The 57,877-nt window shown below is 36.3% G+C and overlaps 2 protein-coding genes, 1 long non-coding RNA gene and 1 pseudogene across 5 annotated transcripts; all 4 read left to right on the top strand.

Moving 5' to 3' along the window:
- Window positions 1-25,439: 25,439 nt before the first annotated feature.
- Window positions 25,440-28,310, top strand: LOC147525276 (putative polyamine transporter At1g31830). 3 transcript variants are annotated; one of them, XM_086605893.1, is made up of 2 exons: window positions 25,440-25,736; window positions 26,496-28,310. In XM_086605893.1, exons 1-2 carry the CDS (start codon window positions 25,515-25,517, stop codon window positions 27,933-27,935), a joined length of 1,662 nt encoding a protein of 553 aa, XP_086462019.1. In that variant the 5' UTR covers window positions 25,440-25,514; the 3' UTR covers window positions 27,936-28,310. The 3 variants fall into 3 exon arrangements, with proteins under 3 accessions (XP_086462019.1, XP_086462027.1, XP_086462036.1); XM_086605901.1 differs by having other exon boundaries at window positions 25,441-25,643; XM_086605910.1 differs by lacking the exon at window positions 25,440-25,736 and adding an exon at window positions 25,792-26,183.
- A 3,255-nt stretch (window positions 28,311-31,565) lies between these two features.
- On the top strand, window positions 31,566-34,133 carry LOC147525275 (uncharacterized). Its single transcript, XM_086605879.1, has 5 exons — window positions 31,566-32,117; window positions 32,204-32,886; window positions 33,007-33,174; window positions 33,260-33,685; window positions 33,786-34,133. The coding sequence occupies exon 1, from the start codon at window positions 31,588-31,590 to the stop codon at window positions 31,945-31,947; it is 360 nt and encodes a 119-aa protein (XP_086462005.1). The 5' UTR covers window positions 31,566-31,587; the 3' UTR covers window positions 31,948-32,117; window positions 32,204-32,886; window positions 33,007-33,174; window positions 33,260-33,685; window positions 33,786-34,133.
- A 6,756-nt stretch (window positions 34,134-40,889) lies between these two features.
- Window positions 40,890-41,766, top strand: LOC147525274 (uncharacterized). The gene is made up of 3 exons (XR_015197915.1): window positions 40,890-41,058; window positions 41,317-41,424; window positions 41,619-41,766. It is a non-coding gene; the product is annotated as an uncharacterized LOC147525274 (long non-coding RNA).
- Window positions 41,767-43,550: 1,784 nt separating this feature from the next.
- Window positions 43,551-46,657, top strand: LOC147525273 (coatomer subunit beta'-2-like; annotated as a pseudogene).
- The last annotated feature ends 11,220 nt before the right edge of the window (window positions 46,658-57,877 follow it).

Below are 57,877 nucleotides of genomic sequence, written 5' to 3'. Positions count from 1 at the left end.
AAATCACGGGTGCGAATTGGATGCATTTTTGTTAAACCCAAAGAGAAAAAGATTAGGAAATGCGGCGACTTGGCTTCGCCACTTCAAATAACGAAGCCGAATATGAGGCTGCCATTTGTGCCTTGAGAACAGCTTTGACACTGGGGGCGTGAAAGCTCCAGTTATACACGGATTCTCGCCTTGTTGCCAATAAGTTTGGTGGGTCTTTTGAAAGCAAGAGATGAGCGTATGGCGGCTTATCTTAGTTTGATACATAGTCTTGCTCGACAATTTGATAGCATCTCTATCACTCAAAGACCCCGAAATGACATACGTCATGCAGATTTATTGGCTTATCTCTCCGCCGCCGTTAGAAGCGAAGGGTCAAGACACATCACTTTTGCAGTCATCTTTTCGTCAGTCTAAGTTTGAACGTTTTATGCTTGCTTAGTTCGTTACTCTCATTACGAAAAAATCTGACGAAGTTACCACATTTAGCTTCGTCAGTTTAAGTTTGAACGTTTTTACACTCGCTTAGTTCATTACTATCATTACGAAAAAATCTGACGAAGTTACCACATTTAGCTTTGTCAGTCTAAGTTTGAACGTTTTTTACGCTCGCTTAGTCATTACTATCGCTACGACAAAATCTGACGAAGTTACTACGTTTAACTTCGTCAGTCTAAGTTTGAACGCTTTTACGCTCGCTTAGTTCGTTATTATCACTATAATAAAATCTGGCAAAGTTACCACGTTTAGCTTCGTCAGTTGAAGTTTGAACGCTTTTATGCTCGCTTAGTCCATTACTATCGTTCCGACAAAATCTGACGAGGTTACCACATTCAGCTTCATCAGCCTAAGTTTGAACGCTTTTATGCTTGCTTAGCCTAATTTTGCAAAGTTAAGTACGCAATGGGGGCGTTTTTCTCTACGTGGGGGCGTCTCGTTCTATTTCATTTCAACTGCATAAATCTACAACATTATCAGTTTTCCGCAGGTATGTTATCTGACATAACAACAATATTCAATAACAAACCCATTTTTATTTTTCATCAAAAGAAGTTTTAGCTCTATAGTATTACATTTACACAATTATCTAATCAATTGTCTTATGGTGTTCGATTAAATCTTCATTTTCTTCTTCGAAATCTGCATTCGCTTCGCTTAGCGCTTTCGGTTAACTATTTTCCGCAGTCATTCTTTTTTCTAAGGCATTGTGCTGATCTTTCTACGAAAAAAATTTCGAGCGAAAATTTTCGTCAGCTTCATTATTTTTTCTAAGGCATTGTGCCGATCTTTCTACGAAAATTTTTCCGAGCGAAAATTTTCGTCAGCTTCATTATTTTTTCTAAGGCATTGTGCCGATCTTTCTACGAAAATTTTCCGCGCGACAATTTTCTTCAGTTTCACTATTTTTTCTAAAGCATTGTGCCAATCCTTCTACGAGAATCTTTCCGAGCGAATTGAACATTTCCAACAGTTTCATTATATTTTTCTAAGGCATTGAGTTGCTTTTTCCGAGCGAATCTTTCCGAGCAAATTGAAATTTTCTGACAACTTCGTTATTTTTTCTAAAGCTTTAAAGCATTGAGCCGATCTTTCTCAACGAAATTTCTGTCAGCTTCTTTAATTCGTCTATGACATTCATTGACTTTTGTGCGAATTCTTTCTCTGTCAACTCTTTGTGAATATAATTTTCTCTTAATACCATCGTTTCTTCGTGCAACGAAAATTCGCATTACGTCAACTTTCTTAGCGAAAACTTTCCGACGGCTTTATTATTTTTTCTAAGGCATTAAGCCGATTTTTTTGAGTGAAACTTTCCGAGTCCAAATTTCCGACAACTTTATTATTTTTTCAAAGGCATTCAGCCGATCTTTCTGAGTGAACTTTCCAAGTGAAACTTTCCGTCAGCTTCATTATTTTTTCTAAGGCATTGGGCTGAACACCCTAAGCAAAACCTTTCTTTAGCTTCTTTATTTTTTTCTAAGGAATTGCGATCTTTCCGCTTGATATTTTTCGTCAGTATCTTTTGCTCGTAATTCCTCCGTTTTAACCTGCGACAAAAATACAAATATTTTCATTAGTCTTTCAGACTTAACCAAAATTATAAGATAACTAATAACAAATACTAACATACCTGTTTCATGCTATCGAAAATCATTGAAACCGTTTAAAATATTTTTCGAGCTCATCCAACGACATTTTTTTTTAGCCATTGCTTTTCGAATAGTAGCCCTGACATTCTCTAGCTATCATTCTTTCATTTACAATCCGGTTCTTTTATTTTTCTTGCTCGCGCACAAGGACCTTTTTTTTTTTTTACATGTTTCTTTTTTCAATTTTTTTTCCCGTCATCTCGACCATTTGTTCTCTAATTCGACGCATGTTCGTTTGCAATGTGCTTGACTTTGCCGGTGATCTATAGTTCTCCTCATCTAGCCCCAGCATTAAATATCTCAACCCCACCTATAAGTTTCATTAGCTCAGTATCGTGTACAAAACAATAAGAGAAGAAAATCTAACATCATGACTTTCAATGTGCGTTACACTTGGACAAATATAGCTTTTTTGATACTTACTTTTAGATTGCCTTGAGGATTGGCTTCAATACTGCCGCGCTGACTAGCTTTTTCGATATTGTTTTCGTTGTTGTTTGAGACCCGTAGTTGGTCCATTGGTTTTTGAGGCCTAGCTCGTCCAGTATCTGGCAGCACTTGCTTGCTCTTCTTTGTTGAATCCTCTTGCCCATATGATGCCATGCAAACATTGGTCCAACTTCATTAGACTTCCAAAGCATGTTCCTTGAGCTTGAGCTTTTTGATCAACTTCACAATAAGAAACAGGAGCATGACCATTTGTGCAAGTCGTATTTTCCTTTGAAGTTATGTTGTCATTCATAATCTTGGATCAGCAAGAGCATGGCTTGCCACTGGAAGGGCAAATAAACTCACCTCCTAGAGGGATTTCCGAAGATACACTAGTATACAAGGCATTATCAGTTTTGGCAAAAACTCGAAAGGCATCAATAATCGGCCTGTAACCTGTGCACCTACATAAATTTCCAGCAATGCATTCTTCAATCTACTCTTCACTAGGTTGCGTTTGATTGGCTCTCAGTAATGCATACGTAGACATGACAAAACCGGGAGTGCAGAATCCACATTGTGAACCGTGAGGGTGGGCCAGTGACTCCTACACACCAATTCAAAATTCCAAAGATGCATAAGCAGTGATCTGACCAGAAAACGTCATCAAGTCACAAAGACATTGATCAATAAATAGGAGATGATATATAAGATGAGTAAAAATGTTGAAGCCATTACCAAACTTGTTCACAAGTGGATATAACATACTGAAGCTTGGAACCTTTGACGTAATACCCATGATGAGCTTTTAGAAGAAAAAAAGTAATATTAATGGACGTTAGTGTGTGGATTTGTTGGTGGTTCTTCATTGGCTCTTGATATATATGCATGTAGAGGATTAGAGAATTATTGGAGCTGGACGAAAGTATTGGAGAATGGGTCGAAGCTTTTCTTTTACACGATTTGGTGGTGATATTTCAACACTTGTCACCATCAGGCGCACTTGATATATAAGCAGAGTTTGATGGTGAGAGAACGTACCTGCTAGTCCACGCGAAGATGAAACACAGCGTTCTAGAGCGGTAGTATTGCGACAAGCTTTCTGCGACTTCAGGGAGTCTTGACCACGTCTGTTTGATAAGTGCCAGCACTTATATAGGGTTTCCGAGATGGTTTTCCATTGGTGGTGGGATTCTTTTCTAATCCAACTTCGTCTCTAATCTTAATTCTTATCTACTCCACATTCTTATCTCATCCGAACACTTTGAGTCAAATTAGTATTTAACTTCCTTTTATTACTATTATTACTAAACTGCCCCTACGTTTAATTTTAACGGTCTAATCCTAGTATCGCTATTCCGCTGGCACGCGTCGTCGAAATCAACTTTTGTATTGTTACATAATGCGTTCGGTACAGTTTCGGCAATCAATTTCTTTTGAATTTTTTTCTGTGCATCTATTATTTTTTCTGTGCATTTTTCAGCCATTTTTTAACTACATTGCGTCCCGTATACATTAGTTTGACATTATTTCTTTTCGATAATTCACAATTTTTTTCCGATTGTCCATTTTCTTATCGTTTACATTCACACGACACTTTGTTATACATTTCACTTACTATTTTCGTATTCCATTTTTTCCTTGCTTTTTCTTCTCTTCTTTGCCATGTGAACTTTGTTCGCATGACAAAGAGGGGGCGGTGTTTCGACCCCCACATACATGGCAAACGTCCATTAGTAGGGGTCTCCACTTTATTCGTTTAATCAACAGGGCTAAGGCCCAATTTGCTTTACCATGGATCAATGTACAGGCCCATTAACTCATGTGTCTAAGGCTGAACCTTAGCCGCATGGCTTGCCACTAACGTACATTAATTTATGTCCAGATTCGTTTCTTATCAAAGAGATAACTATCAGTTGAGAGTTATATTCAATCACAATTACTTGAGCTACAAGGAGTCTCTACTCTACCTCTATAAATACCAAACTATTTTTCATAAGAAACTACGTGGAAACTTGATCCCTAAAGAATAGATCTTGGGTACGTAGGCAGCCATTATCTTGGTTCAGTTTCATCTCCCCCAACATCAAATTCCTCTGTTTCTTAGTGCGTTCTTTACCAGTGCTCTCGTTGTGTTGAAGCAATTTATTGCCGAAACAAATCCATAGAGCTTTTTCCATCACAATAAAAACTGACTATAACAATCTAGATTTTGTATTCGGATATCATAGGGAAACACAAATGAACTCAAAAGCAAAATTGTGTTTGACACTTATGACAGTTTCCTTTAGGGCCCAAATGGTAAGCAAAACCTTAAGTATATGTACTTAACTAATTTTATTTATAAACAATACATTGACTTTCTTACAACCTTCTTACATTTCATTGTAGCTCCTGGAACAGAAATTGGAACTGACTCTTATACAAATACAAGATACGGTGAGTGAAATTACTTCATTCAGGAGCAAGGATTAAATTAAATGATCGAGGCAATTGTCTTTGATTTCCTAAGTTTTGTTCTTTTTTTCCCGAGTACAGGAAGATAGGATAGTGCTAAAAATAAAATTTTAAAATTTGTGTTCATTCTGAGTGCAGGAAGATGTGATAGTGCTAAAAGATATGGGTCATGATGCTTATAGATTGTCCATATCATGGAGTAGGATCCTGCCAAGTATGTTTCACCTCTCTAACTTCATAAATGGGTGTGGATGCTTATAGAATGTCCATATCGTCATGGAGTAGGATCTTGCCAAGTTGTATAATAATATGATGTCCTATATGAGCTACTCTTGGTATTGCATAAGAAAACTATTATTGAATTTGCATTGTAATGAGCATATCAAAGCGATAGAACTACATTTGAACTTGCAATAGCTCAACAACCTTTATTCGATACACAACAAACTTTGGTTGCAAAGAGAGCCACCTAAACATTTTTTGGTTGTATGAATTTTAATTTTGGAGTAAAATATATCGAAGCTTAAAAATTCTTACAAGTGCATGTTCTACTGATAATTGATGGATGATAATTTTTTGGTTCAAAAGAGTGAAGAGTGTTTGTGTGAATTATTGTTATACTTATTTTTGTAGCACTTTATTGATACCATCAAACTTAACCCTTTCAACATTAGTGTAATATTGGAAGAACTTTGTGATACTATTTCTTCATTCGAATTTTGTTTTGCAATGTGCTTGCAGAAACATTGAGAATAGATAACTCTACTATAAGAAATAAGGAAAAAAGTGGAATAAGATGGAATATTTAAGCATTTTATTGTAAGTTTAAGATGTGTGTTAGAAGCTTCAAGTTTGGAAAGGGAATGCTATTTGAAAGACACGCTTTTTTTCCATCCATTTGATTATTAGATTGTTTAAATCTGAAAATTAATGGTCATTACTCATTTTACCCACCCAATCTTACGTTAACACTTTGACATGTTCATATTGACGAAAGACATAGAACGACATGATATTCTCTGTTATTCATGTTGGAATTGAATAAGTATATTTTGCATGTATACAAGCAATCACCTAGAAAAGGAGAAAATACTTGGGGGAGTATTCTAAGTAGGTGAACACATTTTCTTGAAAGAGAATTTTTTTTGCATTCATAAATTCATCGTAGAACACGTTCATGTGATAAATCTTTTCAAGTGGGAGTAGTGAATTTTTTGAGGATATGGAAACAATCAATCTATTTTAGTGAGTTGATAGATATTTTAGTGATTTGTACACATTAGTACGTAAGCTGAACGGTGATGATTTACCATTAAATCACCATAAATCTAAGAAAACTATTATAGTTTAAGATAATTCCATTTGAAAATTACGGATTAATATCTTAAACCACAAAATGAAGAGGCTATCTCAATTTAATCCCTTAGTTTCCAAGTACTTATATAACCATAATTGCTGCTCATTAACGTATTTCGATTTATTTTCAATAAAAATATATTCTGATTCGAATTTTTGTGTGAGACATTTTGTAAAGCCTTGCTTTTTAGCACACAAAATATTTAATAAATCCCGGGCGTATGCCTGGGTCCAAAATCTAGTATATATTATAGCTCCACGTGTCATGGCTAATTAAGAAAAAATAGGAGAAAAAAATGAGTTAAGAGACCCACGAAATTAAAACATTGCGAAAAGAGGCCCAAAGAAGACCACAAAACCTCTTTCTCCCACCGAAACCCTTTCTTCAACTCATTCATTCAATGTAGTTCATATATTTATCCTTAGATACATATTATAGCTATACCCTCACTAATCTATTTTTTGGAGCACTCGTAGAGACTCCAATTTTTTCTAAACTCTATTACTAATTAGGAAAAAGTATGATATAAATAAGAAAACAATATTATCTAGAGTTTCACAGAGTCTCTAACTTTTCCTAAACACTATAACTAATTACGAAAAAATAATCCTATATAGAGTTTCACAGAGTGTCCAACTTTTCATAAACAATATAGCTAATTACCTAATTATGATAAAATAGGAGACAAAAAACTAAATTGTAAAACACAATAGTTCCCATTGAAAACGATTCTCCTAATAAAACCCTTTCGATTTGATGCGCCATCCATTGTGGGATTTAGACATTTATTCATACTTAAGGATTCCAAAAATCACAATTTTGGCCACAATAATTACGACATATTCCAATTAAATTTATGAATTTATAATTTTTCAATACTATAATGTAATTTCCAATTTTATAAAATACACACACACACACACACACACACACACCACACATATATTCGGTGGAATAACGAAATTCAGTTAAAGTGGATGTTGGGCTTAAATAAATTATATACCAAATAAAAACAAATTACATGTGGAAAAGTAAATTATACAAAAAATAACATCACAAAATATATAATAGAAAAAGGAAGAATAAAATAAAATAATGGCTAACCAATAATGATAAATATTTTAAAATATATATAATACTGCATGAAAATAACGTCAAAGAACAATTAACGGGGAACCGAAAACTGGATGCAAATGTATCGTACTAACCTCAAATAATATTTAATTGGAAATCGAAAACTGGATGCAAATGCAAGCATTAAAATAATCTTAAAAAGTAATTAATAGAAAATCAGAATATGGATACAACTGCATTAAACTAACCTCAAAGAATAATTAATGAGAAATCAAAACTTTGATGCAAATACATCAAAACAACATAAAAAAAATAATTGTCGAGAAATCGAAAACTGGATATAAATGCATTGAAGTAACCCTCAAAGATTAAATTAACGGGAAATCAGAAATTGGATACAACTGCATTGAACTAACTTAAAAAAAAATTAATTATAAATTGGAAACATGATGCAAATGCGTGGAACTTATCTTAAAAAATAATTAACGGGAAATCAGAAACCGGATGCAACTGCACATAACTAATCTCAAAAAATAAACTAGATGCAAATCCATTGAACTAACCTCAAGAAATAATTAACGGGAAATCAGAAACTGGATGCAAATTTATTGAACTAAGCTCAAACAATAATTAACGAAAAATCAGAAACTAGATGCAAATGCAACTTTATCAAATAATAAATGAGAAATCGAAAACTGGATGCAAATGCATTAAACTAATCTCAAAGAATAATTAATGGGAAATCAGAAACTAGATGCAAATGCATTGAACTGACCTCAAAGAATAATTAACAAGAAATTGGAAATTGGATGCAAATGTATTGAATTAACCACAAAGAATAATTAACGAGAAATCAGAAACTGGATGCAACTGCATTGAACTAACCTCAAAAAATAAATAACGGGAATCGGAAATTGGATGCAACTGCATTGAACTAACCTCAAAATATAAATAATGGAAATGCATTGAACTAACATCAAAACATATATAGTTAGATTATATGTTGTGGGAATGTCTCGATAAATATAGTTTTGCATTTAAAATGGTGTTTATCTTATCTCTTTTCGTATGATTGGGAACTCCTTGCTATTCAAGTAGCTTCAATATGAACTTCGCCTTATTAGGCATTCTCACAAAACTTCAATCAAACTTCTATTATTAAACAACAAAATGAAGTTGAAGGGTTTTTATCAAAGGTGAGTTTTTTTTTTTTTATGGAGAATGAGATTTTCACGTTATAAGAAATTTGGATGAGTGCTCAATATAATATTAATATATAATAGTTCTGCATAGTTGAAAATATTTTTCAAAATAATTAATATAACAATACCCGTTCATAGATAATCTTCACTACACCATAACAGGCTATTTGCAACGGCAAAAAACCGTAGGATGGTGGAATGTTGTAAGGACTTGTTCAATCCTACGCATGTGCTGATAAGGTTTTTCATGGTCTAAACCATGAAAAACGGGTAACAAATTAAATATATTTGGGGGATCGCGGAAAATCCCATCGGTCTGCTAGAACGATGCAAGATTTAGGGCTATCGCTCAAGGCTTTATAAAAGTCAGAGAGAGGAGTCTCTCTTTCTTCAGCCATAATATCAGGTGGTGTGTGTGAAATAGTAGCTAGAGGTGTAGTGGGTGGGAAACTAGATAGACTTGTTTGTTGACGTTGCCGTGTAATTACGTTAGTTGTTTTTCTCCGACCAGACCTTAATCTCATGCAAGACTAAGTCGAACTTAACTAAACATGCAACACTCCAAACAATTATGATATACTAGTAGAAACCTCTAACTGGAGATGCGAGGTGTGGAAGAAAGGAATACCTAATTGCGTCCTTGCTTCGCTTATGAATAGCGTCTTGTTTACGCGTGTTCAGTGTAAATAACAAGTTAAAACACTGAAAAACTTGAAAAATCGAAATTCGAAACAAACCTGCAGAAATTCAGAAAATTTTGCTTAGGGCGGGTCGCGCCAAGAAGCTTGATCACGCCCTTGTTCCAGATGACTTAAGCGGGTCGCTTTCGGTCCGAGGGCTGGTCACGCCGTGGTCCAAGAACTATAGGGCTGGTCGCTCGGGAAAGCGGCGGCCTTCGTGTTCAGAGCTATATAGGCGCAGCGCTCCTTTATAAGCGCCGGGTCGATGCCTTTTTTGTATATTTTTCGAACTTTTTCAACGCTGAAATGGACAACCACAGTATGAATCAAACAAGGGTGGGTGGGTTTAATGGGACTTAAAAATGACTAATTCTACTATGAAAACAATGCTAAAGTGCAACTAAGATGGCAGCGGCGCCATTTGATAAAGATAAAATTGAATAGCTTACCTACGAAATGAACGTTGAACTCAAAACGTAAGTAAACTAAAACTAATCTTCTGGGTCTATATTTATCAAAGTTTCTACTCTCAAATCTATCGAAATAGAGTGGAGTAAGAAGTTCGTTCCACTCCTAGTTCTCTAACATGTGATGTTTTCTAATCTAATTAGTCGGTCTTAAGTCTAATGAGAGTTTTACGAGGGGGAATTATACTACGATGCAATATGAAATTAATTATTTTAATTTAAACTACGAATGCTATGGAAATATGATTGTTTTTGAATCTAGATAAAAGATTAGAGGGGAATTGAATCCACCTCGAATCCAACTTAATAACCTAGCATAGATTGTTGTATCTCGATTCTTACATTCTTACGACAAGAATTTCGAGTTCTAATCCCTAGTGTTCGTGGCATTTCTACCAAATACTAACTAGCATGTGAGGTCGTCCACCCATTCTCATGGCGAAACACGACTTTCTAGAGTGGAATAGAATCTAAAACAATTCTACACTAACAACTAAGTTTTCATCAAGGCTTCATCAACCCCTCTAATGGAGGTTTTAGCCTTGATTCATCAAACTAACATTTCCCATTGAATCTAAACTAAACATAATGTAAAGAATTGAAATTTACTTAATCAAACAATAATGACATCTAATTTAATGACTAAAATGAAATAAGAACAAGAATTGAAATTAGATCTAGAAATGGAAATGACAAAAATCGAAATTGATAAAAATACTACTTTATTGATCTTATCAAATGAAGAACAAGATTCAAAGGTTTAATCTAATACAATGAATTGAAACTAATTAAACTAAGTTCTAAAACTAATTAATGGAGGCTAACTAATCTAGGTCTAACTATCTACCATTAACAAAGAGTGAAGCTTTCGTTTTTATACTCTCAGATCCAAAAATCGTGCATGGGCTTGGAGCCATGTTTTGGGCCAGAGAATCAGGCCCAAAACCCAATTCTTTCAGTCCAAAAAGGCCTCTTCAGCTGCAGTTGGCTTCAACAGACTTTTCGTCCACTTCTGCTTCTCTGATTGGGTCAATGCTTAAACCATTGGAAAGCTCTTTCCGAGCGGTCGTTTTGACATAAGGTAGGCCCCATTCCAAGGTCTGAGTCTAAAGATACGGCCTTCGGAAGTTCTGCTGACTTGTGTGTTATTTCTGCCCGCGTCGACTTTTCAGCTTTTGACCGGGCTTTAGAAAGGCTTTATCTTCTTGAATCTTGGCCTTTAATCACGGAACTCCTTAGTAACCGACCTTTGCTCCTTTATCTCGCTAAAGTGGCACATTTCTGCACATAATGGACTTTGAAGCCTGAAATGCATAAAAACACGTAATCAGTGTTAACTCTTAATTATTACTCACATAATTAGTCTAAAAGTATGATTATTAAGGGGTTAAAACTACAGTTTTGGGCTCTTATCAAACCCACCACCTTATCCTGAGCAAATGTCGTGTCATCTCCTTCATCACTTGATGTGCCAGGTTCAACAAGGTCAACATCATTCTGACCAACATACATGTCAACATCCTCATCTGTAGCTGGTTGAAGAAGCACAACATCATCCGAACCCATCAATCTACTGCTCCTCCTCAACTGAGTGCCAACGCAGGTCACATACAACTTTTTCCTTCCAGATGTAGGTTTCTTCTTCAAAGGGTCTTGGTCACCCTCTATGACCTCTCTCCCTCCAGTCGCAAGACATGCTTTCTTCTTCACAGGTGCTAAAGTGTGGTTACCCTTTTTAACACTCTTACTGCTGCCCTCCTCTTATGATTCTAGGTAACACCGACTCCTTTATTTGAAGTACTCTTCCCCACTAGTGGCACCTTTTTCTATCGTGTACTAACTCCCTCCAACACAACCGAACTCTTTCCCACTGGTGGCACCTTTTTCTGCTGTGTACTAACTCCCTCCAACTCCACCGTACTCTTCCCCACTGGTGGCACCTTTTTCTGCCATGTACTAACTCCCTCCAACGCCACTGTACTCTTCCCCACTGGTGGCACCTTTTTCTACCGTGTACTAACTCCCTCCAACGCCACCGTACTCTTCCCCACTGGAGGCACCTTTTTATGTCGTGTACTAACTCCCTCCAACTCCACCTCTTCTTCACTCTCTACGTACTCCCTCGTCTCTTGTCTCTTTATCTGAATTTGAAAACCAAATAGTCAAATTATTATCAATGTACGTAGTAAGATCTTCTAATATTTAAACATAATGAGTTACAACAACCACTTACAAAAGTTAGGGAGTTGTCCACGATCACATCTAAGACATCGTACAACCACGATCGATCGCTCTTTTCCTCCTGTGGAAGAACAACAAATTAGAACTATGAAAATGTTTATACACAATACTCATAGGAAATACAATATAAGGGGGGTAATGTGATCAATTTCATTGTGTTGTAGAACTCTGGACTACACAAGCATTGCAGGACACTATGTATGAGTACATAACATTTATACTACCGGAGGACTCTATATAGGCTGGGCAGGCCGCTGTATAAGAATTCTCAAAACTTTTAAATCTGTGCCATCTACAATACTATATTGTTAACTATTGACATGGTAAGGACACTAAATTGTGTAATGACTAATAAACAAATAAACAAACCTCTAGCGCGAGCCTCACGACATCCTCAGATTTCACCGAGTTTGGAAGTTCCAGCAGTTTCTTCACTTTGAAATTTGCCTTTGCCAGCCTAGCCTCCCAGGTACTCCCACCGGTGCTTTTCCCAGGAATTTTCACCCACCCAAGCACCCAAGGGAAACTGTTAGGATCTAGTCGGCGAAGCCCCAAAGATGGAACGTGGAGGAAAACCCAAAGAGTGAACAAGATTGCACAACCATGAAGGCAGGCTGTAAATTTTTCTTGAGGAACATTTTAGAAGTGACTTACAAGTTGACCATGGAGCGTCTCTACCCCATCGTTGATTCCTTCAAAGACAAGGTAACCCCAAGGAAAAGAATCAAAGCTATTAAGATTATCAGCAAGGTCAATATGTTTTACATTAACACCCTTACTCCCCGATGGAATCAAGAAGGCACCAAGGACATACAACCAGTTCAATCGGTAGACATCCGAGAGTGCTTCTGGATGTGACTCGCATTTTTCTTTGCCATCTCCCTGGCTTCCAAAATTAGGTCCAGAAGAACCTCTCCTTTCACCATCTTGTTATTTTTTGCTTTTTTATTCGGGAGAAAATATTTAAGCCTAAAAGGTGTGGGCTTTGTTTTCTCCATATTCCAGTATTCATCGGGAGGTTCTGTGGTGGACAGTCCAGTCAGTATCACAACAATAGACTTCTTGAAATTCAAATGCACATCTTTAATTCTATAAGTAAGCCTACAAACCCTCCGGTTCAAAATCGCAACAATTAAATTGTTGTGGGTTACCAACGAGTACACCTTGTCGCTTACGGATTTTTTTTCCTCTATGGTGCGAAGAAGGAAACAAAATGCACCATTTTTGAAGTCATTTAATTCATCTGCATCAAATGTTTCAAAAAAAGCGTGCAGCTTTTTCGTACCGCAACGTCATGATGTCAATCTCCGGTCCACCTTCCGATCTAGAATCTTCCTCCTCTACAAGAGTCTTCCCTTTCTTCTACTCCTTTTTCATCCTAAATATATTGAAACAAGATTGCTTAGATAATTTATCAAAAATAGTAAAAAACCCAAGTTACAAGGTTTTATGAACCTAATATAGTTTATTAGTAAAGCTATTTATTGTCCCAGATAGCTTATATAGAGTCTCCTTGACAAATACTTGTGTTCAACAAATATCTTAATTTAATAATCGTAACTTGGAGGGAAGCTTCTCTTCTCGGCAGATCAAGCGGCAAAAAAGCAACAACTATGTCGCCCGAGTCACGCTTCGATCATGGCAAGCCTCCATGGTTATACAAATGGGAGGCTTGCACAAGTACTTAATTTAAATTTGACTGAATGGGTGAGGTGCTTGAAAAGTGTTGTATTGGAGGCCTACCTAGTAGGGTTGGAATTCACTCCCTCAAATACTATTACCTAAAAACAAGATCACACTGTGATTCTCGTTTTCCTTTTCTTTCTTTTACACTTTCACCTTTTGTAATAGGGTCGTTTGTAATATCCCTCCCCTTTTTCCTATACTTAATAAAATTCTCAGCTCACTTAGCAAAAAATAAAAAGCTTAATTTAATTTTCAGGCTATGTCATCTCTGTCTGCCAACAAACACTTCGAGTTAAAATACATGGTTTAGACTAGGTCATCTCTGTCAAACAAATAAAAACATACCTTTAAATGTCAGTTGTTCTTTCGAATTCATGGTTTAAAATACATACCTTTACATGGTTTAAAATACAAACATTTACATACCTTTACATGGTTTATAAAACATACCTTTACATGGTTTAATATACAGGCATACAATACATGGTTTAGAGTAGGATGCAAGTAGAGATAAAAAAACATACCTTTAAATGTTGGTTGTTCTTTTCAATTCGAGTTTTAATTTTGATATTGGCTTTGAAGAGAGATGAGAGATGAGAGACACTCAGACACGTTGGGTATAATAAAACAAATGTATTGGGCTCCGCACTGTATTTAAGGGATCTGTAGGTCTTTTTCGTACGGCTTATTTCCAAAAAAACATAAGTTGCAAGGACCAAATTATCAAATTCGGTGAATATCTCGATGTACTCAAAAACTGATATATTTTGGATATATCAAAAATATCAGAGATATCTATTTTTTTGTTTACCAGTAAAAATTTTGTTTTGTATGTCGATATATCAGAATTATCGTCGATTATATCGGAAATATCGTCAACATAACAATCAAAGTCAACAATTTTTTGTCAAATTCAATAATTTATATCGGATATATCGGTTGATATATATATCGTTATATCAGAAATTGTGAAATATATCAGAAAAAAATATATTCAATATTAGGTTGAGATATATAAGATATTTGCATCTCGGTGTACCCAAAAAATGAGATATATCGGTGATATATCAGATATCTCGGCGATATTTTCGGCCTTGGTAAGTTGCATCCCATAATATTTGATCCAATTTAAAAAAATAAATAGTTTAAAAAAAAAAAAAAAAGATTAGAGGTTATGGCCGACCTCAACCTGTATTAAGATAATCTCTGAAGTACATAGTTTCTTTCCTGTCCTCTTCTACAAAAGAGTATAACTTAAAGTCCAGAGGAGGGGAAAAAGAAACCACCTGATCAGTGGATGATCTATACAACTTTGAAAGGTAATCAGCTGCCTGATTACCCTCTCTATATACATGCTTAAAAATACAATCCCCAAAAGTACTTTTAAGGAATTTTATCTGGGCCACTAAATTGGCGTAGTACCATGGCCCACGAACCTCGCCATTTATGATGTTAATAGCGCCTAAGGAGTCAGAGTTTATCTCCAATTTTGCTATACTTAGTGAATGGGCTTGCTTAAGGCCCACAGCTATAGCCATAAGTTCCTGGTAGATGACCGAAGGTTTTGAGGAGCTTCCCACAAACCCCAAAAGGATGTTCCCCTACGAGTCTCTAATAATCCCTCCAAAGCCATTCCCAGCTTGCTAGACTGATCCATCGGTATTAAGCATGTGGTAATCTTCCTCTGGGCCTCTCCAAGTGCAACCGATTTTCTCATGCACCATGTAACTAAGATCAAGTCCTAGTCTAGCAGCCAGTACTTGATTCGCTGGTGATTCATCCACTTCAGACAGATTTCGGTGAAGATAAAACTTCATGTAAGACATAATCTTGAAACTGAGTTGTTGTTCCATGAGCTTCAAGTTCTTTTTCTTCCTTCTATTTCTTTCGCACCAGAGCTCATGCACCATGGCTCCAACAAAAGCTTTGTATATCTCCACCGCTATAGAAGAATGCCTACAAATACGAAAGATGTTGAACCATTCTTCTGAAGAGCTCTTTACATTACTGGGTAGACCAATGTTGCTTTTGACCAATTGCGCTTTGAAGATTCCACATAGTGAGTCATGCATAATTTAAAGAATAATTAATGGGAAATTGGGAACTAGATAATCTTCGATGATCCCACATAATAAATCAAGCATATATAATTTATTTTTATGTCATGTTTGCAAGGACATTATAGATGGATCACTAGAAGTTGGTATTACACACCACATTGGATAATTAAAAGGAAATTGAAAACTGGATTCATAATTAACGGAAAATCGGAATTATTATGCAAATGCAATAAACTACACTCAAAAAGTAATTAACTAGAAATCGGAAACTGGATGCAACTGGAAACCGAAATTGAAGCAAGATGTAATTGCATCTAACTAACTTCAAAACATAAATAACTAGAAATTGTAAACTAAATGCAAATGCATCGAACTAACCTTGAAAAATAATTAACGGGAAATCAGAAACTGGATGCAGATGTATTGAACTAACCTCAAAAAGTAATTAACAGGAGATCGGAACCTGGATGAAAATGCAATGAACTAATCTCAAAGACTAATTAACGAAATATAAAAAATTGGATGCAACTATACTGAATTAACATGAATGAAGAACTAGCGAGCAATCATAAAGTTGATACAATTGCACTGAACTAACTTCAAATAATAATTAACGGAAAATTGGAAACTGGATGCAACTACATTGAACTAACCTCAAAGAATAATTAATAGAAAATCAGAAACTTGATGCAAATGCATTGAACTAATAACCCTGAAGTATATTTGTATTATATGTAGGGGAATAGAATGTCTCGACAAATATAATTTTGCATTTTAAGTAGTGTTTATCATAATTCTTTTATTATGATTAGGAATGCCTTGCTATTCAAGTAGTTTAAATATTATCTTCGCCACATTGGACATTCTCACAAAACTTAATCAAACTTCTATATTAAACCTAACAACAAAAAGAAGTCGATGGGTTTTATCAATGTTTGATGCTTCCTTTTTATAGAGAGTGGTGCAAGAAATTTGAATGAGTACGTGATTAATATAATTTTCATATCTCATAGCGTTGTATAGTTGCTAATATATTTTAGAATAATTTAATATAACGGCAGCCATTCGTAGGACGGGTTCGAAAGCTAATTTGGTACTTTATATCCATCATTATATAACTTGGGCAGTTGGGCAAAAAAAGAAAGGTCGCGGTATTGACACCCCATAAAATGGGACTAGCACCCCTTTAATAAAAAGGTAGTGGAATAATGGTTATTCCATCTGTTTCCTTTCTTCATATGGGTTTACACACCCTCCTCCCCCTACCAAGCACCCCACCTTTTTTTTGTCCAAGTAAGCACCCCAAGCTTGAAAAAAGAAAACCAAACCTTATATTTTTCATTCTCATCCGACACTTTCCCTCCATTTCTTTTCATGTCCTAGCGAAACCAAACTCCCGCATTCTCAATTCCACCAAAATTTAATTCCTTCAAATATGAGTGATGAAAATACCGCACTCCCTTCCATAAACTCCAATGAATGGCCTAATGAAATTGAAGAAGACTCAGTGATTACAATTTTCACATTAGGGATTTTGGAGAATTCGACTTGTGAGTCAGTCGAGAATGACAATGACCTTCATTACCATACATCTTACATAAATGAAGAGCGACAATCACCGGTGAGTTTTCTTTCTTTAAAAGTTTAATTTCTTTTCCACAACATTTTCTCTTCTAATAGATTTCAGCAGTAAGTTATTCCCATTAACATATGAAGTAGAACAAATCAAGGGTATCCCCTAATTTCCATAGTTAAAACTTAAATGGGATAATAGTATTCCAGTAAAAAGTCATTCAAGTTCAAAGCTTGTATTAGCAAACTAGCAGAAATAGGTTGAAGCTTTAGAGACAAGTTTGTGAGACTAATTTCACATCAATGACTAAAACATAGTAAACTTGTATACAGACGTGTGAATGAAAAAAAAATGCAAGGCAAGTGAGTAGTGAGTGTGAGAATAAAGTTTACCATTGCCTTCAATACCGTAATAAACAGAATCAGGAAGATGAATAAAATGGCCTTATATTGAATCATATATATATATATATATATATATATAAGAATAGCACAAAACATGTGAATTTATAATTTTTTTTAATCATTTTTATTTTATTGAATTTTAGTTAACGACGAATGAGTATACAAGTGAATTTATGAAGATTGAAGAGGATTTGCTAGTTTCTCAGGTTTGGTCATAACTATTTTTTTTTATTTGCCAATGTATCACTTTCTTTATTTATATATTTTATAGAATTAACAGGATGTTTCGAATGATGAGCTCCATGATCAAAGTAGCGGGATGGAGTACCCAGATTTTAGCAATTCATTTGTTATAGATGTGGTAAGCCATAAAATTTTAGTTTATTAATCAAAGAAATATTTGCTTTATTTGAGTTAATGATATTATTTCACGTGATTCTGTTTGGTGAACTTAGGTGTTCCCATCTCCTAAAGAAATGGTGAATTGGGTCCAACAAGTGGGGAGAGGTTTGGGCATGATTATTGTTACTGGGAGGTCGGATATAAATACCAGTGGAAGGACTCCAAGAATTTTTTTGGAATGTCAGTGCTCTGGTGAGTATCAAGTGCATGTGAAAAAAAAAATGGTAAAGGAAATCACTTTAAGCAAGAGGAAGAGAAACACGGGAATGAGAAAGTGTGGTTGTCAATTCAAAATAAGAGGAGTTTTTGTTCCTTATTCAAAAGATTGTTAGAAAATTGAGGTGGTTTTTGGTCGTCACAATCATTCGGTTGCTGTACAGCTAGAGGGCCACTCATATGCCTATAGATTAAGAGTTGAAGAGAAAGCTTTAGTCCCTGATTTGATGAATGTAGGGATGAGACCCAAGAATACTCTTAAGAACCTTAAGGAAAGATTTCCAGATAATAAATTGACCATATGAACTCTATAAAACTTTCGCAAGAAAATAAAGTAGAAATCATAGCAGGTAGAACAGAAATGCAACAACTTCTGCATTTGATTTCTCAGGAAGGGTATATTCACCATGTTAGATGTGCAGACAGTACAGATGAGATTAGGGATTTGTGTTGGGCATATCCAGACAACATATCTTTGTCCAAGTGTTTCCCATATGTCTTCATCATGGATGCCACTTACAAGATGAATATGCATGACTACTCACTATTCGAGATCGTAGGTGTCACCCCTACTCACAAAACTTTTTCTGCATTTTATTGTCTAATGCAGAGAGAAATTGTAGATGGCTTTAGTTGGGCACTAGAAAAATTTAAGTTAATGTTGGATGACTTAACACCTTTGATAATGCTGACTGATGTTGATGCTGCTTTGATGAAAGCTTTAATTTGGAAGTTGTTTTCCCTCAATTTACTAAATTGTTGTGCCGATTTCACATAAATATGAATGTTGCACATAGGGCGAGAAAATAGCTTCCTAATGTGGAATCATGCCAAAAAATTTCTAGTTTGTGGGATCGTTTGGTAAGTTCTACAACTGATGCAGAGGTGGAGTAGCAATGAAATTATATTGTTGAGAAGTTCAAGGAGTTTCCAGATTTGATTGATCATCTTCAAAACATATGGATGTCTTGCAGAGAAAAATTTGTTGATGCTTGGTCAGATCGTTACGTGAACTTTGGTGAGAAGACCACGAACTGAGCCGAGAGTGCACATGCTTCACTAAAACTAAGCTTGAATGGAAGAAAAAATCATACATTCCTTGACATGTGGGAATTGATCCATCCTAATGTTGCTGCTCAAGTTATTGAAATTAGAGCTTCGTTCGAGCAAAGCTTGAACAACATTAGGCATGCACATAGGATTGTTTTGTTTAGTGAAATTCGAGGCTTTGTGTCAAGGAAAACGATATATCTATTGCTTGAAGAGAGAGAAAGATGTGAAAATGTAGAAAGTTTTGCATAATCTATTATAGCATATACCAACTTATCATAGGTAGGCCAAGTGATAAGCACCCAAAACTATACTATAAACCCCATAGAGACATAATATTTCGGTTAATTTTGTGTTTAATAATTATGAAATAATCGTATTTTCGTGTTTTTGCAGGTTAGAGCAACTAACATACATATAATGATAAAGCCAACATTTAAACACGGAATAGGGAGTGTACATAAGCTTTCCAATTAAGCCCATCTGAAGTCCAACAAATCCGCACAGAAGCATCAAACTTTCGAAGCTCCTACCTCTTGAACCAGGACTCCGAATGCGACAAGTGAGCTGCTCAGACGATTAGTGCGATGAACTCTACGCATAGGCGGGAAGTTGTGAAATTGCCAAAAGATCGAACCGCCACTGAACTGCACGTGGACCCACTATGCGGGCTCACCAGATTTGATGAGTCATCATACAAGTTAAGACAAATGTGCAAATAATTGGTGCAAAAGTGACGCCTTGCATGTAGTTAATAAAGTTAGATGAGATTAGGTGTTAATAGTGGAAAAAAGATAGGTGTCATTTTGTTGTGGATTGTATGGGTAAGAAGGAAGTAAATGTGGTTTGGTGTTTCACGTGGGAGGAAATGAGATTTCTCTCAAATGGAGAAGAAAACAAAACAAGGGGGGATGCACTACATTGATGGCCTTGACTCTTGTTCCATTTAAATTCCTAGTCTTTATCTTTTTGGATAAGAGTTTTTAGTTTTTTTAGAAAAAGCTTGAAACATTGTTAATGGTGGAAACACTTTATAGTTTCTAATAAAATTTCATTTTTTTTTTACTTAGGTAATCAGTTTGTTTTACATTCTTTCCTTTCTTTCTATCTCTTGTTACTTTCTATCTTGTAACTTGAAATCAATCCAAGGATTATGAGCTGAAATCCTCCAAGGTGGAGGATTAATGAAGCTCATGAGAGGATTCGTTAAAATTTCTTAGAACTAGGATTCACTACCTGGACTTAAGGGCACATATAGCACACTATCCCAAAATGGTAGTGTCCGGCCAAACTTGAGACCTGGAAATTTAGAAGGACTCGTGTGCGCCTCCCTTTGTATGCCTGGGCTAGCCGCGCGCGCGAGTTATCTCTAATATCTTATTTTCATAGTTAACAGGATTATGTTGTATGAGTCCAGGAGTTGAGATGGGATTTCAGAGATGAAACCCCAGTTCAACTTCTTATGCTAGGGGAATGGATTTAGAGATGAGTCCATTTCACTAGGGATCGATGATTAAGCCGGTTCGGGTTTGATAATGAACCCTAAACAACTTAGAGAAGGTAGTAATCCGACTTTAAGAGAAGTTTATAAGACCTCGCATGAGTGGAATGATCTTCCACCTTTTCTTTCTCTTTGAATATCTTAGGAAAATCTTAGATTTTTATCGTCATTTGTTGTATTTCGCATGTTTAAGCGTCCATTAGGATTTACATAACAAAACTAAACTTATCTAGTAATCCAAATAAATCTTACTCACTAGTTTCCCTACATAGAGTATAAGAAAGATGTAAGTGGTCTTAGAATTTAGGTTGGTTCGAATCCCTACTCAACTAAACGCAAGAAGACGTGAGTAAGGACTTGAGCCTACTCTGAATGAAATAAAGATTTCGTATCTTTATACCGAAAAGTGATAGATATCACCAAGCAACCACCGAAGAGCATTTGAACAATCCAGAGCACCTAACAGGATTTTGGACACGAGGGTGGCTAACATTGTAATACCACTCGATATATTTGGGATCACAATATGAAGAATCAACAACAATCATTCCACGCATTGTCTAGTTTAAGACATGGTTAAACCACTGTGACCACTGATGCCCTTGAATGTTTGGGGTAAATGATTTTGTAATTACGAGGAGTTCTCGTGTCAAGCTCCGGTATAAGCGGCTCGAGTGGAATACCTTGAACCCTACCAAATTGGCACAATACCCGATCTGGGTGATAAGCCACCAAATCATCTAGACAACAAAGGCATCCACTGAAAAACGAAACATCATCAAAAGAAAAAGATGCTCGCACGTCTCTATAAGGATCCCAAGTTACCTACAAAAGAAAATCACAATTGATATTTAAAAAAACACAATTATACAATCCAACATGATTTTTAATATATATATGGAATTTAAAATTTACATCTCTTGCTTCCAACTCATCAAGCTCCTCTCGAACTGAAACCAACTTTGCGATGATATCGCCTATACTGGTCCCAACGAGCCACCTTTTCATGCGTGGCATGTTTATATATAGTATATTCAAAATTATAAGGAGGCCACCAATGCCTGAAAATATTTAAGTCGTACCACAACCAATGCTACAAAATACCAAAAAACTAAAAGTAGAAAACATTTTAATACATACCTCAACCAAAGCTACAAAACCACAAAATTGTCTTACATCGTATTGAGAAGGAAGCCTTAGTTGCTTGTACAAATATGCTCCGCCAGACATACCCCAAACATAATCTTTCACTTTTTCCAAATTCAACAAAAACTTCATGTATGCCACATATATTTTATCGCCATACTTATTTGGGAAGAGTACACATCCAAGCAAATATAATAAATAATTCCTCACACAATTATCAATTATTTTGCTATCTTTACCATTTTCCTTTCTTGCCAACCTAGAACGAAGCCACCCAAAGACAGAGCCTTACCAGCACCACCACAATCGTCTAACTCTTCATCTATCTCGTCTTCTGTTACAGCTGGAGATAACCTTTGCACTAGTAATTGTTTAGCATCTGCCTTTTTAATATTGACTTTCCCAACCAATGCTTCACCCCTAATCGAAAGCCCATTAAGTTGTTTAATATCGTCCAAAGTGATTGTCTCCAAACGGGAGATGGAAGTTGTTTGTCTCACAATGCCACCTCTCGATGAAAGCACAAAGAACGACTCTGTTAATATACTTATAGGTGTGCAACAAAGGAGAAATGTCTGAATCTTTAACCTTTTGCCAAAATGTTGTGCATTTTCCCTCCACAATCCATGCCAACATCTTCGTTGTGTGTTGGTGAGTTTTCAATACTCTGCGCTCCTACAAAACACGTATTTTCTCATTACAACGAACACAAACTAGTTATATATAATAAAACAAATACGTTATTGCATAAGTAACACACATTTCCCAACCAAGCAGGAAAGATACATGCTCGTAATACCACATCAAAACAGAATATCTACCATCTACCATTGTCGTAGGGCCTTTAGGGAATAACAGAAACACTTGGACTTTCTTCTTCAATAGCATTCTTACCCCGCTTTCTTCGATTGTAGTCTTTACGGGAAGAAGCAGTTTGAGGTTGCTTGTCGACTCTTGACAACTTTGCAGCACTAGGTTGTACTTGTGAAACTGTTGAACCTCTAGTTTTAGGAGGCATCACTACAAAAATCATACAATTAATCATAGTTTATTCTTTAACAAATTTGAAATGATAAGTCGTATAAACAACATCATCGCAATTATTTAAAATGAAATAAAAAAAAAATTAAAACATTCGATATATATTTAGCAAAAAATACAACATCCATTTAGTTTCAATAAAACCAAACTAAAAAAAAAATTACAAAAAAAATGTCATTTTAGGCATTTCATCAAACATCTAACACACTTTATTCAATTTATATTTCATACAACCAAAACCAACTTCATTTCAATCCAAAATAATCAACAAATTCATCTACGCAATATCTCGAAGTTCTTTTACGCATTTAATTAAAAAAACAATGTTGTTTACAATCATTTAAATCAACATTAAATTAAGAATAACTAAAAATTAAAAAATTCAAACACTAAAAATTCAAACCTCATTGCAGAGTAATAATAGAAACTTTTATGAAACTGGCGATACTGTGATACTGTAACTGAACTGTAAACAAAAATAAAGCATTAAAGTTTTTTCAAATATACAAGTTAGTCTTTTCAAATTTATCCAATTTAATTTAAAAGAAACCATAAGAATAATTAGCTAACTTAATTTACATAACAAATTGCGAAGAATAAAAATCGAAATTGAAAGATAAATTTAATGAATGACAAGAGGAGTAGATGAATACCGAAATGTGCGAATTGAAATTGAAAGGTGTAAATTGAGAGGAGTGGGAGAGAACACCAAAGTTTTCTTGTTTGAAGAAATAGTCGCAAGTTTTGTTTTGTTTTTTTGTTTTGTTTTGTTTTTATTATTATTTTTTAAGTGGGGGTGGGGTGTTTTGGATGACGGGGTGTATAAAAAATGTATCGTTAAATAGAGGGGTGCCAGTACCACGAATTTAGACAAAGAGGTGCTAACTCTATTTTCTGGGGTATATATATCGTGGCCCAAAAAGAAAACAACTGTGAAGTTTCTAAAGGCATCTCCAATGGAGAGTGTAAAATCCACTTCCACATAGGCGTCATTAGGATTATACACTCTATCTAACTCCCAAATACATAAAGTATATATTTACTACTTGTGGTTCTTCCAATAGTAGGTGGAGGCAAATGTATAAAAAGAAATAACAACGGACTTAAACTGTCATAGACAATTCAAAATAATGAAAAATGACGGGCTTGGTCCGTTGCAAAGGCTTAAAACAAATAATGGTCTCTTTCATACGACACTCAAAACAATGTCTCTGTTTTTAATAGTTATAATTCACTACGCGACGGACTTAAATAGTTGCAAACAGAAAAATAAAACTTGAAACGTCAGTTGAAGTGACGTCTGAGTTTTTAAGTTACACAGACGTTACTATAAGTGACGTCCGGGCTTTTTTATTAACTAATAGCTGGATGGGGAATTCCCCACTCCATCTATTAACTAATAATCTATTACCTACGATATACAACCCCCATTAAAAGGAGCTTTTTGACACTTGGAGTGTAAAATTTACACTTTATACTGTTTACACCCTCCATTATAGATGCCCTAAGAGCATCTTTAGGAGTGATACTTTTCTAGCATCAAATACCAAATTTTTAACAATTTAGTGTTTTTTCATCTTCAGGAAAGTCATATGTTGATGAAAACACAAAAAAAAAACACCAAACCAAACACCAAATCGACCAAAATTTGGTTCCAGCTTTGGCGCTGTATCAAATCTCTCAAGTGATTTTTCTAAAATCGCGCGGTTTTTCTAACACCGCATGAGCTTGGGCTTCTAAGTGGGCTTCTATGACTTAGTTTTGCCAAAACCACGTGAGAGATTTAGAAAGAAAATAAATAAGAAAGTTAATGTGCGACACATTGCGTGGTTTTTCCAAAACTGCGTGGGCTTGGGCTTGTTAGATAGGTTTTAGTGGTGCGATTTATCCAAAACCGCGTCATTTGATGTCGAAAATTTGATGTTGCTCCTAAAAGTTAGTGGTTGATATTTTTTTTGGTTTTGTATTTGGTTTGGTTCAAAATTTTGGTGTTTTTTAGTTTTACTCTTAAAAATGCTCTAAGGACATAAATGAATCAGCCTATTGTGATGGATTAACTCCTGTCAACAATCACGTGTCAAACATCAAATGCATTTACATCTCCATGACAATTAGTATAAAATTATATTGTGTAATGAAGAAAGAAAAATGTATTGTACATGGGTACACGGAGTTTTAGTAGAGTACTTGGTACATGAAATTATTGTAAGCAAAGTACAACATACTTTTACTCATTTTAAGTATGTCTCAAATTTGAGTATCCTGGGGAGACGCGACATTATTGGCATCGGGAAAAGGAATTAAAAGGGTATAAGGACTAAGGACATGGAGTACACATCACCACTCCAAATTGGAACAGTTTTAAGTGGGGTACCTCGGTACCCACACGTATGCTTTCTGTTTTCTTTCCCTTTTACATCCCCACGGTAGTGAGTAGTGACTTAGTGAGTAGTCTTCTCATTTTGGTAAACTCTAGTTGGGGCTGGCTATGGAGTTACACATTTCTCCTCTTTAAATTGGTTAGTAATCTTTTCTCTTTTTCTTTTACAATGTTGAGAGGGGAAAGGAGATTAATCTCTCAGAATAAAAGCAGATCTTCTTTATCAATCGAGGTTCATTTTTCTTCTCTCTTGAATCTTGATTTTTTTTATAATTAGCTCGCGGAATTGAAAGTTGTATTTTCCCCTTTTTTTCCGGGTTTTGAACAGTGACGTACTGACGTGGCAAAAATAAAATAGCGTACTGATTTAATTAGAACTCTCTTGAATCACAAAACCGTATACAAGTAGTTGAAACATGAAAGTTTATCCCATCTTTTATTTACGTAACAAAATAATCATAAATTTCGCAAGAATCTTAGGATTACTCTTCTGACTAGCTAGAAACAAGATACACTTCTTCATACCTGGTTAGTTCTAGGCTAGCAGTAGTTTTTAACGATGCATTCGACCATAGAGTTATCGGGCATGCATGACTTGCCTGTGTCAACAAGTGTGCCAAATGCTCCTCCAAATCAACAACATCTTGATACCGCTCCTCCTTCTTCACAGCCCATACCGGTATTTTGATTGATTTATTGGAATCTAATTCTTCTTGTTTATTGTTTTGATCGTTCCATTTTTTCACTTTTCTCTTATACTGAGTTAACAGATTGCAAATGCTTGCCTCGTTTTTTTGTTTATTTGTGGCGAGAATTTTGTGCTTTATTGCTTCTTTATTCCCGTGGTTAATTTATATGTACTTGTGCAATATGATAAAAACCTTTTATCTTATTTGTTTGTATTTCTTGGATAGTATTGGCACATGAACATATAATTGCAGTTTGAAAATAAGTACCTGTGTTTGATGTGTGGAGTTGTTGTCGCATGTAGGTATCGAGGAATCCTGAAGACCAGCCAGTTTCTATTCCAATGGGTGAACATGTTGATGTAGAATATGCTGCATTTGGTGACAGCGCTCCTCCAATATTAGAAAATGTCAGGAAGGTTTCAATACTACCTCTTATATTCCTCATCTTCTACGAGGTATCTGGAGGACCGTTCGGTATCGAAGACACTGTGGGTGCAGCTGGTCCCCTTTTAGCTCTCGTGGGATTTCTGGTTTTCCCATTCATATGGAGTATCCCGGAAGCCCTTATTACTGCAGAGTTGGGTACTATGTTTCCGGAGAATGGAGGCTATGTTGTGTGGGTTTCATCAGCTTTAGGTCCTTTTTGGGGTTTCCAGCAAGGTTGGATGAAGTGGTTGAGTGGGGTTATCGATAATGCTCTCTACCCTGTACTGTTTTTAGACTATTTAAAATCAGGGATCCCGGCCTTAGGCCACGGCTTGCCACGGATTATAGCAGTGATTGTGTTGACTGCTGCTCTCACTTACTTGAACTACAGAGGTTTGACGATAGTTGGTTGGGTTGCTGTGGCCTTAGGGGTGTTCTCAGTCATGCCATTTGTGGTAATGGGATTCATATCGATCCCAAAACTGGAGCCATCGAGATGGTTAGTGGTAAACCTTCACAGTGTAGACTGGGGTTTGTATTTGAACACTATATTCTGGAATTTGAACTACTGGGATTCAATTAGTACCCTTGCAGGAGAGGTACGCGACCCGGGTAGAACTCTACCAAAGGCTCTCTTTTATGCCCTTATTTTTGTTGTTCTTGGATATTTTATCCCTCTTTTGATTGGTATTGGAGCTACTCCACTCAATCGTCAATTGTGGACCGATGGTTATTTTTCAGATGTTGCTAAAATGATAGGTGGGGTGTGGTTGAGGGGGTGGGTCCAAGGGGCGTCTGCCATGTCGAACATGGGCATGTTTGTGACTGAGATGAGCAGTGACTCTTTCCAACTTCTTGGGATGGCAGAACGCGGCATGCTCCCTGCATTCTTTAGCAAACGATCTCGTCATGGAACTCCTATAATTGGGATCTTGTTCTCTGCTTCTGGTGTGCTTCTGTTGTCATGGTTGAGCTTTCAAGACATTGTGGCTGCAGAAAACTTCTTATACTGTTTTGGGATGATATTAGAATTTATAGCCTTTGTGCGCTTGAGAATGAAATACCCAGCGACTGCTCGACCTTACAAGATACCTGTGGGAACAGTTGGGGCGATTTTGATGTGTATTCCTCCCACCATATTGATTGGTGTGGTTTTAGCTCTCTGCAGTCTGAAGGTCTTTCTTGTAAGCTTAGGTGCTATACTGATTGGACTTGTTCTGTACCCTTGCCTCAAGCAAGCCGAGAAGAGGCAATGGCTTCGGTTTTCCGTCAATCCCAAACTTCAGGATATCAATTCCAATAGCCCTCCTCGATGACGAATCTTACATGGACGAAGAGATTTTTATAATCTTGGTGTGTAAGATACTAACCAAGTAAAACATGTTGTCTTCTGCAATACACTGAATTCTCCATCACGTATAAATTATCAACATTTGCACAGCAGCGTAGGTGACACGATGACCATGTGCTGAGGACTTCTGCAAATCTTTATTGGGAACTAGGTTATGTTTATCTTGTTTCTTAGTTTGTAATTATGTTTATCTTGTTTCTTAGTTTTGTAATTATGTAAGTGAACCCCATCCATATTTTTAGTTTCTCCTTTCTTGTAGTTCATATTTTCTTTTGTAAGTGAGCAACGTAGGTGAACCTTTTTCGAATCTTTTTCTTCTTATTAATTTTTTCTTTTCGTAGTTGATTAGCTTTTCATTATGGTAAAAGAGAACTCCTGTTGTGATATCACATTGGCACTGATTATAAAGACAATTTCACTTGTATAGGTTCCCGAAATTAAGCTCAACCCTAAGAGCTGCTCCTTACAAGCCGCATAAGCAACCTGTGTTACAACCTGTTTACAGTAACGCATGCAAACTTATCCTGAAGATGAATGAAATTGCAGCTGTGTCTAGCAGCAGAAGTGCAGAGACGGGTGTTAAAAATGACTCTTGCTTCTAAAATTTCAGGACTGCACACTGAGGCACTGCTCACTAGTAGTAACCAGTAACATAATTCCGTCTAATCTATGCTTCTATGTACATGCAAGATGAATCCATAATTCACAGAAGTTTTATCTTGTATGCGTGGGAGGCTAAGCGCCAATGTTGCTCAGTACAATCAGATTCACTATTATTAAGGGCCCAGAACTGTGTGGTAGCTGCTGCTACATATTTCTAGAGTCCTGTATTGGGCGCCACTACAATTAGATTGGGCAGCCTCCAGCCCAAGCCCAAACAAAAGCCCAATACACTCCCATCAAATCGCGAAACCGGAATCACCTATTCTAACCGGTCATCTCTCTTGTGAAAAACCCTTCGAAACCTAACCAAAAAACCCCAAAAACACCAAAACAATTCGAGTTTCAATTCAAGTTTTAATTCGAAAAACCTACCAAAGATCATTTTAATTCGAGTTTCTCACCGTTTTAATTCCTGTTTGGACAAACCAATCTAACCACATTGTTGTTAAATCACCACAATTCAATATCTTGCATTTTGAATTTTATTTGTATGTTTGACTCCAAATAGTTGTCGATCTTTATACACGAAAGAAGTCAGACACTCACACGCACCCAATTGAAAGTTGGAAGCACAGCAGTTTCTTCATCACTTACTGGCCACGAAACTAACCAATAACAAACTGGTAAACTTCAATTCTTTTCTTCTTTATGTTCATTTCCTTGTCCATTTTCTGGTTGTGATATATTTGTTTGTCCTTGAGTTTGTTGTTAGTTATCTTTGTTAAACAGTTAAACACTTAAACCCATTGACTGTTGACTGTTTGTTTCGTATTATATTTCGTCAAGTATACCAGTGCACCAACGTGTTTGACATTGTGTCTAAACGAAACGAGTTGTTAGTTTTTCTTTCTTTATATACACTGATTTTCAGCTATATTATTGTTTTGTTGAGATCAGTTTCTTATTACAAGTATTGGGTATTTGTTGGAAAGAATGGAATGTATGCTTCATCTTGGATTGGTTGAGTTTCATTGTAGGACCACTGCTTCCTGCAGATAGAAGTGTTCACATTGCTGTATAGGGAAGTCAATAGAGGAATAATATCGTAAGTTATGTGGTGGTTGAGATGCAAATGTACCCTTTATGTTTTGGTGAGACACTTCTGAAAAAGACAGTAGTCTTAGCAGGATCAACATTGCCATGAATCCAATTAGACCATGTCTTCATAGCCATCTTAAATGCCTTTTCAAGCTCCAAATTTTTGACCAACTTACCATCGTGTTGGAAGAAATCCCACCTGCATTATAACAACTTCTTTGAGTGGTTATGAACCGAGGGGTCAGGGGAGCATGTTTGGGTTTTGAGCGCGTTGTGCGCATGCAGATGTGCATAAGAATTAGGAAGGGAGCACTTACGATTGGTATTTGCCAGTGTGTGCCCACCAATGGCCTGTGTTGAAAACCATAATGTCAGCACCTTGCCACTTTTTAGCCGACGGTGGAAGTGTATCGAGCTTTAAACACCTACCAGCTTTATTAGTCTCATCTAGTTCGACCAGAAATGGACTCCATGAAATTCCAATGTGAAGTTGTAGTTCTGTAAAGTAAGAATACACATCAACAATGCCTCAAAGCTACTTCATTCAAGTTTCAGTGTCACACCATTAAGTCATATGCATACTTGAGCTGGTTGGATTATTTATCTGTTATCTCGTTTAAGCATATTATTTCCTCCTTGAAGATCGCAAGTTTGTCACTTGAATGTTGATATAAGCTCTAAACGTATGCTTCATTTTCAGACATAAGGACTACATCACTTCATTATACAATAAATGGATAGTTTGAAATCATGGTATTATTTTATGGTATTATTTTTTATGGTATTATTTTCTATATATTTTAAAATAATCAGCCATGTATATATGTACAATCCATAGAAATGAAGAGGAAGCTGCATCCGCGAAATGGATAGGATTGTTAAATTTTATTCCATGGCTGATTTCTCTTATTCGTTGAAATCAGTCTCTTTTGAAATCAGCCGCTCGCGATAGTTTGAAAAGCAGTTCGTGTTTTAATTTATGTTTTTCAGTCTTTTTAGAACTATATATGAAATCCGGGTTATTTGCGATTCGGATAGCTATCCAATTGTTAGATTTTATGTTTTGTTTTTGAGACATTTGGGTTGTTATATGAAATGGGGCATGTTGAATTTTTGTTGATAATGTAGTTTTTAATAAGTTCTAACTTGTTGTAATTGGATAATTTCGACTTTTAAGTAATGTTTTCGATCTATATGTGATGCATTGTTTAGGTATAATTTGGAATAATGTTTGTATTGTGGTTTATATGAGGTGAGTTTTTGTATAATTAGCTATAGGTTTTAAGCATTACCTATTGTGTGGATAGGAATGTTGTGTTTTTGGTCTGAATGGAAGAAATGAACATATGTAGAGATTGGCTTATGTGTTTGTTTTAGCTGAAGTGATTAATTTGTTTATCACAATTTTGACATGTACTTAGATTCCTCAGAGGATATTTACGCACTCAAATTCTAGTTGGCAAAATTGTAGTCCATTGTAATTGATGAGCATTGTCTATGAGTGTTGTTAGAAACACAGCTTGACTTAAAGGTTTACCATTATTTACCATGTCTCCTTAGCAACCCCTATTTAGCTTGAAGTTCTTTATTAATTGTTTATAGTTGTAGTGCAAGGGAGCTGTAGCCCCTTTTTAGCTTGAAGTTCTTTATTAATTGTTTATTAGTTGTAGTGCAAGGGAATTGTTTATTATAATTACTAATACTTGTTTTATTTTTCTTTGTAGCAATGCCTCAATCAAAGAATGTCAAGAATGTAATGAAAACTACATTCAATGGTGTAAAGAAGTTGTTTAGTGGCAGCAGTTCTTCTTCGTCGCATGATGATGCTTGAGCTCCGAAGAAAGAAGAGAGAAAAGGGTCGAAAATAACGAACTTCGGGTTAAGTAGAAGGCGATAGAAAAGCAGATGATGATCCTATGAATGTAGGTGATGTAGAAGGAGAGAAGAAGAGAAAAAGGAGTGCGGGCACCTCGGCCTCAGTGCGTAGAGGGGACCACAATGAGGTTGTTCCGAGTAATGTAGAGAGTGAGAGTGAGACTGAGAATGAGACTGAGAGTGAAACTGAGATTAATGTAGATAAAGATTTAGATGATGTAGATAAAGATTTAGATATAGATGTAAATGTAGCAATGGATCATGGGAAGAGTATAACTAATGATGATGAGGATGATGATGGTGAGGATAGAGATGATGGGGATGATGATGGTGAGGATGGAGATGATGATGGTGATGAAGAGGGTGATGAAGAGGAGGAGGGTGATGATATGAAGAATTGATGGAAGTGGAAGCACCGGTCGAAGTCCAAGCACCTCCAGTGGTAGACTATGTGAGAAAATCCAAAGATGATTTGGAATATACACGAGGTGTATATGGTGGTGGCCCTACTGAGTCTCAGCTTCTGTATGACTATTCGGTGCATGTGGCTCGTGATGTTTGAGAACATAAGGTATTATCATAGACTTAGTATCTTGATTTTCCTTTGTCTTTACAAAACCTTTTGCTTCTCCTCATTGACTCTTTATTGTTTCAAAGTGAACACCTGAAGTGTTAAAGTGTGTTCCGCGATCTAGCCAAGTTAAACCAAATGGATCTCCGAAAGGAGTTCAAAAGATCTCCCAGTTGAAAATCAGCTTAGGGGGACTGGATTTTATGATCTGGTATTTGGGTGTTACAAACATCAAGATCCGGTGTTGATCTCTGCATTTGTGGAGAGGTGGCATCCAGAGACCAACACCTTCCATATGCCATTTGGGGAGATGACTGTGACTTTGGATGATGTCTCCCAAATCCTAGACGTCGCAATTAGAGGCAGAGCAGTGAGAGGGAACACGGAGTTGACGTGAACAATCGGGAGAGTCTCCTACAAATGCTTCACGTGTGTCTGGAACTGTGATTAAAAAGGAGATGGGCGTGACCCGGTTCGTTTCAAAGGTAAGGCGCTGGAATTCCTATAGAGCTAGTTTGTTGGGAAGGTCTGTGATAAAGGGCAAGGTGTAACAGGGAAGGTGTCAACTTTGACGGAGGTACAGAGGGCTGTAAGAGCTTATCTACTATTTTTCTTTAGATGTACCATCTTCCCTGACAAGTCTGGGACCGGAGTGCCTGTTTATTATTTGACCAAGTTGCTGAAATTCAAAGAGATCGGCGAGTATGCTTGGGGTGCAGCAATTTTGGTCTTTTTGTATAGAGCACTTGGGACTACCTCGTGTGCGAAGGTGAAAGGTGTTTCGGGCTTCCTGACTCTTCTACATGTAAAACTTAAATATTTTGCAGATTTTTTTTAATGTTAATTATATTATTCTATTAGTATGTTAACTGTGTGTGTATATATCTAGGCGTGGATCTATGAGTATTTCCCGCTATTCAAGCCAATCCCAAACTTTGACTATTAGTTAGCTGGGTCGCGTGTTCTTAGACACGCAGTTAGCGCCACACACTATGAGAACCCAGCATATGCATTGCAGTATTACCAAGCTATAATTGATGATATAGCAGTGTGGACTGTAAGTATTTCAATTTGTTTCAATTTCTTTTTAGTAATTGATTATTTGAGTATGTGATTAATGACACATTTTATTTTTGTTTAAGGTTGATTGGTGTCCATACAAGAATGTCAGAGATGAATGCCCAGTCGATGAAATTACCTTTTTTGAGGGAGTGATATACTTTTTTGACGTTGTGGAGATTTATTGCGTTGCAAGGGTCATGCGTCAGTTGGGTCATGTGCAGTTTATACTTGCAGCTCCTCTAACACCAAATTACTCGTTGAGGACTGTAGCCGGACGCGGGTATGAAGTGAAATGGACATGGACAACTATTGGGCCTGCATATTGGGACTCGTGGCAGAATCATGTGATCCAACCCAACAATCGAGGACCCATCTCTACTTATCCATGGGAGTGCTATTCAGAGTACATGGAGTGGTATGTGAGGCATTCTCACATTCGATTGATAAATCGCGAGCAGTTTCCTCTCCATTTCTCCATGGAGACACTTCCATCTTATGCATCGATTGTTAGTATTCTTATTGTTTTGTATTCTTATTTTTATTTTATTCTCACATTCTTATTTTAAAATGGTAATTAATAATTGTTTTGTATTCTTATTTCGATAGAACAACGTCATCGATGAAACGAGTCAATTGCTAGAGAGAGGTCTGCAATTGGGTGAGAATAATATTCCCGGCAAAGGTCTTAGCTCGAGGAGGCATACAACTTGAGTAGGTGCAAGTATAGTGGTGGGGGATACAGACATAATTGATTTTTTAGTGCGGCTTCCTTTGATGTTGATGTAATTTATGCATGTATTTCTGAATTTGATGTATTTTGTAATAACTGTGCGCCATTACTTGTAATATGGGGTTTGAGATTGTTGTTTGTAATGACTTCTTTATTAGCAGGCTGTTTGATGAGTTTTAGATATGAATATATCAATAAAACAGAGGAGGTTATGGCAAAAAAAATTCAGGAATTATAAGTTAGGTTTTTTTACATAGTTTATGTATTTGAATTTGATTGCGTATTCGAATTGAATTTGATTGCCATCGCCAACAGGGTTGCGTAAAAAGTAACTTGAGTTTATGTATTGGTATATCAAAGTAAATTTATAAATTTGAGCTTATATCAAAGTGTATATGAATTTACTGCGACAACATCAATTTGAACTTGAGTTTATGAATTTGAGTTTATATCAAAGTGTATATGAATTTGATCGCGATTTGATGTATTGGTATATGAATTTGATGTTTTGAAAGTGGAAATTGTTTGTTTTTTGGAAATGAAATTGTTGTAAAAACAAAATGAAAATAGAAAAAAAATTTGTCCAAACGACCCAGCCTCATCGTTTGGCATAAAGGCTAAAGGATCAGCTCAGACCGTTTGGATAAAAAACAGACAACTTTGTCTCAAACGACCAGCTCAGGCTGTTTGGCCGTTATGCCAAACGACAAGCTCAGACCGTTTGGTATAAAGGCCAAACGACTTGACCATGTCGTTTGGGGTAAAATTAAGTAAAATCAAATCAAATCAAATCAAATTACATCAAAATATCATATCGACAACATATGAACATTATTTCCAAATCACTCGATTGTCGTCCGAATCAACTTAGTCGATCACTCAATTTCCAAATCAAATCAAATAAAACCCCGAACTCCAACTTTTTCCAAATAACATAAAAATAAAATCAAATTACACTTGTTCCAAATTACATCAAAATAACATGTCAAAATGAATTTACAAATTATATCAAAATATCATATCGACAACATACAAACAACTTAGTCGATAACATGTACTATTGGGTCTTCAACGGGCTCATTTTCCCATATTAGATTGGGAATGTTTAAAGCCATAAATTGCAATTGCCTTGCTGTTAAGGCCAAATTCCAACTTTTAGTAATATCATATCGAGTTCTAAGCCATTGGCGCATTACTGGAGGAACCGGACAATCTTCAACAAGTTCAATATTGATAAAATGATTTCCACAAATATGTGCGCTACCCAACACTTTTTTCACTCTCTCAGGATTTGCTTGGGTTTTCAGCGGCATGATAAGGAAGCACTGACGAGCTCCTAAATGCATGAGGACAACATTAAATCTTGAAGCAAATAGGTATCTAGCAAAGGGCATGCTCATCCACTTATTTAAGGAATATCCAACAGGGTCATGAACTCTAACAATGTATTTATGCATTTCTTCAGGAATATCCAACCCGTAATCCTTAGGACCCCTCCTCTTTCCAAACTCTAACCCATCTCTCACATTTCGTGGTGTGGCTGTTTTTGGAGAAGGCTTATTTCTTGGTGTGGTTGTTTTTGGTGTTTTTAGAGAAGGCTTATTTGTTGGTGTGGTGTGGGTGCTTTGGGTTAGTATTTTTGGAGAAGGCTTCTTTCTTGATGTGGTGTGGGTGTTTTGGGTGGGCGTAGTGTTTGGTTGTGATGAGACCCACTCCTCATGGTCACGTTGAGAATGTTCAAAATGAGATGGATCTTGCTTTGAAGAGTTCTCATCTCCAGTTGGAAGCTTTCTGCTGTAGCTACCTTTCGGCCGACCTTTGGTTTTCGCTTCCTAACGAGGCGGTACTAGCCATGTACTTTCTGGTACGATAATCTCCATAAGCTTCCTAATCATAACCTTCTGCTCTTCTTTAGAAACCATTGCAAACCTATTCATGAACAAGTCCATCGAAAGTGTAACATCGGGACCAACACCCACAAACACATTAGGAGAAACAGACAATGTTTTCCAAAAGGGGTCGATAGCAGTCAAAGGGATGGACCGCTCTTGCTCTTCAAACTTAATTAATTCATGAGCACATGGCAGTCCATGGCTCGTGTGCAAATAGCACTAACACATGATCTCTCCATCTTTAACACGCTTTACGCGGGTATCTATTTCTTCAAATAGCAAGTCCAAACACTTGCATGAGACAAGGCCTCTGAGTTCACGAAATAAAGGAATCCGGTGATGGTGCTGAGTTACAATCGTACTTCTCTCGAAGGTAGCTCTAATCTCGGACATCTGGATCTCTAGAATCGGGTGGATTAAGCTAAACATACTCAAAAAATCATGACAGTTTGCATTTCCTAGTACACGTTTCACCTGAGCATGGGACCTTTCAACTCTATTAGTCGTTGTACTCCCAAAATGAATGTGTTGGTCAGTCCAACAACATACGAATCGATCCCTGTGAGGAAACCAAGTCTCTCGCAAATAACTAACAAAATTGGAGTATTTAACCTTGTAATATTTTTCCAAGGCATCCCATCTACACTGGAAAATAACCTCTGTCTTCGATTTGACTACAGTGTTCTACGAGAACTGGGCCTTCTCTACAAGTTATGTAGTTGGAAAAATATTGTAACATTTTGAAAGGACACACGTAGCGATATGCCATCTACATAGATGCTTGTGTGCGTTAGGGAAAACTTTGTCAGCGGCACTCATCAGGGCCAAGTCCCTGTCATACACAATCACGGATGGGCTTATATCACCAAGCAAGCCGCTAAAATGATGCAGGGCCCACTTATAGTCGATTGTTGTTTCAGATCGGCAAAGACTTTTCGACACCGCGGTGAAAAGACTTCCACGTTGAACTTACCCCAATAAACTGTACGAAAGGCCACCGATACCTGTTAGTTTTGTAGGTAGCGTCTAACATGAAAACTGTTGGAAAAGTCTGAGGCAACTTAACACCTTCTGGATGGGTCCATAACAACCCCGTTATCTCCTTAGTATTCTCATCCTGTCTCAACTCATCAAAATAATGTTCTTTTGCTAACAACTCACGCAATCTCTGCAATTGTGTGAGACCGTTCATATCTAATTTCCTCACCTTTTGCCTTACAGTGTAGACTTGGGATATACTAGATGTGTTTTCATAATACCTATTCTTGATGGAATCCAAAATTTGTTTAGGCTTTATTCCACAGTTACTCATCTCTGACAAGTACTCGAACTCTGGAACGGTTAGACGGGTAGCAAATGCATGTCCTTCAAGGGTCTTCACCAATATATGGTTGTGAATACCATTTCTAACTTCTATTTTCCAACTATCGACAGTGCCACGTTGGAAAACACCTTTTAACTTAAATGGACATCCCGATTTCTTGGTTCCCGACCTTCTCTTATTAGCCCTCCCTTCGCCTTCCTTCTTGTGTGACCGATACACACCCGAGCACTCGCAAGCCAAATTCAATCTTGCTACTCGGTTTCCCTTGGCACACTCTGACTTTTCAATGACCACAACAACATTAACTTGTTTTCCTCTAGCAGTTGCCCAACCGATTGCCTCGCTACATATATGAAAGACCTAAACACATAAAAAACAACAATTATTATTAATACACTAATAAAATTTCATCTAGAAAATTAAAAAAAAAAAAAATGAAATCAATGCCTACTCAATCATACTCTTCCGTAGTAAAAATTTCTATTGTATCACTTAAAATCGGTTGACAATCTACGTCATTCAAGTTTGCAGAGGATCGGTTTCCGGATAGTGGCAAAGAATCCTACATATAGAAGAATAAAACAAGAGTCTCAAACAATTTGCATTTAGGTAATGAGGGATTTCAAAGTCACAAAAAAAAAAAAAAATGAACTTCTAACTAAATTTAGTCCAAACGACCCAGCCATGTAGTTCCATATAGGGTCCAAACGACCCAGCCATGTCGTTCTATAGTGTCTCCAAACGACCCAGCCATGTCGTTCCATAATGTCCCCAAACGACCCAGCCATGTCATTCCATGGTGTCCCCAAACGACCCAGCCATGTCGTTTGGCCTAGGGTTTTGTATTCATTCAAGTGTTTTGCATTCATTTATTCATTTAATCAATCAAGTATTTTGTATTCATTCTAATCAAGTGTTATCTCATTATTTAGGTTTGCACTTTGTCGTCAACGATTTCTCGACATCTCATTTGCTCGACTAGTCGCATCTTCAAATTCTTCACGTTCACCTTCAACATTTTGTTCCACTTCTTCACTTTCAACATATCTTCTATTTTCTCCTTCTCTAATTTGTTGTTGCACCTCAAACATTACCTCAAATACTTCTTCTTCATCTTCATGTTCCATTTAGAGAAACTTGAGTATTCTAATATGCAGAGAAACTTAAGTATGTAGAGAAACTTGAGTATTCTATATAAGGAGTAAGGATTTTAATGAAAAAAAGGAGTAAAGTTGAGTAAATGAGAAACTTGAGTATTCTATGTAAAGGAATTTAAAATTTTGTTATATTTTGAATTATTGAGTGAAATATGTTTGTAAACCCTAAACCTCAAACCCTAAACCCCAAACTATTTTATTATTCACAATTGAAAAAATAATAGAAAATAACAAGTTTAGATATAAAACAAATTATTATTTTAGATTTGGATAATTTAGTGAAATATGTTTGAAATTAAAATTTTTTTATGTCGGTACATAAATTTGTAAACCCTAAACCCTAAACCTCCAAACTAGTTTATGACTCACAATTTGAAAAAGAAAATAAAAAATAACAAGTTTAGATATAAAACAAATTATTATTTCGAATAATTAAGTGAAATATGTTGCTACGAAATTTGTAAACCTTGAACCCCAAACCCCAAACTAGTTTATGATTCATAATTGGAAAAAAAAAAATGAAAAATAACAAGTTTAGATATATAAAACAAATTATTATTTTAGATTTTGGCATGTTTGATTACATTATTTTAGATTTTGGTATGTTTGATTACATCTTTTAACTTGGTTATATAGATACTATGTCATAACAGATAAATAGTGCAGAGTGCATGTAATTGTGTTGGAGTAACTAATTGTGTTGTTCCTAACCCAATTTTTTAAATCGGATTTCAATTTTCCTAATTCAATTGGGATGTGTTGATAATTGATCATTACTAATTCAATTTTACAGATAATTGTTTAAATAAATTATTGTACAATTACGATCGATTAATGATTTGTATTATAAGAAAAGTGTTCGGTGTTTATATATGTATAAGAAAAGTGTAATTGGTGTTTATGTAATCAAATTTTATTGGTTAATTGGGCTAATCATTGGTTAATCAGGAATTTCCTTGGTTTTTATAACTTCTCAATTATTTTAGTCCAAACGACTTCACCACATCGGTCCATAGAAGCCCCAAACAATATGTACAAGCCGTTTAAATGCATACTCAAATGATGTGACCAAGCCGTTTGAGTGTACACGCGCATACCATTCCATGGAAATCCAGAGACCCAAGTTTTAAACGACAGGCTCATACCGAGTGCGTGTACTCTGAAACGATGTGGTGGAGTCGCTTTCATGCACACTCAAACGATATGGTGAAGCAGTTTGAGTGTACACTCAAACGACATGCTTAGACCGTTCCATGGAATTCTAGAGACCTAAGTTTTAAATGACAGGCTCAGTCGAGTGCGTGTACTCTGAAACGATGTGGTGGAGTCGTTTTCATGCACACTCAAACGATGTGGACCAGCTGTTTAAGTGTATACTCAAATGACATGGCGGAATCGTTTGAGTGTACACTCAAACGGCATGACGGGATCGTTTGAGTGCACACCCAAACGGCCCGAGGGGTTCATTTTGGCGAGATTGCTGGGCTTGGGCTTTGATGGCAAACTTGTAATATGGCAAACTTGTAAAATTTCTTTTTTTTTTAGGAGTTGCCTAATCCAATTTGATGAGTGCTCGATGGAATCACCTATTTCTATCACCAGGCACTGCAAAACACAAAAATGTTAAAGAACTTTGTCTATGCAATATGTAAAAAAATTCCAATTTCGGTAAAATGTAAAATATCGCAACAAGTAATGGGCTTTTCTATTCGTTCAGCGGGCCTCACCAAGTCTCTCAGGTACATTTTTCAAGCTTACCCTCCTATTTTGCCTATATACTTGGGTTATATCTTCGTGACTCAGTTATTTGTATGCTTTTGCTTGTTTAAGACTAGTATTTGCCCGCATCATGCGTCACGCGATATCGCATACACTTCGGCCCCGACGCAAATCTGCTCCCCTCAGTACTCTGATACGGCTCCTTTTGCTTTCTGTCATGCATCCGCCCCCAATACGGCACAGATAAGCGTGCCATCCCCCCTACTACTACATCAGATATCTTCACCTTCAAATACGCCAGGACGCATCTCGCCCCAGATGACACAAATATCGCAAGATTTTGGCTCCCCCCGATGCACATCTGCCCCCCGTACTAAACAAACTCCAATTAAAGCCCATTAGAAACTCAACAAAAAAGCCCAACCGAAGTCCACTAAAATTCTAGCAGCATTTGTTGACTTCAAGAATGATGCAACACTCTTGTTCCACACTATTAAACAACCCACACCTCATATGCCCTAGGATTTGCCATCTCATAAGCTAGATTCAAAGGTTAGGGGGTGGTGTTGGATGTCCAGCACTACCCTTCTTTGTTATATAGATGAAAATAGATCTTTCTGTTACTTTTATAGCTTGCCCTTACTACTGTATTTACCAACCACTACACCATAATAGCATATTTGTGACACTGGGCATTTTCTAATTGTGACGCCAATATGGCGTCACAAATTTTGTGATGGTGTTTTGGCGTCAGAAATTGATAATTACCGTCAGCAAAATACAGAAATTTAAGTGATTTAATTTTGGCATTTATTCTAAAACATACTGACGACTTGTTGGGCGTCAGAAATAAGGCACGTGTTAGGTCACGCAATTTCAAAGGGCAGCTCTCGTAAATTTGTAACAAAGTTTTATCGATCTCATCTCTTCCGTCAACTCCATTTTCTTGAAGAAGAACAAGCAACAAGCAATCCAGACCAACCCCACCCCCACAAAAGTGTTCTTCATCTTCTTCTCCATTCGCGAGGAGTCACACTCACATCCACAAAAGTGTTCGGTAAGCCCTCTCTCTCTCTCGATCTCTCTTTCGATCTCTTTTATTTATCCCATGTTCGCAGGTTTTTGAAGCCCTAGAATAATTTGTATGGTTACAATCCCTAATTTTAAAAGCCCTAATTTCAAATCCCTTAATTTCTCTGAAAATTAAAAACAAGTGTCGTTCAATTTGGTTATTATTTTTATTAGTTGTTGGTTCTCTCAAATTGATTTTGTGGTTTGTAATTCACTGATTTTGGGGTTTGTAATTTCATGTCAGTTTCGGGTTTCACTTGATTCAGAGTTTCACACAACATCAGCGGCAATGTTTAATCATATTGGTGTTGTTTATATATAATGGAATTCTGTCATCTACATCAAGTGCGAGGTAAATCTGATTTAGAACATCATTTCAATGAATCTGTAAGTGAGAGGATTTGAAAATCACAAATGACTCTCATCCTAGCAGAAAATGTCTGTAAAAGAATGAGAAGAGGAAGTGTGTGGGCTCTGTTTGATGGGGGTGGCGTCCTTATGTCATTTTTTTTGGCTAATATGTTGAATTTTGTTGTTGGTTTATAGTTCAAACGCCTAGAGAACAGGTGGCTGATGCTGAGGCATTTCTTGACTTAACCGGTATGTTTGCAACTTTTATTTGTCAAGTCGAAATGCAATGAGGGAATAAAACCATCTAATTTTGTAACTTAACTACTTTTTTTTTGCTTTCTACTCCGAAAAAAAACTTTGTCAGGTAACTTTGTTTGGATGGCATTTTTGTTGTTTTTTTAGCATGGCTAGACTGATTTCATGGATTCTTTCAGATTTAACTTGTTCTGTTTGTTTTTACAATGGTTTCATGCATCTCCTTTCGACTTTGAAAAATTGTACAAAACAATTTAAATGTATAACAATGTAGATTTTGTTGTTTTCCAACCTAGTTAGGATGTCTTATTGTCCCCGCAGATGCCCTAGGCTCCTCTCTTGGTTGGTTATAATTTGCATGCCCATTAAAATTTTATTGCTAAAAAGGTGATGGATCTAGAAACCGTGTTAAAAGGTAAAACTATGTTCTATTGTGAGTATAGTTTAGCAAGCAACTTCGATTAAACTATTAAAGAATTTTCTTAACAGGCTTTGTTGTTGAAATAGGATAACTCAACAATGAGGGAAAGCCGTTGATCTGAAATAACCCAAGAATGATCTATGGGACATTTTTCAATTGATAAACTCTCCAAGCTAGTGGACATTCATATGGGAGCTGTCCAATGTTTATTTCTGTTTGTTTTGTAGGATATCTTATCCTACACATGTATTCCGTTCCCATTTGTTAATCATATATAATATCTCTACTTTTATAAACTCTCCTACTTTAAAAGATGATTGTCTATCAGTTTACGAGACATATTTCCCTTCAAAATTCAAATCCATGAGCCCAAGATCAATTTTTTATTAGCAATATTATAAATGCCCAAGTCACTAGCAAAAGACTCTCATCCAAGTTTGAGAGATCCTATCTGAGAAATAAACCATTGTCTATCGAACAAAAAGCACCTTTTCTTCTTATGGATAGAGTGTTTGTGTGAGTACAGAGTGAGAAAAGGTAGTGAATGTGTTTTAGTCAAGTTTTTTAGTGGCTAGGACGGTAAACTGGTAAATGCAGGTGCAGATAAATGTTTAATCTTTTTAGACGGAGGGCCACATGTAAAATAGATAGAAGAATGTTATTTGCTGCCCTTAAGTAGTTGGCCCTAGATGTTTGCTTTTCACAAGAAAGCCTATGGTATGTGTGGGAAAGTCTGAGGTCTTTCCTCATGGCTGAATGTGAAATGAAAATTTTCTGCCCTAGGCATAAATGCCTAAGCAAAGAAGACGGTTTGACCACATGATCTTTGAAATCTTTGCGATTGTTTTTGGATTCTTAGCTTGTTTTGTTATTTCTGTTGCTTTCTCACCCTTCACTCTTCTATTGTCACTCTAGTCTCTTTTGGGTCTTTGTTCTTTTCAGTGAGATTTCATAGGAAGCTATTTCTTAGTGGTAATCCTAACGTCTTGTTCTTTAGTTTGTTGTTCTAATTGTACAAATCCAAAATCATCTCTCTGTGACATGCTCAGTGTTTCTTTCATAATGGATATTTGACCAGTTGAGATTATCTTTGTTTATTTATGTTTTTGGTTTTTGATAAACATTAGTCCCGCAAGATAACCGGTGTTGTACACTTGTGTTTGTCCTTTTGAGTCAGTCGAATTCTCCATACACATTTTCTCCTTAAGATCTAAAATATTAGCTTTTACTTAATATAAGGTCCAATCCAAAGAATATTTCATTTTTAGATATATTCTAGGCGTTGATAAATTTAAACTGTTGTTATTATTCCGCACAATTGTGAAATTTGAGGTCACGCGAGTTACCGTGTATGTCACTTTATTTGTCTCATTTTCACATTTTACAGCTTGTGGATATTTAGAATTTATGATGGGTTTGCGGTCGTTCCTCGAAATTTATCATGAAAAGCAATGGGTTGTTGCTGGATCGATGATATGTTTATCCGTGTGTATAATTACAATACGATGGATAAAGTAGTATTTTGAAGCACACACGGACTACATCGATGTATTGCGGTCCATCCGACACTTCCATATGTATTGTCCGCTACCGATGACATGCTTGTTAGGCTCTGGGATTGGGATAAAGGTTGGATGTGCACTCATATTTTTGAAGGACATTCACACTATGTGATGCATGTCACTTTTAATCCGAAAGACACCAACACTTTTGCAAGTGCGTCTCTTGATCGCACTATCAAGGTATTCTAAACTTTTCATTATAGTAGCATGTTTTGAGCTGTAACATTTTATCTTGTTATGTCCGGAATATATATTTATCGCGAAGTCTCTATTGGCTATCTAATGGATTCTTATGGTTTAGATTTGGAATCTTGGATCACCCGACCCACATTTTTTTTCTTTAGATGCACATATGAAAGGGGTGAACTGTGGTGATTACTTCACGGGCAGGGATAGGCCGTATCTCATTACTGGTTCTGATGATCATACCGCAAAGGTTTGGTTCCCCGATCGCCTAAATTTAACCATATAATTTAAAACTTTCTTGCCGTAAACCGGATGGAAAACAGTGGGAACTACCAAACCAAAAGTTGTGTTCGGACACTAGAAGGCCATACACACAATGTTTAAGCGGTTTGTTTCCATCCCTAACTTCCTATAATTATCACGTGTTTGAGGATGGGATTTGTTCAATTTGGCATGCAACCACTTACGGTATATGCAATATTTTTGTGATTTATTTTTTATTCAGTTTTTTGGTTTATAGGTACTCCGATGTAGAAGTCTTTTTGATTTGAATTTGCCAAAATTTCCATATGGATCTTTTATTTGCATAAAGTCAATCTAATATAATCATTTTTTGAAGATAGAACTTCATTAAGTGAACAAAGTAGCTCGAGGAAACCCGCCATTTGCCGGTGTCATCGCTTCCGCTTCTTCGCCGCCATGGACCTTTGGTGCCCGCTCTTGCTGCTAGTGGTGTCGTTCTTTGGGTGCCCGCTTGTTGATGCTGGTGGTGGTGGTGGTGTGGTGTCGCTGTTGGGTGCCTACTTGCTACTTTGGGTGTTGATGTTTTGCCCGGTGCCCGCCTTCTTGTCCGCCGCTATCGGTGTCGTTCTTTGGTGTCTGGCTGCTGCCATGGACCTGCTAGTGCCCATTGCTAGTGTCCTTGGTGTTTAGTTCTTCGTGAAGGGCTAAGTATCAAAAGCCTTTGGTACATAAGTCATGATGGCCTTATCGCTTTTACAATCAACCTTTCCCTTGCAGTACCGCGATGTGGATCCAAACACAGCAAAGCATGTGGCATTGGCTTGTCTCGCCTTGAACAATAAATCAAAAGGTAATTTTTTTTTTGGTAATTAGAGGTTGTCTTTATGACAGTAACAAAAATTTGGTTATGGCAACTTTGGTTGTTGTTGGTGGAGTTACATCTGCAATGGGACCGATGGTTGAAAAGTCTAGCAAGGTTTTCAAGTTTGCTTTCAATTTAAATGTGTTTACTCATTTTTCTATTTGTGACTTGGAGGAGCGAGTAATTTGAGGATTGGTTTCTTGTAGGGAATATTATTAGATGTCTTGAAATGTTGTTAAGAGGTGGTGTTGTTGGAATCCTAATCAAAGCACTCGACAGTTCATATGGCCCAGAAGGGAAGTTAATTACAGAAAGCAGAAGTTATAATTATGGCTTTACTCTGCGTAATTGGTGCTTTCATGTGTTCAAGTCCATTGCAGACCGATTTGTGGTTCACAAACTTCCTTTGCAAATGATCGTGTATATGATAAGTAAGTATATTTTGTGACTGGTTTTTATATTCTTTCCAATCCATATCTTGTTGGAAAGTGTGTGTTGATTTTGTGACCTTATTTTTTATTTCATATCTTGATCGCATGAGGAAAGAAAGATGAGTGTTAAAGATTGTTCCTCAATTCTGCACCACCTTCCGAAGTTCTATGCCAGGTAACCTTTTTGAACTTAGTGTCTGATCATGACTCACAAGGGTTATATGAATATTTTTTTTTTAGCGTTGAGCATTACAATGAATAATGAGTTCTTATTTGTATTGTTTATTTCTCCTTTTATGTAAGATTTCCTTGCGTCTCAGTTTATTAACATTCTGTTAGAACTACGATGAGTAGAATCCATCAAGCAAAATAAAGGGATAGATAAGAAACAATGTGTTGTATCCAATCTATCATAAGTTGTTATCTAAAATCAAACACAACATCTTATTTTTCTCCCCTGGTGCAATAGATCCAATTTATTTGTTGGTTTCAAAGCCATGCTAATGCTCTTGAGGCGTTTAGAAAGCTGAGAGTTAGTTATATGTAGAGGCATAGGTTGGTTTTCACAGAAGTAGTCAATTTGCATGAGGAAGGATCAAGTTTAATGGGGACAAGTTTAGATTGGAGGAAGGAAAATATTATTTAGAAAGGCAAAGAATAAAATTATACTTGTTAGACTCCATGTTACATGGACACGCGCCATATTAAAAAAAAAAAAAATGTCGATATGTATCCACGTGTCCGTGTTGGATAGAATACAACATATTGCATCCTGCTCAAGTCAATAGTTTGTTCCCAACTGCCTTTAAAACTATCTAGCTTTCTCTTGCTCAACTTTCTAAATTCATGGTTGGTAATCCATTTATTATATGATAGATTTTCTTACTAGAAAAATAAATGAAACACACAAAAGTTCTTCAATGAAGGGGATCTGTTGTCATGTTGTGTAGAACATCTCTTTTTCAAATGCATCTGTTTCATGTAATTCGGTGCTTCATACTTATTCTTGGATGTATCATGCACCTTCTTTAATATTTTTGCTATATGTAAGTGACCATTTCCCCTCCTTTGTTTTTTGTTAAGGCTAGTCCTTTCTCCTCTTACTATTTGACCTCATAATAGATTCGAGTTTATATAATGATTTGGGAATGGATATCATTTTCCAGGTCCTTCCAGTTAGGAAGGAGTTGCTTGCTTCTCTTATTGCTTTTAAAGAATTGGCTTCTTGCAGTGAGGGTAGAAGTGCTTTTGCATCAATTTCCACACACTTCTAGTCTTTTAGTCTTGATGAAGTTGAGTTAGAGAGTTGGCATGAGCAGGATGGACATGATGGTGTCATTGATAACTCTGATGGGAGATTGAGTCCACCTTTGCATGTCTACTGATTTTTATCTTTGTTCTAAATATTAAGTTTCAATTTAAGGTTAAATTCTATATAACCTTTCTTGTTAAATGAAACATCCAACGTACGTGACATTTGTTTGTTGCCTTGAAGAATGTTGTAAGCGCAATGTAATGCACTTTTTGCATTGTACTTTTCTTTTGAAAAATGTAAATACTTAGTATTTGTATTTGCTAGTGACTAGAAAACTTTAACAGTGATAGAATGAATGTTATATTCTTTAATGAAAATGATGGCGTACTTGTGCATTTTATGGAGCTATTTGATTTTTAAATGTGTTGTTTTGGTTTGTAAATGTTTTTAGAATTTTAGATGGGCTAGTTCTACAGGGTGGATGTATGAGAGTAAATAATAATTTTTTTTTTTTAAATCTAAAATTAGATTAGTGACGTCAAAATGAAGTCACAAATATTTGTGACGCCAAAAAGCCATCATAAATTTGTGACGTCAAAATGGCGTCACTATTTTTTGTGACGCTATTTTGGCGTCACAAATATTTGTAACGCCAAAACGCCGTCACAAATTTGTGATGCCATTTTGGCGTCACTATTTTTTGTGACGCCATTTTGACGTCGCAAAAAAAAATGACGCCAAATTGTGACACCATATTTGGGACGTCAAAATGGCGTCACAAAAAATATTTGTGATGCCAATTTGACGTCACAAAAAGACTGTTATGGTGTAGTGAACATTTGGGGCTGAACTGGTATTGCATTCGAAATGAAGTGGGCAACGTTACACTGCCAACACTTATTACGCTATTAACAACATTGCAGTGAACATCGTTTGTCCACTCTAATTTATAGCTTTTGTCCAGTCTAATATTTGCAGTTACAATAATTCTAGGGTGACATTATTTTTGGCCTGGTTTAGTGACATGGATGAAGCGACAAGCTATTTCTGATTCTTTAAACTCTTTCCCACATGACAAAAAAAAATTAAAAAACCGAAAATAGCCCCCAATCCCTTCCTTTGTAATTGTAGGTATTAGGTAACATTAACTCCCACCTCTCCTTCTCTCTTCCACTGGTGAACACTGAACAAGACCAATTTTTGTTTTTAAAAAAAAAGAGAGAGGATGGTATCTTTATGTTTTGATTGGAGACAAAATCTCTTTACAAGTGCAAAACTTGTGAAAATCCTTTTTCATTAATAAATTTTTGGAATTATCTTTTCTAGCAAACCCAGCTCTCAAATAAAATTTTCTTCTAATTTTATGTTCTTTAGTGATGAGGAATTTCAATTTACAGAGTCTAAGAGTATAAAACATTATTGCAAAATCTAACAGGTGTACTCTCACATCTGGGCCACTCATCAGGCAAGGGTGCGTGTGTTAGTGTGTATTGCTCCAAGATGTACTACAATCAAGGTACGAGATGACTGCGCACCCATATATCCCGCGTACTCTAGAAGCTCTAAAACATTATTAGATGAGAAATTGGGAATAAGAAGGATAGTAGAGTAATTTTGTTTTCTTTGTTTGAATAGTGGATTTGAGAGAGTAGTAGAAAATTGCCAGACACGTCAACTAGTCACTAAACTGGGCCAAAATACCTGTCTCCGTAGAATTACTCCTAACATTTGGGAATGCTCTCCATCACTGGTGCTACTTAGTGCACCCAAAAGTTGAGTTGGGTTGTACAATCTGTCATTATTTGTAACTGCGAGCACAACTCCTTTCGTTCTATTTTGTAAAGGAAGTTGGCAAAAGAAAACGCCATAGAATGCCTTGTTTATTTAGCTAGTCTTTATGATTGTAGTTAATAATGTGTTGTGGGTTTAGACAGTCACGATCAGCTTCTAGAAAATGCTTTAGTACAAGGGAAGTCCAATGCAATGTCCAATGCGCCTTTTTTGATGAGACAAGCCTTATACGCAATAGAACCACTGCGAAAAGTATAATAGCATGTGTTCCAGCCTGGTAGTGATAGATGCTACAGAACTTTCTAATCTCTAGATGTTTGACCAAATGTTAATGCGGATTTTTAAGGATCCAAATGGTTCACATATATCAGCAGTTCATTTTATCAAAAGAGCAATTAAAGAAAAATAATCTGTTTATCTTCTATAAATTATCCAACAATAAAATACGAGTTAGAACTTTTATTCTTAAGGTGTACCTACATAGATCATACACATTACACAATTGTTAATTTTTGAACTATGTCTGAGTGACATTGGGAAGACTCACTAAACCATAATCTTAAAGTAACATGACCGAGTCATTAGCATGTCTCAAATCACACGTGTTAGGTCATGACACGTGTATAAAGTGAGTATGGACTTAACTATATGCGCATATACTCTTTGGGCTTAAACGTATTTCTATTATCATGATGGACTTATAATAGAAATACACCCATAATATATAAGTTGAGGTCCCCACCCCAAACCTTATTCTAATTCTCATAGTTTTCCATCCATTGTGAGATAACATAGAAAGAGGAATTGGAGTGGAAGACCACAAACTTCCGCTGCTTATAGGATTTGCTTGGTCACCCGTTATGGCTTCAGGTATGTCCTATTTCAATTTGTTTTCTTTATCGATTGACATGTGATTATGGGTTATGGAGAAATCTTTACAATTGGTATCAGTCGCCTAGATGTTAGTCATGAAGAGAACATAAAGTCTACTTTTCACACTTCACAAAAAATTGAGAAAAATCATTTCTTTTTAAGTATTTTTTTATTTTTTTGGTTTCAACGTTATTGAGCCGTCGGATTCCGGTGACTGGATTTTTCTGGGGGGTCAGAATTTGTGGAGTAAGTACTTCATCATCTAAGGATCATATCCTATGGTGGATGATGGGTTTTGATCGCCGGTTATGGTGGGTATCGCCGTCAAAGGTTGAAATCGAAAATTCCCGAAAATGTTTTTTCTGTCAAGTTTGGACTTTGGATCTCCTTCGGTTTTCAGTTTATGGTGCTGAGATTTTCCAGTATTGATCTCTTCATACCATATTTTAAATCCATACGGTGGCTTGTAGTTTTTGATCTCAGATTCATGTAGTTAACTGATGTTAAATGTGGTTAAAAACTCGTTTTTATATGAATCTGGCGATTTTAAAAGTTATGTATCTTGGAGATGCAGTGTCCAATGGTTGGATGTAGATCACATGCATCCATACGGTTAATTATCAGTGTTCCTTGAAAACCCGAGTTGTCAAGGAATGGATAGTCAATTACTTAACCAGGATCCTAACATTCCACCACCCTTCCAAAGTTTGACGTCCTCGTCGACTCACTCTATCGACACTGAACCGATGGTAGCCCTTTCTCCTTTTGGCGGTGATATGGTTATATACTAAAAGCATTACTTTTGTAAGAACTCTAATTCTTTATATTTTGAATGAGAATCATATGGGCAAATGTTATGCATATTATATATGTTATTAGTTATATGCATGTGTCTAATACTTTATGTTATAGATGATATGGTGTGTGGTGACACACAGAAGATCATATCATAAGTACCTTATAAAGTATAAGTAATCATTCACAACCTAGATGGATTTGGACAAACCATTGGTACGGTTGTAGTATAATCTGGTATTAGTCTATCTTGATTATATGATTACATTAGTACACTTTGTGTGTATTGAACAGGACCAAGTGAGGTTGTTTCTCTTTATACTGACTATATAAGAGAACAAATGCCTCTATTATTATGGATGCTTGTCCTCTTAATCCGGATATAATAACGGGCACTTACGTGCATTGTACATTGCTTTAAATCATCAATGAGTGAGATTCATTTGTGGATCAATAAACTTGATGGATTGGGTAATAACATTGTATGTAAGGTGTGTTGTTGATTATAGAAGGAATCCGTGTCCCGCAAGAAGTCGGGCTGATGATGTCCCCTTGAGGAGCTCATAAGGATTGTCATGTAAACCCTGCAGGTGGATTTGATCCGACATGTCAATGAGGTTGAGTGGTACTACTCAAGGACATAAGAAGTTGATTAATGTAGTTGTCAGTAACTTGACTTAATCAACAGGCATTCGATATCTTAAACACGGAGAGATTAACGAGCATATAATATGGAGCCTATAAATGCTGACACGTAATTTGGGATTAGGGCGGTAGTGCAACAATAGCCTTTAGTGGAATAAGCCATTTGTTGACGGACTTGGGCCATGTGTTCTGGGCAAACATGGGAAGCCCAAGCCCATCAGGAGGCCCAATCCTAATTTCTCCTCATGATCCCTATTGTAGCCTATAAATATAAACCTCTTTCTCTGGCCATTTTCTACACAAGAAAAATCAAGGTTTTGCTCAAGAAAAATAGATCCAAAATTGGTTCCATTTTTGAGAGTGATAGAGGCCAAGTGAGAAAGGAGAGGTTGGTAGATCGTTGCCCACACAACGTCCAATCTAAAAATAGGAATACAACAGAAGATCAAGAGGTTGATTCTGATTCATAGCTATTGGATTCTCAGAGTTATCTTAGCTGATCTACATGTAAATTTCTGACCAAACCGTGACACCCCTTATTCCGCTGTGTGTGGGTGTTTCGCGGTTCATAGTAAATCATTCGGCGAAATCATAACGGTCCCTACTGGCGGCTCCACTCACCTATCAGTATTCAATGACTTGGCACATTTTTTTTTAATACCACACATTTTAATCCAGTCTCTAGGTTGCCCCTCCCAAGGTTTGAACCCTGGGCATGATGTTGGCTTTGATACCAAATGTTAAACAACTAACTAGTGTTCCTTGAAAACCCGAGTTGTCAAGGAATGAATAGTAAATTACTCAACCAGGATCCTAACATATAATTTGGCGGAATGGTCTTGTGGGCGGCAATAAGGTTTCTTAAAACCCAACTTAGTTTTATGTTTAACTGTGTTGGTGTTTTTTTGTTCGGGTTAACTAGTATTACCCTCCCACTAAATGAGCCAATTAGGATTAATTCCCCCTACTAGATGGGGAAATTAGGGTCTCCCCCCCCCAAGCACACATAAAAAAAAAGTTAACTTGGGTTGACCGTGTTTTTTTTGTGTGTATTTGGGGAGAGACCCTAATTGCCCATCTAGTTGGAGGGGGGGGGGGGGGGATCCTAATTGGCTCATTTAGTGTGTGGGGGGTTAACACTAACTAACCCTTTTTGTTCTATGGGTAGGTGATGATGAGTTCTTTGGTGAGCCAACTTTCCATTTGACTTCTGAGTTCCATTTAGATTAAAGCCCATTAAAACAATTTTTTTTGTTTTTATTAAGGCCTGCCCCAAAGCCCAAAATCCAACTAGACCCATAAATTAGATTGCCTTTGGGTCTGGCCATGTATGTCAGGTATGACTTTGCAAACAAAGTTTGACTAGTGCTGACTGGACCTAGTTTGACCTGGTTTTGGCCCATTTGGTATTTTTTTTTTGGGAGGAGGGTTTAGATATTGGTCCTACTATTACTATGGTAATTAGACTTTGGTCCATAAATGTTGAAATATTAGTTTTTGGTCCTACTTTTGTTACTTGACCATTAGTCAACTTAGTTGACTAGTGGTCATGCTGTTTGCTCTTTTGAGCCTGCGTCACACGTGCTCACAAGTATGACTAAACTCTAATATCTAACTTACAATAAAGACCATGTCCTAACGATGACATTGTTATCTGGGTAAAATACTAACTTATCCTTAAGAGTGAGAGAGGACGATAGTTTAGACAATATGTATCTTCCAATACTCTTGTTTCGATCTTTTGCAATTCTTCATTATGCTCTCTAAGTTTTACAAGTTTTTTTTCCAGTTCCATAGTATATGTGATCTTAGCACTTTTCAGTGTTTTTAGAAATTTACTTACTACGTGCTAAAACTCAATATTTCCTTACTCATTGTTTTTTTTTTTTTTTTTTTTTTTTTTTTTTTTTTTTTTTTTTTTTTTTTTTTTTTTTTTCTAGTTTGAGTAGGGATTTCGTTCCACTCCTAAGACAAGAATCTAAATGATCATAACTGAAATCTACACCTTGGAGAATTAAGTGAGAAGGATTTGATAGATAGATTTTTGCTACACAAGTTATCTAAAAATTGTAAGTTTGTTTTATAGTTAAATAAAAGAGAGAAAGATAAGGAAGGATTAATCCTACTCATGCAAAGCCTAGCTACAAGTCTTTTAAAAACAGGTCACTATCATCTCAAATCCCTAACACAATATACCTATCTCTAAACATATCATGCTAGCATGTGGAATTGAAATGATATTTCATCTCTGAAATATCATTCCCACTCATAGTTCTATTTTACAACAATTGATCAGATATTGGTCAATCTCTGTCATTTTGGGACACGATGAAAAATAGAACCTAAGTCTTTAAGTAGTGATTTATGGAATCCTAAATTTGTAGCCTGATCCTCACATGAGCATCATTAACCCTCCCCTTGGGAGAGTTTTAGCTCATGATCCTAGGATTGAATTAAACTACAAGAAGATATGTGAAATGAAAGAGAAAGAGAATGAAACAAGAAACTACAACCTGTTTACCTAAATGAAAAAAGAGTTTATTAAAAACTAGAGAGAGTTCCCCATTAACAAGTTACAAGCTTTTTGTTTTCTTCACCCTAAAAACTAAAACCAAAAGTAAAGACATGGAAGTAAATGAAAAGTAAAAGTCAAGGAAGTAAAAGCTAGCCAACTTCCAAAAAACAGCCCCCTTTACATAAGAGAGCCTTTTTCTTTTCTCCCACGTGAAACACTCTCATCTTATTTATTTTTGTCTTATCCACAACTAACCCCCATTTGGAACCTTTCATTTTTTTAGACAATCATCACCTAAATCCAACCAACTCATTAACTTCATGCAAGGTGTCAAATTTGCACAAATTATTTGCATCTTTATCTTGACTTACATGATGACTCATCAAATCTTGTGGGCCCGCCAAGTGGGTCCATGTGCAGTGTCCAGTGGCAGTCCGGTTTTTTAGCATTTTTACAACTTCCCGCCTATGTGATAAAACATAAAATGAATAGTTTTACCTACGAAATAAAGCGATGAAACTCAAAACGTAAGTAAACTAAAACTATCTTATGTGCCTATATTTTATCAAAGATTCTACTCTCAATCCTATGAGATATAGTGGAGTAGAGTGATTCGTTCCACTCCTAGTCCTTCCGTATGCTATGTTCTCACGTGTAAGTACTCTACTTAAAGTCAATGAGAGATTTACGAATGAGGCAACTAGACTATGATGCAACTACCCACGAAATGCAACTAGTCGACGATGGGAATAACTAAGGGAATGCTACGTTGATTCTATGATAAGGAGTTAGAGGGGGATTGATTCCACCTTAACTTGACTTAATCCTATTAACGACGAATCGTCGTAATCCGAATTGAATCGCCCCAAGAGAACAAGTGGTTCTTCCTAATCCCTAATTACACATGGCATTCCTACCAATTCATAACTAGCATGTGAACGATTAAACCCATTCTCATGGTGAACTAATCATTTCTAGAGTGGAAAGGAAATTACGACGATTCTACGATATTCGGAATCAAGCTTTCATCAAGGCTTCTCAACCCCCTCAAATGGAGGTTTAGCCGAGAATCATTACGCAATCATTTCCGATTACATTTAAACTAAACATGATATAAAGAATTGAAATTTACTTAATTAAACAATAATGAAATCTAATTTAATGACTCAAATGAAATAAAGACAGGAATTGAAATTAGATCTAGGAATGGAAATGACAAAATCGAAATTGATAAAAATACTACTTTATTGATCTAATCAAAATGAAGAACAAGATTCAAAGGTTTAATCTAATACAATAATTGAAATGGAACTAAACTTAATTAATCTACATGAAAAAACTAGATCTAGAATTCATTAATGGAGGCTAACTAATTTAATCTATTTCTAGGTCTAACTATCTACTATTCTTTACCTAATCTTCTACCATTAACAAAGAGCTAAGCTTTTGTTTTTATACATTCAGATCCAAAAATCGTGCATGGGCTTGGAGCCATGTTTTGGGCCAGAGAATCGAGCCCAAAACCCAATTCTTTTCAAATTCAAAAGGCCTCTTCAGCTGCAGTTGGCTTCAATAGACTTTCCGTCTACTTCTGCTCCTCTGATTGGGTCAAGGCTTAGACCATTGGAAAGATCTTTCCGAGCCGGTCGTTTTGACATAAGGTAGGCCCCATTCAGGTCCGAGTCCAAAGATATGTCCTTCTAGTTCTCACGACTTTGTGTCTTTGTTTCGCCCGTCGACTTTTCAGCTTTTGACCGGGCTTTTAGAAAGGCTTTGTCTTCTCGAAACTTGGCCTTTAATCACGGAACTCCTTGGTAACCCGACCTTTGCTCCTTTATCTCGCTAAAGTGGCACATTTCTGCACATAATGGACTTTGAAACCCGAAATGCATAAAAATACGTGTCGGTGTTAACTCTTAATTATTACTCACATAATTGGTCTAAAAGTATGATCATTAAAGGGTTAAAACTACAGTTTTGGGCTCTTATCAAACCACCCCAAACAGCATTTTGCTTGTCCTCAAGCAAAATGAGAATTTAACATAAGTGACCAAAAATGGAGTTCTATCTACTTCGTTTACCGAAAGCATTGCATTGACCATATGCAACAAGGCGCTTAAAACCACTAGGAATTCCCTAGTGGACGAGTTATAGCCTCGTGAGAGTTTTCCAGTGAAGGTACTCAGAAACTTCATCTATACTACAACGACTAAGAAATAAAACTATTGTTTCCTTATTCATGCTCCAAACTATCTATGCATCTCACTAGCTATAAACAAGAATAACCAAGTCAAAAACCTAAGCTAATAGATGCATAATAATCAATCATCTATAATAAACATATATACAATGAGTAATACTATGAAATGTCTAGCAGATCCGTTTCTGAAACTTGGAATAGCGCCCTTAAGTAGGTTCTCACAATAATAGTCAAGATACAACACTCTGATTTTTCCACTCAAGTTTTCATTACTCTAGTGCTTGCATGGGCACACTTTACCTTACAATCTCAATGACAACAAGGAAGCCGGAGTCAATCAAACACATCTGCCACTTACTATCACACTAGCCTATTCCTAATTGAGCTAGAGGTCTTTATTAGGTGTTGTGGGGATTAGGAGATGGTTTAAGAAGGAAGGAAATGGATATTCAAAAAAAGGACAAGTCTGAGATAATGAGTCTTTCATATTATGTAACTAGAGAAAACCTTGTTATTTACTTTTGCTTCTACACTTTGTTTCCATCCTTATATATATATATATATATATATATATATATATATATATATATATATATATTTTTTTTTTTTTTTTTTCTTTCCTCCTCCTTTTATTCTATTTTTTGGAGTTTTATTTTATTTCTATTTTTATTTTTCTTTTCCTTGGATGGAAACTTCTTTTCTTTATTTTCTGAAGCAATTAACTAACTTTTGTTTACACAGGTTTTTCTCTTCTTCTTTCTTCCTCATTCTATTCTCAGACTTATTCTAAATTGGGTAGGTTGATTTATTATTATTATTATTTTTATTTTGTTTTTGTTTTTGTAACAGGGTAAAGGATTTGTGGTTTATGGAAGGCTAAAGAAAGGCTCAGAGGGGCGACTAGCGGAAAATAATTCATAGGTTTGAATTTCTGGCTATATCGATCCAAAAAGGGCCTAAATTCTCGCTTAGGATATGGTTTAGTGATCAAGCAAGTGGGCGTGTGATATCTCTATCCGGATTTTACTTCTCCCTTGTGTCATTTCTCCAATGTTTCGCTCATATAAGACTTTAGGCTATATTCTCACAGGATTTGTAGAATAAGTACTCTAGCCTAGATTTCAGAAACTTACTGCTAGCAATCATAGATACTCATGTAATATATTTATAGATAGATGCAAAGATTATTACCTATATATTATCCTAAATTTCTAACAATTATTCTGATGCAAAAGCTAGGTGAGACTTCTAGATTGTTAAGAGCATGGAGAAAGAAAACAATACCAATATTCCTAAGTGTATAGCATAACTTATTTATTTATATTTTTGAATTTTTTTTTTAAATTTTAACTAGAAAACAAAATGCATATTATATCTATCTAATCCTAACAGATGCCTTAATTACACGTGTTTCTATGCCCCCGCCCCAAACAAAAAGCATGCTTTGTCCTCAAAGCATTTAAATAAAGAGGGTAGGAAAAATACCATGAAGCGCGTGAAATTCAGGAACATCTGTAAAACAAGGTTAGAACGTACTAATATAGGAAATAAAACCGACACAACTCTCTATACGAAGTTCTACCCATTATGGGGTTAACAAAATGAAATTGCTTGGGACATAAGCGCACACTAACTCGAATAAAACTTACCTTATCCCCCGTGATACTCATCATCTTACTCATCCTCTTCTTCCATAAAGAAGTGAGGTTCCTTCGCATCTTGCCATGCCATGATAATTTGCCAGGCTTCCCGCCATTTATCATCTATGATTGCTAACCTATTAAGAGCCACTTGGTCTGACGGGGTGTAGGGTGCAACCAGATGAGGTTGTATCCTCCACCCTTGCCAAGTCATTGCACGGAAAGATCGAATAATACTATTGGTGGGTCGCATGCGATTATGCGGCCGTAATCCAATCCAACTGAAGCGTGTACAAAAACAGGAAAGAAACATAGCATAATACGGAAACTAGAACGGGCATAAGAAGGTACTTATGCCTCATGCTATGGGATCGAAGCTAAACTAGACATCAAGGTTCGGGAAGGTCATGACACATACGTCCCGTGGCTAAAAGCAAGGAAGACGCCGCAAGTGGCATCATTCACGTAAGAAAAAACGCCATTCCCCTAAAATGTTTAGCATGATCCAAAACATAATAGTTCCTATGTTCATGGACAAAGCTACCAAAGGCGACGTTATATTCCCTTGGTCCTCAATACGAAAATGCCCGCCCATACGACTCATGTAAAAACTCATAAGTGTAGACATACATATTATCGACCAATAGCACCATGGGTCTTGTATTTCAGCGGGCATAGCCAGTCCAAGAACAAATGCTAGCAAGAACCCGGTAATTTCCATTGGTTCATTATCAATGTTGATGGAGTGTTCTCCATCCGGTCTTTCAAAGAAAATGCGAG

This window comes from Coptis chinensis, chromosome 1 (genome assembly GCF_015680905.1).
Source record: "Coptis chinensis isolate HL-2020 chromosome 1, ASM1568090v1, whole genome shotgun sequence".
NCBI classification, from domain to species: Eukaryota; Viridiplantae; Streptophyta; class Magnoliopsida; order Ranunculales; family Ranunculaceae; genus Coptis; species Coptis chinensis.
The sequence above is the reverse complement of the archived record's forward strand: the minus strand, read 5'-3'. Positions and strand labels throughout refer to the sequence as shown.

Bases quoted from the DNA above. Each gene is read 5' to 3' on its own strand.
- LOC147525275 (XM_086605879.1), top strand. From the start codon at position 31,588: ATGAATGTAGGTGATGTAGAAGGAGAGAAGAAGAGAAAAAGGAGTGCG.
- LOC147525276 (XM_086605893.1), top strand. From the start codon at position 25,515: ATGCTTTCTGTTTTCTTTCCCTTTTACATCCCCACGGTAGTGAGTAGT. The intron at 25,737-26,495 runs GTTCATTTTTCT...TGTCGCATGTAG, and splicing joins GATCTTCTTTATCAATCGAG to GTATCGAGGAATCCTGAAGA.